The 71,536-nt window shown below is 39.0% G+C and overlaps 4 protein-coding genes across 11 annotated transcripts; 2 read left to right on the forward strand and 2 right to left on the reverse strand.

Annotated features, from left to right (window-relative positions):
* Positions 1–1,702: 1,702 nt before the first annotated feature.
* LOC110629568 (chromatin assembly factor 1 subunit FAS2) lies at positions 1,703–7,802 on the forward strand. 6 transcript variants are annotated; one of them, XM_021776592.2, is made up of 13 exons: positions 1,704–1,989; positions 2,344–2,455; positions 3,523–3,549; positions 3,665–3,737; positions 4,240–4,343; positions 4,460–4,674; positions 4,763–4,859; positions 5,600–5,672; positions 5,916–6,004; positions 6,091–6,229; positions 6,644–6,744; positions 6,828–7,099; positions 7,458–7,802. In XM_021776592.2, exons 1-12 carry the CDS (start codon positions 1,876–1,878, stop codon positions 7,064–7,066), a joined length of 1,383 nt encoding a protein of 460 aa, XP_021632284.1. In that variant the 5' UTR covers positions 1,704–1,875; the 3' UTR covers positions 7,067–7,099; positions 7,458–7,802. The 6 variants fall into 6 exon arrangements, with proteins under 6 accessions (XP_021632287.1, XP_021632284.1, XP_021632286.1 ...); XM_021776594.2 differs by having other exon boundaries at positions 7,482–7,802; XM_043949289.1 differs by lacking the exon at positions 7,458–7,802 and adding an exon at positions 7,213–7,370.
* A 12,209-nt stretch (positions 7,803–20,011) lies between these two features.
* LOC110629961 (protein trichome berefringence-like 7) lies at positions 20,012–54,602 on the reverse strand. Of its 3 annotated transcripts, none has more exons than XM_021777197.2 (4): positions 53,126–54,600; positions 51,684–51,842; positions 31,526–31,826; positions 20,012–20,769 (listed from the first exon to the last, which is right to left on the reverse strand). In XM_021777197.2, the coding sequence occupies exons 1-3, from the start codon at positions 53,932–53,934 to the stop codon at positions 31,544–31,546; spliced, it is 1,251 nt and encodes a 416-aa protein (XP_021632889.1). In that variant the 5' UTR covers positions 53,935–54,600; the 3' UTR covers positions 20,012–20,769; positions 31,526–31,543. The 3 variants fall into 3 exon arrangements, with proteins under 3 accessions (XP_021632889.1, XP_021632891.1, XP_021632888.1); XM_021777199.2 differs by lacking the exon at positions 20,012–20,769 and adding an exon at positions 22,445–22,891 and having other exon boundaries at positions 31,526–31,793; positions 53,126–54,602; XM_021777196.2 differs by lacking the exon at positions 20,012–20,769 and adding an exon at positions 22,445–22,891 and having other exon boundaries at positions 53,126–54,599.
* Positions 34,999–39,080, reverse strand: LOC110629960. Its single transcript, XM_043949181.1, has 5 exons — positions 38,645–39,080; positions 36,723–38,416; positions 36,513–36,646; positions 36,349–36,424; positions 34,999–36,271 (listed from the first exon to the last, which is right to left on the reverse strand). The coding sequence occupies exons 2-5, from the start codon at positions 38,392–38,394 to the stop codon at positions 35,229–35,231; spliced, it is 2,925 nt and encodes a 974-aa protein (XP_043805116.1). The 5' UTR covers positions 38,395–38,416; positions 38,645–39,080; the 3' UTR covers positions 34,999–35,228.
* Positions 54,603–69,067: 14,465 nt separating the features above from the next.
* LOC110629063 (probable pectinesterase/pectinesterase inhibitor 51) lies at positions 69,068–71,407 on the forward strand. Its single transcript, XM_021775912.2, has 2 exons — positions 69,068–70,211; positions 70,605–71,407. The coding sequence occupies exons 1-2, from the start codon at positions 69,200–69,202 to the stop codon at positions 71,285–71,287; spliced, it is 1,695 nt and encodes a 564-aa protein (XP_021631604.1). The 5' UTR covers positions 69,068–69,199; the 3' UTR covers positions 71,288–71,407.
* Positions 71,408–71,536: the final 129 nt, after the last annotated feature.

Raw genomic sequence — 71,536 nt, forward strand, 5'->3', positions numbered from 1 at the left:
TGTTAATAAATGAAAGAACTGCAAAATTAGTTTCACATTTTTTCAACGATGATTTTAGTAAAATTTAGAATTATAATAAAAAGTAATTATTTTTTAAATATAAAATAATGAGTCTTCTATAATAAAATTATATTACAACAATATTTTGTGATTATGAAAATTAATTGTACGTATTTTCTGAAAAATAATTGAATAATACAAAGTGAAAAATCCAAAATTAAAATAAATACATAAGTTATTATTATAAGCGAATACATTGTTTAAATGTTTTTCTTGGTTCTCTACTAAATGAAAATTAAATTAATTTCTATGTGCCAGCAAAGCAAAGGGTGTGTGTATGTTGGAAGTGTCCCTAATAACAAATGCTGCAATATAAGGCACATTGGAATCGTGTTTGAGATTAGTTTTTGACCTTTGGAAGTTTTTGCTTTGGAAGAAATTGGAAAGAGTGTTGGATGATGTCAACCACCCAATTAACTTACATCTTTTTTTAGAAAAAGTTGTTTATAAAATGCAGATCTAATCTGTGATTTTAGGCACTTAGTTTTTGCCTGTGAACATTGGCAAATATTCCCATCTTTTTTCTAGCACGTGGGTTAAAAACTAAAATCTATTGAATTTTTGGACTGGAATAAATTGGATCACGAATAAGGCGTGCATTAAATTTGCTGCCTTCCATTAACTAAAATCTAGTGGTATGGATAGCGTCTCCATTGACATATATGTTTTTAATTATTTTTTCTCGTTTACTTTCTCCCCGTGTATTTGGATAATTAAAAAAATAAAAACGTGAAGGAAAGAAATGTTAATAGATATAAAAGATAAAAATGTAATTTTATTAAAAAGTATATATTTTTTTATTTTCTCCTACTTTTTTTTATTTTTTCTCTAAAATGGAGATAAAATAATTATGAAAAACTAAAATTTATTTTTTTTTCTCCTATTTTACCCATATCTATTTAAATCCTTCAATTAACTTATTTTATTAGAAAAAGATATAAAAATTATTTGAAAGGCGACTTCACCTTTAGATATTAATAAAAAACATGTATTGATTTTTTTTTTCAAACAGTTTTTATAATCATCATGCTCATTTTTATTTAAAATAAAAAAATACTATAACTCTGTTGAATCTCGGATTAATTGTGAAAAGGGATAACGTGCTCTTTATATGAGTCATAGACACTCTTCATCCTTATTTTAATTTTTGAGATGAATTGGTCTATTTCAAATATGTCCGTTATAAAGTCATAGGCACTCCTCCCTTTTAAACCACTTTTTAGAGCAATTTAGATCTCATCTAAATTGAAAAGTGTGTTGAATGCCGCGTTAGTTATAAAAATGGATAATGTGCTACTTATATGGCTACAGACACTCCTCCATGTGTTGAATGCTATGTTGATTGTGAAAATCGATAACGTGCCTTTTGTATGGTTATAAACACTTTTATTTTTAAAATATTTTTTGGAGTGATTCAGATTTAATCTAAATTTAGCAGATTCCTTAGATTTTCTGCCTTGTTCTCCCTCCACACGAAGTGAAATCATGGCTAGCGCGCGATTATGCAGTGGCTTATCCTTCATCTTTGTTCTGTCTAGCTTTTATTGTTTTAGTCCTATTTATTTATTTTTTTAAAAAAAACTTGTGCTCAACTTTGTAATAAAACTGTGGGCCGAGTGGGCCCAACTTGCAATTCACTATCATCGGCTCCATTTGCTCGTTCTTTTCCCGCCAAACTAAAGCAAGAGCCCGCCAGTGCCGGATATTCATTTCTCTCTGTTGCTCCCGCCCCCTTCAAAGCAACTACAAAAGTTTTCCTCAACTTTCCTAGAGACCAAACAAGGAAGAAACGATCTGACAAGAAGGGAGGCGAAAATGAAGGGAGGAACTGTTCAGATCAATTGGCATGGCACAAAACCTGTCCTAACCCTAGACTTTCACCCCATTTCCGGTCTCCTCGCCACCGGCGGCGCCGACTTCGACATCAAGGTACTATAAAATCATAATTCCTAGCAGATTTCATGGTTTAATTTTGCATACTTGTGCCATTTTATTTTTCGTATGTGATTTTTTTTTCCTGCTGTTAGTAATCGATAAGCATTTGCCTTAATGGAATTAAAGTGCGGGTTTGGAATTTTTTTCTCCAAAATAAAAAATTATCCCGAATATATATATTTTTCGAAATTGGCCATATAAAGGTTCTTTTTTTTTTTCTTGAGTTTTCTGTTATGTTAAAATAATTCAATTTGGTGGAATGGAGTTCAAACTTCCAAAATTATTATAACCTTTGTAGCCATAGTAATTTTGCACTAACTGCTATTTTTGCTATGATGGAAATTTCAGCTTTGGTTAATAAATTCAGGTGAAGCGCAGAAAAAAATCCCAACATCTACTTATCAAAATAGCCTTTCCCACCATTGTTCTGCTGTGAATACTCTTCGTTTCTCCAAGTCCGGTATTAAAATTTCGATCCTTAATTTATTTCTTCTTTTCTTTTTTAGAACAAGTAATTACTACCAGATGAAAATTTGTGGGCTAATTAAATGTAGGTGGCATACTATAGTACCACTTACCACTTCTTTGGGTTTGTGTGTTTTCATTTAAATCATTATCCTTATTTAAATGACAATAACGCTTTTTTTATATAAATCAGATATCATAATCTCAAAGCTTTTAATATTATTGTTTAGTTAACTTTGATATGTATAGATTATGCTAAAATGGGAAACTGATATTTTTATCCTATCATGTTTTCTTGTTGTAGGACTGCCAAGTTCTTAACTTAGGTGTTATGTGATGTTTTCAAATGCACAAATAACCGCTCTCACAAAATGAACGAAATAAAAGAGTATCCTTGTGTTTGGTACTGATATCAACTTACTAGCTTTCTGGTGATACCTATTCAAACCTTTTCTGTAATCCTTCTCAATCCTCAGCTAGCATTTTATCTGCTAAAAATAGGATTTTTGGATAATATTTCTTCCCCTACTTTATTAATACTTTTGTGAGGGAACCATTAAGAAATTAATATTGGTTTATAAATTGCGCATTATGTGCACATTGCATCCAAAGTGGGTGATTGACCTGGTTGCATTAGGTAATGAGCTAGCAAGTCACCTGGTTGCATTAAGTATTGAGCTAACACGGGTTGTTCTTCATGAGTTCTAATAAAGTATGAGGAGATAAATCCTACCTTAATGATCCCATTTGATTGCAATTTGTTAGTGATTGAATTTTTTAGTGTGTGATAGGACAGCATGTTAGCCACTACTGTATGATAGAAAGCACATTTATCTTGTTCTGTGGGTTAAAGGCAATTTGGCACCATTCCAAATTTCCAATCCCTTGTCTTCTGAACTTAGTCTTCTATATGTACTATTTCTCTAGTATTAGTGTATCCACATAGAGGGACCGACTCACTGTATCTTCCATAAAATACTTCAGTAATCTTGCTTACTTCATCTTTATTATAACTCCTTTTCTTTCTTCATTTCAAATAATGCAACTCTTCATACAATGCAGGAGATCTACTTGCCTCCGGTGCCGATGGTATGTCTTAAGTTACAGCAGCTTTTTGTCGTTCCAGTTTAAAATATAGCCAGTCAATTTTCGGAGATAACTATCTAGGCAATTTGGACAATACATAAATATAATCTCTGTGCAGGTGGGGAGTTGATTGTATGGAAGTTACACTCTACAGAAACTGGTCAAACATGGAAAGTTCTCAAGAATTTATCGTAAGCTCTTTTCTTTAAATGTATTATTAGGCAGCTACCTGCAGCCTGGCCATATGCTAATCAAATATGAGCCTGTTAATTTGAGCGGTCAAATTTGGATCATGATGTGATTTACCTTTATGGTTTTGATATGATCCTAAAGTTGAATTCACATGTAATCTGTCATACTGATTGAATTTAGAGGAATAATGTAATATTTATTACACCAGTATTCAATACAAAGAACACTACTTTGTCTTTGTTGAGATCAAACCATAAGAAGTAAACATGAATAATAATAATAATAATAACAATAACAATTATTATTGTTATTTCTTTTTTTGTGTGTGTGTGGGGGGGGGGGGCATGGTGTTTTGGCCAACATTCACTTGTTATCAAGTCAAACCCAAGATTCTTGAACACATTTGTATCTATTGCGCACTACGAGCACTGGTAATTTATCTTCATCTTTGACTGTATGTATTTTGGTTTCAATATCTGTTTTTACCTTCTTTTGGGCCAGCTTTCATCGCAAAGACATTTTGGATCTGCAATGGTCTCCTGATGGTGCATTTTTGATCTCTGGATCAGTTGATAATTCTTGCATCATATGGGATGTTAACAAAGGCAAGAAAGACAATAAAGACCTTTGTGCAGATTAATTAGAGTGTTTTGGTTGTGGATTTTCTGATTCCTCTTTTTTCCTTTCCCTTGTATTGTCTTTTCTTCTTCTTCTTCTTCAGGTTCTGTGCATCAGTTATTGGATAGTCATTTCCATTATGTTCAAGGTGTGGCTTGGGATCCGTTGACCAAGTATGTTGCTTCTCTTAGTTCAGATAGAACTTGCCGAGTTTATATGAACAAGCCTCAGTTAAAAACAAAAGCTGTTGAGAAGATGAATTATGTTTGTCAACATGTCATTGCAAAGACAGAGCACCAGTCTGCAGATGATTCTAAGGTGGGAATTACATGATTATATTCATTTGCTGCAGATTATAGATGGTTTTGTTACCTGTTATAAACCTCATGCATGTTTTGAGATGCAGTCTTCAAAAAACCATCTCTTTCATGATGAAACGTTGCCATCTTTCTTCCGAAGATTAGCATGGTCACCTGACGGATCATTTTTACTTGTGCCCGCAGGTACTGACCCAAGAATAATGTCCGATCTATTAAGAAGTCATTAATGATACTTTTTCTATTGCTTTATTACACACCTACTTCTCCTATTTTCATGAGCAGTATTGTTATTCTTGCTTATATAACCTTAAGCTGTAACTTTATCTTTTCTGGGAAAATGATTTTGTTGTTTAACTTTACTTTTAACTTCACCAAAAAAAGGGATCCTATTCTGTTTCCTGCAATTGCAAACAATCTTATGGTGATGACTAGTCTCAGAATCGATATATATTTTGTTGAACCTTCATTTTTCTGATTATTTTCTTGCTTGTCTGGGTGGATTGCTAGGATTTGCAATATGATTCTGTGGGATTGCTTTAAACTTGAGCATATGATTTATGAAGCTGTTTGATGTGATTGTGGAGATGCTAATTTCCTCTTCCATTTTTTTTATTTATTTTCTAGTATTTGGAATGTGATTTTAAACGTTGAGCATATGGTATATGAACTTGGTTGATGTGGTAGGTCATAGCAGAGATGCCAATTTCCTCTTCTTGTTTTCTTCATTTTATTTTATTACTAGGATGGTTAGGTAAGAAGTTCTAAATTTGTTGATATGGATTCAGTATTAGTAATTATCTAATTGTCATAACCTAATCTGGAGTCTAAAACGTCTATAGCTTTTCTATTTATGGCTGTATATGCAATATGATTATATTTTCCTTTTGGTGTTATTTACTCTTGAAACAAATTTGGCATTGCAGGTTCTCACAAAATACCACCTGCATCAGATGCAGTAAATACTGCTTATGCATTTTCCAGGAAGGATTTCTCAAGGTAAGACGTGCAATTGAACTGAGTATTTATTTGTATTGGCATCCCACAGTCAAGTTTTGAAGTCTCATCTATCAGAATAAAATCCAATTTCTGTAAATGCAGAATGAGCTAATATAATTCCTTGTTATGGTTTTCTAACATTTAGCACTTGAAAATGTATTCAAAATTTCAAATAATGAACTAAATTAAGGAAACTTACTTTATCTCGGATTCATTTTCTTTTTCAATTTTTGTGATATGCAGGCCTGCTTTAATGCTCCCTGGTGCTAGTAAACCTGTCGTAGCTGTTCGATTTTGCCCCATGGCTTTTAGCCTGAGGGAATCGGACTCAGGTATCCATTCTGTTTGTTTTATGGAATGGATTATAGCTGATCAAAAGTGTGATGTTTAACCTATTTGCCTTTATGGACTTGTGCAGCTGGTTTCTTCAAGCTTCCGTATCGCCTAATTTTTGCAGTGGCTACTTTAAACTCCTTGTATATCTATGATACAGAAAGTGCTCCTCCAATAGCAATCTTGGCCGGTCTTCACTATGCAGCCATAACTGATATTGCCTGGTGAGTTTTATGATTTAGATAGGTACTCACCCTCCTAACTCCTAAGAATTAAAAATGAAGAAGAAAAAGAAGAATTATAAATTCGATAGAAACATACCTTTATACTCCTCCTCTCCCCCAGACCCAACACCCCCCACCCCCCAACAAAAAAAAAAAGAAAGTAATAATAAGACTGATATGAGTAGAAAAAATTTGCTTCTATATCTATTGTCTCCTGTTGTAATGTTAACAGAAGTTTCATAGTAGACAAGAAAATGCAACAGAATTGCAACAAGATTTTTGCCTGCATCTTTCTCTTCATAAAACTAATACATAAGACAAAAGGCTTTGGTTCTCATGAAATTTTTTCTACTTCAATGCCTATCCTTTGGATGATTAAAATATCAAAAATTCATTCCCATTTTTTTCTCTAAGGTCATTGAGTGCCCAGTATTTGGCTGTATCTTCTCAAGATGGTTATTGTACTTTGGTAGAATTTGAAACCAATGAACTGGGATTGCCCATCCCCTTAGCAGGTTTGCTGTTATTATTGATTTATATCTTTCTTGTTTGTACATCAGTTTTCTTCTGCACTTACGACCCTTAAATATTCTTTTAGTATCTGCTGCAGAGCACAAGAAAGACCTGGTTCATGAGAATAAAAGCCCTATTATTGACAAACGAGAGGAAATAGTGATCGAAACACCTGCAGATGCTGGTTCCATAGCAGAGAATAGCAAAAAGACAGATGTGGAGAAGAATGAAGGGAAACAGGCATCCCCTAGCTCAATTAGTATTCCTATCTCAAATAAACCTGCCAAGAGACGAATCACCCCTATGGCAATCGATCCAAAATAATTGTTCTGATAAAAATTTATTGTTAAATTTTTGGTAAGTCCATATTTTAATGTTAATATTTTACAGGATGGTCATCAATTGTTATCATTATTTTTTTTTTCAAATGTGAAATGTATGATTTGTGGACACCACTTTTCATTGCTAAGGTTAGAAATGCTGTCATTCACACTAGAGTTGGAGCATTCTTTTCCGTTCACTCCTTGGTATATGTACTTTTTGTTCCTTTTGTAATTGTTTTACTTGTGAGAATATATGTTAGAAAGTAACCCGCACATCCTAGTGTTAAACTAGGTTTTTTTTTTCACTCTTTAATTTTTATAATTGGTACACAAACACATCTCATTTATTTTTATATTGACTGAATTATGTATTCATATGTTGATTCTAACAGGACTGGTTCTTGTAAAATTTGTAGTGGAAGTCAGGTCAGGCCAAGATGCTGCTTTACTTGAGAATTTGAGTGGAAATGTGAATGTACAGCAGCCAAATTTTTGAAGTTGTAATTATTAGAGAATATGATCTTGTGTGTTCTCTTGCTCACTTGTTAAAACTTTGTATAACCAATAACCCATTCAATGAGATAGGCTTCTTTCACAAATACTAGCACCAGTCAGTTTTGTGGATGTTTAATTGATCGCCGAATGAGAGATAATAGAATGAATCAGGGAATCCTAGAGGTAGAAAAACTATGAGCCTGTTTTCATGTAGAAATTTTTTTTAAACAAATTGGAAAATAGAGTTTTATATTCACGTCAGTTTTTCAATTTTTTAATTGGAAAATTGGTTTTTTAATTTTCTAACATTTAACTATAATTTAAAAAATAACTTTAAAATGTTTTTCTACAGTTTTTATTAATAATAAAAATAATGTTTTCTTGCTGTTTTTCAATTAAAAAATAATAGGATAATTTATAGAAACATCTTTGAAATTTGCAAAATTCACAAACTCGTTTTTCATTAAATTTTGTGTAACAATTTAATTCTTGACTTTTATTTTCATCTAATAAAATGGTACCTCCCATGAAAAAAAATATTTTATTATGAGTCGACTATTATCAATGAACATGTAATTTTTATTGCCTAAAATACCTTTCAAAGTGATGGGAAGGTGCTGATGCTTCCCTCTAATACCCATTATGTGTATAAGGGTAATAAACACCAGAAATTTCATCTTTTTCTCTATTGAACGTTTGCTTTATTTGTCAGGTAAATGTTATTCCTTCTTTTTTTTTCTTGATTTTGGTTGATTTTCCATGTCTTTTCATCTTCTTTCATTTTCATCTTCTTTTAGCTGAAAATGTCGATAACATGCGGGTCTTCATCACTATTCGATTGGGAAGGTAGATACTTGAATATAAACTGCAAATATGAAAAAATGGCAACTGTCAAAATATCTGAAAGTGACAATAATAAGAATTGCTTATATTATGCTTGCCGAGATAACAAATGCGACATTTTTCTTTGATGGTGTGTTGCTGTTAGTAAGTTTTCAACAAGTAAAGAAACTGTGAAATATGGTGTTAGGCAAATGAATTATGGTAGAGAAATTATTGAATTGATGGATGAAGTTCTAAGTTTCAAGCAAGAAAACAAGATGATATTATTGCAGTTGAATGCTATTGAAGCATGTGTGGGTGACTTGAAGGTGCTGGTTGCATTAATTGTGGGTGTTGGGTTTTTTTTATCCTTCTTATGTTGTTGATTGTTGTAATGGGTTAATGATATTGTCAGTTAAGGACATTTTGAGGATCTTTTATTATAGATTACGTACCATCAGTAGTGCCTTTTGTCAGGAGTTGGTCATATGAAAAGTTCCCTGTATTTTAGTGTGAATAGGTTTTAAGTAATTAAATGAATAATTGGCTATATACTTATTCTATGATTGTTGATATGGATTTTTGCCTTTTGTACTGAAAGTAGCTTAACTAATCTTTTATGGTTATATTATTTTGAAAGAATAACATATTTAAAAGGAGGGGCTAAATTATTATACAATATATAAATTTAGGGGCATATTTAATATGAACATGAAAATCAACAGATCAATTTGTTTAATAAAATTAAAATGGAGGGACTACTATATTAATATCTTAATAATATAGGGACTGAATTGCTATGTATAAACAAGTATAATATAGATATATTTGAAAGTCAATGACACTTCTCCTTGCTTGAATCATACAAAATAGATAAGGAAGAGCATGCTCTATATAGTTAACAGAGGTTAATGTAATTTATTATAAAAAATATGTCTTAAATATACAAACCATGATATTTGCACATATACTAACTATACTCCTACAAAGGGAGTGTTTACATATAAAACTGTTCATATTGCACAAAATAATTTTAATAATATCCACCATATCCACATCACACAAAAAAGATCCAAAATGTATCAAAAAGTGAGCTGCACATATAGCTATTGCAAATTAGCTTCATATCAATTTCTTTGCCATGAAATCTACAAAAACCTTCAAATCTTCAAACGGTCCATATTTATGATTAATAAAAAGTTTCAAAAAGTTCAAAAAGTATATGCAAATCCACAATTTATGTAAGTTAGATATATATTCATTTATTTTCTACATAGAATTAACTTATATTCATTTATTTTCTACATAGAACCCTTCATAATAAATATAAAGATCATAAAGACATCATGCCAACTAACTATTGTCACTTTGTTTATCTAACGATTGCTTGTATCTGCATTAACTTATGTTCCCTGTTTAAATGGAACATATAAATGAGCGAATTTAATATAAATATGTTATTTGAATACAACAACTACATAAATATTGGAAAACATAGACCATTTCTTTCTTGACTATCCATATTTCGTTGTGTCGATTGCTGCAATTTTAACAAATAATATCAGTATGTATAATTACAAAAGATAATTTGTTTATAATTATAAAATAAATTAAGTTAAATTAATTTAACATACAATGGTATGAACAAGTACCCTTTGACGTGTGTTTATTATGCTCAAACTCTATGCAATTTGAACATATCGTTTTTGTAATACCCGGCTAGACTCCGGTATCGGAATTCCTACCGTCCGGTGGAATCTCGGATGTCGGAAGCCTCTAGAAGGGTAAAACCATGTTTTCATAAAATGTTTTAATGTGTTTTATGTTTTAAGCATGAAAGAAAATGAGTTTTTGCATGAAAATAGCATTGGAGGAAAACTCAGGTTCGGCCGCCGAACCTCAAGTTCGGCCGCCGAACATGCATGCGTTTCGGGTGTGCTTTAGGCCCCCGAAAGCATAAGTGAGGGAAGTCTAGGTTCAGCCGCCGAACCTCAAGTTCGCCCGCCGAACATGGCATGCATGCGGAGGCACATTCGGCCCCCGAACGTGGTCTGGCCAGCCACTATAAAAGGGTCCCTTAGCCGAAAACGGGCGAGCTTTCTTCCCCTTTTCGGCCAAGGTGAGTCTCCGCCGTCTCTCACCCATCCTTGACGTCTTTCCTCTAGATCTTTCGAGATTTTCATTTGTTTTAACTTTGTTTTGAAGATTTGAGCTTTTGAGCAAAGTTTTGGAGCTTGGAGGTTCAAGAACCCAATCTCTCCCAACTCCGAGTTTTTGGTCGTCTCTCTCGATCTTCAAGAGGTAAGAGCCGATCTTGAGCTCGTTTTATGTTTTAAATAAGTTTTATGCAAGATCTATGGGTTAGAATGCATGTTTAGGTTATGGTTATGTTTATGGGTATAAATGTGTGTTCTTTAGCAATGTGGATACTTAATGTGTTGTAGATGGGGTTTATGATAGTTTGAGGCCCCTAGGAACATGTATGCTTGTGTTTGTGTGTTGTAGAATAGGTTTGATGCATGTTTGGAAGGTTTGGAGGCGAAATGAGCAAAAGGGAGCCAAGTTTCTGCCCTTTGCCAGAAACCAGGTTCGGCAGCCGAAGGACTTTCGGCCGCCGAACATGGCTGGGGAGGCAGCCTTTCGGCTGCTGAAGCTTGCCCCCGAAAGGAGACTTTCGTCTCTGTCTGGCAGTTTCGGCCGCCGAAAGTGCCACCGAACATGCATGAGTTTCGTCTCTGTCTGGGAGTTTCGGCCGCCGAAGGTGCCGCCGAACCCGCCTGACTTTCGGCTCTGGAGGGACTTTCGGCCGCTGAACCTGCCGCCGAAAGTGCCCTGTCCAAACCTCTTTTGCATGTTTTTTTATGGTTGTTTCACGATGTTCTAGGGGGTTTTTGGGGAGTAGTTTATGGTTATGTTCAGGTGTGTTTGGTCCCTCATTTGAGTCCACCTGTGTAGGTTCGGACCCGAGGAACCGAGGACCCCAGCAGTGAGTTCAGCTGCTTCGGTGTTGTCAGAGTCAGCCAGAGGTGAGTGGAACTAAACTTAATCTTTTAAATTGAGAAATTGAATGTTTTATCATGTTTCATGCATCATGATTATGTAATAGGATGATTGCATTAGTTTTCACGAATATGCTGCATTGCATCGATTGTTGTTGATGTGGGTGAATATTGGATGACCCAATTAGTCCATGACAGGAAGACCAGGACCCCATTCTACGGCCTGGCACGGTTATGAGACTCGAAGACCAGGAGCCCAGAGGCGGCCTTGGGGCAATGGTAAGTAATGTATGTTATGACAGGAAGACCAGGACCCCATGCTACGGCCTGGCACAGAGTTAGCTTGGACTAATTGGTGACAAGTTCACCCAACCCTTATGTGAATTGTCTGTGTTATGATGCATTTCATAGAGCATAGTGTTAATATGTTTTACAGTTCTGCTCACTGGGCTTTTAGCTCACCCTTCTCCTTTTACCCCCAGGCTTGCAGGTACAGGATAGAGCAGGAGTCCGGATAGAATAATGAAGTTTTGTTTATGTAATAGCTAGCAATGGACATGATCAAATTGTAATGTAAAGTCTTAATTAGTATAGTTGTGTAATGAGATGATGTATATAGATGTTAGAGGTGTGCTTGACCATAGATGGTTGTTATCCCTTTTATTACATGATCTTAGAGATTTTTATGATGTTTATGTAAACCAACTCAGCATATGTTATGTCACCCATTGGGGGCACAGATGAGATCCCACAGAGGGATCAATGTTATGTTAATGCATATGTACAGGTTGAGTTTGGTTGATGTATATGGAAAGAAAAGTTTTAAATTTTTTTATGCATGTTGTTGATCATGTATGGGATTATATAGGTTTACAGGTTTCATGTCAGGCTTGCTACGGGTCCTGGCGGCCTTAAGCCGATCTGGATCCTAGCGCCGGTAGCGGTCCGATTTTCGGGTCGTTACAGAATGGTATCAGAGCCCTAGGTTCATATGGTCGGACCTAGAGTGTCGGGCTCATAGATGTCATAGAAGGTCAAGCACAATAGGAAAGATCATGTCCACTAGGATAGGATGTGGAGTCCTGTCTTGTATGATAATGTGAAATGCCATGATAACATGCATGTGCATTAATGATATGCTATGATATGTGATGTATGTGATGCGGGTTCATGTGTGCCCACATGAACCATATGATGCTAATGGTGTGTTGTGTGTACTGTTTTTCAGAAAACAGGATGAGGGGAACTCGTCGATCAGCAAGATTGACTGGAGTGCCACCTGAGGATGAGGGCACGAGCACCCGTCCTCCAGCATTGCCTAGGGCAATGTCTAGTAGGTCTAGCAGAGACAGAGCAGTTAGAGACCCTAGAAGGTCTTTGGATCTGGGTAGGAGCAGATCAGTTAGAGGAACAGTTCAGGGAGAAGCGTCAGAGGACATGGGGGATGATATGGATGTAGAGCAGAGGAGGGATGGCAGTCTGGGAGTTAGCATGTCAGAAGAAGGAATGGGAGAGTCCCAAGGAGGCACTCAGGCCTCGGGATTTGTTCAGCCACCCCACTACCCACACTTCTCACAACATCCCGGGTATTCGATGGGAGGTACATCGGATTACCCTAGCTTCACCCCTTATCCCACACAGATGCCATACCCACCATACTACCCACCATATTCACAATACCCAATGTATCCACCTCCACCCTATTATCCAAATCCAGCAAACCCTACCTCAGAAAATGTTGCACCACCTCCACCACCTACAGAACCAGCAGCCCCAGTTACTCAACCTTCTAGACCTAGCTCAGCCAGTGGGAGCAAGGTCAAGATGACCGATTACATGAAACTGGGTGCTCCTCAGTATGAAAAAGGGGATGACCCATTTGTGTATCTTGAAAGGGTTAAAGTGATCACAGAGGAGATTGGGGCTGATGACAGTAGAGCCATTCAGATGGCCGGGTTCACGCTTAAGTGCAAGAAGGCACGGGAGTGGTTCAAGAATTATGTGAACCCGAGAGTGGACAGCATGTCTTGGGAGGAGTTTGCAAACGAGTTTGCAGGATGGGCTTTTCCCGATAGTTCAAGGGAGCTGAAGATGATAGAGTTTGAATAGTTGAGGCAGACGGATGAAATGAGTGTAGAGGAGTACACCGACAGATTCTTGGAGCTGTTGCCTTTTGCTGGGCAGAGTCTGGATACAGATTCGAAGAGGTCAAGGAGGTATGTCATGAAACTTCATTCCAGGTATTCCTCCTTGATCCAGTCAGTGGACAGGGAGAGCTTTCATGCCATAGTAGATATGGCCAGGAAAATGGAGGCCAGTGCCATCGTTCAGGGGACAGTTAAGCAGTCAGTGGCACAGTCTTCCGGTTCTAAAACTCCGGGTGGGGGAAGATTAGATCCCTCTACCCTGAGTGCAGCAGCTTCAGGCAGTAAGAGATGGGGTAAGCCCAAGGGTAAGAAGAATAAGTTTTGGAATAAAGTCAAGTCCAGTCTGGGATTTGGGAGTGGCTCAAGCTCTGGTGCGGATAATGCAGTTTGTGCGAAGTGTGGTAGGCCACACAGGGGAGTATGTCGGTTTGGGACGAACGCCTGTTTCAGATGTGGTCAGGAGGGGCATATGGCTCGAGAATGTCCAAGAGCAGTCCCGATGGCTCAGTCCCAGCAGACAGCCTCAGGCAGTGTAGCGCAGCCAGCAGCTCCAGCCATGACTCAGGCCAGTGGCAGAGGCAGAGGGAGAGGGGCAGCCTCTTCTTCAGCGGGTTTCAGAGGTGAAGGTCCATCAGCTCCAGCACGGATCTTCACAATGACACAGCAGGAGGCTGACGCATCTAACACCGTAGTGGCAGGTAACTTAATCATTGGTGGTTCAGATGTGTATGCCTTGATGGACCCTGGTGCATCTCATTCTTTTATTGCTCCGAGAGCCGTGGGAAGGTTAGGTCTGATGACTTCTGGGTTAGAGTATCCTCTCTGGGTCAGTGGACCCAAGTGTGATCCATCAGTGGCAGAGTCAGTCTGCCAGTGTAGTCCTGTGTTTGTTGAGGGAAGATGCTTGTCCGCCGACCTAGTGGTTCTAGATTTGACAGATTTTGACGTCATTCTAGGGATGGACTGGTTATCTACCCATGGTGCTACCTTGGACTGCAGGGACAAGGTAGTCAGGTTCAGAGGTCAGGATGGGTCTGAGGTCTTCTTTAGAGGAGACAGGAGGGGTACACCTAGAGGTCTGATATCAGCTCTTCAGGCTCGTAGGTTGCTCAGGAGGGGATGTCAGGGGTATTTGGCTCATGTGAGAGAGCTTAGCAGTCAGGTCAGAGAGCCCGCCTCAGTGCCAGTGGTTAGAGAGTTCTTAGATGTGTTCCCAGACGAGCTGTCAGGTTTACCACCTGCTAGAGGGATAGAGTTCGAGATAGAGCTGATGCCTGGAACCCGACCGATCTCTATCCCTCCCTACAGGATGGCGCCAGCAGAATTGAAAGAGTTGAAGGAGCAGTTACAGGAGCTGGTAGATAAGGGCTTCATCCGACCGAGTACCTCACCCTGGGGTGCTCCAGTTTTGTTTGTGAGAAAGAATGATGGATCCCTTAGGCTTTGTATCGACTACAGGCAGTTGAACAAAGTCACTACCAAGAACAAGTACCCATTGCCAAGGATCGACGATCTATTCGACCAGCTAGCAGGAGCGGGTTGTTTCTCCAAAATAGATCTGAGGTCCGGGTATCATCAGTTGAGGATCAGGGAAGAGGACGTGCCAAAGACAGCTTTCAGGACCAGATATGGGCATTTTGAGTTCCTTGTGATGCCGTTTGGGTTAACCAACGCCCCTGCAGCATTCATGGATCTCATGAACAGAGTGTTTAGTCAGTACCTGGATCACTTCGTTATTGTCTTCATAGATGATATCCTAGTGTATTCCAGGAATGCAGAGGAGCATGCCCATCATCTGAGGATGGTTCTACAGACCTTGAGGGAGCATGGCTTGTATGCCAAGTTCTCCAAGTGTGAGTTCTGGCTGAGGAGCATTTCCTTCTTGGGGCATGCGGTGTCAGAAAATGGTATAGAGGTAGACCCCAAGAAGGTAGAAGCTGTGGCTAACTGGCCTAGACCCACTTCAGTGACAGAGATTAGAAGTTTCTTGGGTTTGGTAGGTTACTACAGGAGGTTCGTTCAGGACTTCTCGAAAATAGCAGCTCCCCTGACCAGACTGACCAGGAAGAATCAGAAGTTCATGTGGACTGACCAGTGCGAAGAGAGTTTCGAAGAGCTTAAGAAGAGGTTGACTTCAGCACCAGTGTTAGCTCTGCCAGCTAGTGATTCAGACTTTACAGTCTTTTGTGATGCGTCCCGTGTGGGACTGGGTTGTGTGCTTATGCAGAATGAAAGGGTGATTGCTTATGCTTCTAGGCAGCTAAAGAAGCATGAGTTGAATTACCCCACACATGACCTTGAGATGGCAGCAGTAATCTTTGCACTCAAGATGTGGAGGCACTACCTCTATGGGGTAAAATGTGAGATCTTCACAGATCATAAAAGCCTGCAGTACATCCTGAGTCAAAGAGATTTGAACTTGAGACAGAGGAGATGGGTAGAGCTGCTGAGTGACTATGATTGCAAGATTCAGTATCATCCGGGTAAGGCAAATGTCGTGGCAGACGCCCTAAACCGGAAGTCACTAGGCAGTCTATCCCACATCACGGCAGAGAGGAGACCAGTGGTGAAGGAGTTTTACAAGCTCATTGATGAAGGTCTACAGTTGGAGTTGTCTGGTACAGGTGCCTTGGTTGCTCAGATGAAAGTGACACCCGTGTTTCTGGAGCAGGTGGCTCAGAAACAGCATGAGGACCCAGAATTAGTGAAGATTGCCAGGACTGTTCAGTCAGGCAAGGACAGTGAGATCAGATTTGACAGTAAGGGGATCCTCCGCTATGGGAGTCGATTGTGTGTACCAGATGACATAGGGCTAAAAGGAGACATTATGAGAGAGGCTCATAATGCAAGATACAGCATTCACCCCGGAGCCACCAAGATGTATCAGGATCTGAAGAAAGTTTATTGGTGGCCAGCTATGAAGAGAGAAGTGGCACAGTTTGTGTCAGCCTGCGAAGTATGTCAGAGGGTGAAGCTGGAACATCAGAAGCCGGCTGGAATGCTTAACCCGCTACCTATTCCAGAGTGGAAATGAGAGAATATAGCTATGGACTTCGTAGTGGGGTTACCGGCAGCGTCCAATAGATTGGACTCCATATGGGTGATTGTGGACAGACTCACCAAATCTGCTCACTTCATCCCTGTCAGGAGTGGCTATTCTGTGGACAAGTTGGCGCAGGTGTACGTTGATGAGATAGTCAGACTGCATGGGGTTCCTGTTTCTATAGTGTCAGATAGAGGACCCCAGTTCACCTCCAGGTTTTGGCGGAGTCTGCAGGATGCCATGGGTACCAGGTTGGATTTCAGTACTGCCTTCCATCCACAGACTGATGGACAGTCAGAAAGGACCATCCAGACTATCGAGGATATGCTTAGAATGTGTGTGCTGGACTTTGGCGGTTCTTGGAGGCAGCATCTGCCTTTGGTGGAGTTTGCCTACAATAACAGCCATCATGCTAGCATCGGGATGGCTCCATATGAAGCTTTATATGGAAGGAAGTGCAGGTCACCTGTTTGCTGGGAGGAAGTTGGAGAAAAGGCCTTGGCAGGGCCTGAGCTAGTAGAGATCACCAGCAGGGTGGTACCCTTAATCAGAGAGAGAATCAAGACAGCTGCAAGCAGACAGAAGAGTTATGCAGACATCCACAGAAGACTAGTAGAGTTTCAGGAGGGGGATTTGGTATTGCTCAAGGTGTCTCCAATGAAAGGAGTGGTTCGGTTTGGGAGGAAAGGTAAGCTGGCTCCGCGGTACATCGGACCCTTTGAAGTCTTGCAAAAGATTGGGAATGTATCGTACAAGCTGGATTTACCTGCTTCAATGGAGAGAATCCATCCGGTTTTCCATGTTTCTATGTTGAGAAAGTTCGTGTCAGATCCGGGCAAGGTTCTTAGTGAGCCTGATGTGGAGATCCAAGAGGATCTCACCTATGTGGAACAGCCGATACGGATCCTAGACACCCAGATCAGAAAGCTAAGAAACAAGGAAATCCCGATGGTGAAAGTCCTTTGGAACCACCACAATATGGAAGAATGCACTTGGGAGACACGGGAGTCTATGCTCCGGCAATATCCTCATCTCTTTTAAGGTTAGTCTCTATGTGTTTTATGTGTATGATATGTTGTATGCCTTGCATGTGCTAGTTAAGGAACATTCGGGGACGAATGTTCTTAAGGGGGGAGAATGTAATACCCGGCTAGACTCCGGTATCGGAATTCCTACCGTCCGGTGGAATCTCGGATATCGGAAGCCTCTAGAAGGGTAAAACCATGTTTTCATAAAATGTTTTAATGTGTTTTATGTTTTAAGCATGAAAGAAAATGAGTTTTTGCATGAAAATAGCATTGGAGGAAAACTCAGGTTCGGCCGCCGAACCTCAAGTTCGGCCGCCGAACATGCATGCGTTTCGGGTGTGCTTTAGGCCCCCGAAAGCATAAGTAAGGGAAGTCCAGGTTCGGCCGCCGAACATGGCATGCATGCGGAGGCACATTCGGCCCCCGAACGTGGTCTGGCCAGCCACTATAAAAGGGTCCCTTAGCCGAAAACGGGCAAGCTTTCTTCCCCTTTTCGGCCAAGGTGAGTCTCCGCCGTCCCTCACCCATCCTTGATGTCTTTCCTCTAGATCTTTCGAGATTTTCATTTGTTTTAACTTTGTTTTGAAGATTTGAGCTTTTGAGCAAAGTTTTGGAGTTTGGAGGTTCAAGAACCCAATCTCTCCCAACTCCAAGTTTTTGGTCGTCTCTCTCGATCTTCAAGAGGTAAGAGCCGATCTTGAGCTCGTTTTATGTTTTAAATAAGTTTTATGCAAGATCTATGGGTTAGAATGCATGTTTAGGTTATGGTTATGTTTATGGGTATAAATGTGTGTTCTTGAGCAATGTGGATACTTAATGTGTTGTAGATGGGGTTTATGATGGTTTGAGGCCCCTAGGAACATGTATGCTTGTGTTTGTGTGTTGTAGAATAGGTTTGATGCATGTTTGGAAGGTTTGGAGGCGAAATGAGCAAAGGGAGCCAAGTTTCTGCCCTTTAGCAGAAACCAGGTTCGGCAGCCGAAGGACTTTCGACCGCCGAACATGGCTGGGGAGGCAGCCTTTCGGCTGCCGAAGCTTGCCCCCGAAAGGAGACTTTCGTCTCTGTCTGGCAGTTTCGGCCGCCGAAAGTGCCGCCGAACATGCATGAGTTTCGTCTCTGTCTGGGAGTTTCGGCCGCCGAAGGTGCCGCCGAACCCGCCTGACTTTCGGCTCTGGAGGGACTTTCGGCCGCCAAACCTGCCGCCGAAAGTGCCCTGTCCAGGCCTCTTTTGCATGTTTTTTTATGGTTGTTTCACGATGTTCTAGGGGGTTTTTGGGGAGTAGTTTATGGTTATGTTCAGGTGTGTTTGGTCCCTCATTTGAGTCCACCTGTGTAGGTTCGGACCCGAGGAACCGAGGACCCCAGCAGTGAGTTCAGCTGCTTCGGTGTTGTCAGAGTCAGCCAGAGGTGAGTGGAACTAAACTTAATCTTTTAAATTGAGAAATTGAATGTTTTATCATGTTTCATGCATCATGATTATGCAATAGGATGATTGCATTAGTTTTCACGAATATGCTGCATTACATCGATTGTTGTTGATGTGGGTGAATATTGGATGACCCAATTCGTCCATGACAGGAAGACCAGGACCTCATTCTACGGCCTGGCACAGAGTAAGGAAAGACCAGGATCCCATTCTACGGCCTGGCACGGTTATGGGACTCGAAGACCAGGAGCCCAGAGGAGGCCCTGGGGCAATGGTAAGTAATGTATGTTATGACAGGAAGACCAGGACCCCATGCTACGGCCTGGCACAGAGTTAGCTTGGACTAATTGGTGACAAGTTCACCCAACCCTTATGTGAATTGTCTGTGTTATGATGCATTTCATAGAGCATAGTGTTAATATGTTTTACAGTTCTGCTCACTGGGCTTTTAGCTCACCCTTCTCCCTTTACCCCCAGGCTTGCAGGTACAGGATAGAGCAGGAGTCCGGATAGAATAATGAAGTTTTGTTTATGTAATAGCTAGCAATGGACATGATCAAATTGTAATGTAAAGTCTTAATCAGTATAGTTGTGTAATGAGATGATGTATATGGATGTTAGAGGTGTACTTGACCATAGATGGTTGTTATCCCTTTTATTACATGATCTTAGAGATTTTTATGATGTTTATGTAAACCAACTCAGCATATGTTATGTCACCCATTGGGGGCACAGATGAGATCCCACAGAGGGATCAATGTTATGTTAATGCATATGTACAGGTTGAGTTTGGTTGATGTATATGGAAAGAAAAGTTTTAAATTTTTTTATGCATGTTGTTGATCATGTATGGGATTATACAGGTTTACAGGTTTCATGTCAGGCTTGCTACGGGTCCCGGCGGCCTTAAGCCGATCTGGATCCTAGCGCCGGTAGCGGTCCGATTTTCGGGTCGTTACAGTTTTTCGTTTAAAAGAAGGTCCACCTTCACCCTCTTCCCTTCTCCTGACTTTATGAGGTCTACCAGGTAACCTCTTCAATGGAGGAGAATTCATGCATTGCTCATCAGAAGGTAGTTCTAATTCTTTATCAGGCACCAGATGAATTACCCCCTCATACACTTGCATATAAGTTGAGAAAATATAATAAGAATTACAATAATCTTCAATGTTGCCTCTCTTTACCCCATGCACAAAGTAACATGTTTACAAGGGAGGCTACTATTGTCCACCAATTGCAAGAACAAGTCTTTTGTTGCAGTTTGACTGCAAATTTTAAAGGTCCATCATGAACCTTAAACTCGTCATTTCTCCCCGGCAACAAACGGCAATGTCGACTCTCCTATATAATTGTATTAAGGGAGTTCTTTACTTTTGGTGTAAGTGTCTCATCCCAATTACATGCATTTGCATACTTTTGTGCATTCTCACCATACTCTTTTGCCGAAAAGCTTCAAGTAGTGATACTATAGGCTATCCTCTTATTTTCATTATTCAACTATTTAATGGTTCAGTCATATTGTTTGTGAGGTGATCTATCTTTGCATCTTCCCAAAATGAATGGCGATACAACTGACTTAATAAAAACTGCATTAACCAGTTATAAGCTGCACCATCTTTCAATTTTCTTATTTCTCGCATAACTTTCCAGAAGTGATACCCATGTGTTGTTTTAGCCGCTGCCCAAAATTGTTTCTTCAATCCTAATCTTCAGAATTGCCATTTGAAGTTGTTAAACAAGTGTCTTGCACAGAAGCGATGACATACAGTGAGAAAGTGAATGTTAACGGATTCAACAATACGCTACAAAGAATAAAGAATAATGATTGAAGTAGTCAAATAATATTTTACTACATTAACAATGAATGAAAGTGAGTTTAACTTTTGGTGATCACTCATAAATTTGTACAGCTTATCGTTATTACCGCTACCAATACAATCTTGTAAATAGGACATAAAGAAATCCCAACTTAATCTACACTCCACTTTAACAATGCCTATTGCTAATGGGATAACCCCATTATTTCCATCAATAGCAATGGCAACTACTAATACTCCATCATAAGGTTCTTTTAAGTGGCATCCATCTACCATATATATAAAAGATATAAATGTTATTATAAAATACAGGCTCATTGGCTAAAAAAGACAACAACTTTGCTGATTTTCACATTTATAGCCTAAACTTTTAATTTTGAATATAAAGCCTCAACTTTTGAATTTATTGTAATTATAGCAACTTTTTAAATTAATTTTAACCAAATTTAAATTAACTTACACAATATGTCATATGTCATTATTTTCATCGCATAAGCAATTTGACTAACTAGAATTCAACCGTAATTAAGATTCTAAGCTATTAATTATATGAAATTCTTAGATTATATAATTAAAATACTTAATTCTCTTATACTTAAATAAAAATCTTTTTAGATAATTAGGGGTTTAAGGTCTTAATCAAAGTTTAATTCAAGATAATTAAACTATTTATATGGTAAAAATAATGATACATGGTGTGTTATATGAACTAATTTAAAAGTTGGAGTTTTTTGATTCAAAATTAAAAGTTTAGGCTATAAATATGAAAACTAGTAAAGTTTGAATTTTTTGGACCAATAGACCTAAAATATAAAAAGTATATTTAACTATTTATGTATATAGTACTGATTATTCAATATACAAAAACCCAACCCCAATCGAACATGGATATTATTTATGGGAAAATTCTTACACACAGCTAGATCTATATACCGATCCAATCTAAAATTGATACCTTATATAAAATTAGAGAAAATGTAATCCACATATTAATATGATATTCTAATTTTAAATTGGTTGGATATACAATATTTGTATACCTAGATGCATGCAATAATTTTTCTTATTTATGAAACTTAAACTCAATTATATGCTATCAAAATCTATCCAATTAATGTTGAATTGGGTCAGATACCTGTAAAAATTCAATCCCCAAAATCTATACTTTGACTAAAAGAGACATCTTGTTAAGATCAAAATAGTGAACTATATAGATTAATAATAAATATAATTAAATGTTATCCAAAATGTGCGTATGCTAAAATATTATAGCATTTAATTTGGGGCCATTCTTATCTGCATTAGGTCTACATAGATTTATAATGTAAATATATGGACTCCACTACATAGATTCATATAAAGCCGTTCTAGGTATGCACTTTCTTTTAATGTGCTAATGGCTTCACTACTTGACGATTTAATGACACCAATATCAAGCGATAACCTATCCATAGAGGACTTTCCCTAAGATCTGATACCTTTAGTCTAATCATACTTAGGTGGAATTGTTCTTATTAAAGACCTAAGCTGATCTAATTAGATGAGGTTGGTGCTGCTACTGATTTTTGTCTCTCATCCTATAGAATTGAAGGGTAGAAATGTTCATTGAACACAGTTCAATACATATTTATTCCCAAGCAACAGTATAAAAGTACACAAATACAAAGATGATACTGTTATTTCTTATTCATTTTTCCTTTTCCTTTTGTCAATATTTCATATTCACCAAAGTTTTTATCATAAGAATAAATGGACAAGATTTATACATATTGAAGACAAAGCCTTCACACGTAATGAACAATTGCATAAAGAATGAAAGAACGGATGCATCTCTTAAAAAAACTGTATGCTTCCTCAAAGCCATGCAAACTCAACTTTCGTGGGATACTTCCAGCAATTGCTTAAGATGCCAAGTGACAATGGAGAGAGAATCCAACCAGCTACTCCATTGTTCTGGTTTGGCAATTGAGACAACCATTGCTTGCAGATCAGAGGTTCACAGCTTCTTCTGCAGGTGTCAGCAATTAACTGGATTTGTGTTTTTGAATCTGCAACAATGAGAGAGAAGCAATTCAAAATGTTGTTCTAATTCCATCATCTTTCAATAAAATATAAATATTTATTGCAATGACAACTAAAAGGTTAACGATGGCAGTAAATTATTGCTTCTATATAGAGAAAGGTGTTAGGGTCCTTAGAAATGGATCGAGTTATGGGACGAGATTGAGGAATTAATGGATCAATGATTGAAGAAGAAAGTGTTTGTTTCTTTTTTGACCCATGATGAAGGTTGTACAAGCTCGTTAAGAGAAAACTTGAAAATCTATAGAGTTAAGTACTCGACAATTTTTGGCAAATCAATCATGTCTCCTTTATTATCTCAACTGAACTTAAATACAAAAGGAAGAGATAATCTCTTCCTATAAACAATGGAAGTTATTAGCATGATCAAAACATAGAGAATCACCCTCCTACAACCAAGAAAAGTGGAAGAAAATAAAGCATAACACTAACACCACTACTAATAGCACACCACTAACAGCACCATCAACCACTAGCAGCACCATTAATATATAGGAGGCAACACTACTAGCAAGTAGAATATCATAGGTAGTAACAACACATGAAGCTAGTTTTTCTCAACTGCATTAGTGACTTTGACTTGGTCTTGCATTCAATATTTTTCTTTCTCCATGTGTAAATATCTTGTATATTAGAAAGGGTATGCTAACTGTTGACTTATTTGCTGATCCTAACTAATTTTAGAGATATGATTTGATTTGATTTTATTAGGATCCTTAATTGTCTCTGTAATTATTATTTGATTATTTACTTTCTGTTTAGATATAATTCTTTGTATATAAATAGTCATATAAACCAATTGTAAAGAGAGTGAAATACAAGAATTCTCTAAATTTTCCCAAAATTCTTCACGGTATCAGAGCCTTTTCCTGATTTTAGGGTTCAAATTTAATTTTTTCCTCTTTAGGGTTTCAAAACCCTAGATCTACCTTTTTTGGTACTAACCCATCTAGGAGTCTTTCCTCCTCTCACTGCCGGCACCAGAACTGTCGCCGGCCGATCGCCCAGCTCCGACGTCCAAAAAGCCCGCACATGAGGCTCACGCGGCTCCCTTTCCCGACGCGTGACCAATCGCTTGACGCTGCTTCGCCGCTCCAATCACTTCGGCGACGATTTCGACCATCTTTCCAGCCTTCCTGTGCCGCTACCCGGTCTTTTAGTGAATTGGTTGGGCTCTCTTGTGTGTACAACCTTGGGTACCTCCTATTCTTTCACGGTTCACAAATCTTTACCATGGCAGAAGGTAAAAAGGTCTTGATTCCTAACTCTGATTCCTCGTCCTCCGGTGCCACATCTAACTTTGTAAAGTTAGGTAATGCTTCCTCTCTTAATAAAGGCTTTCTCAATTATTTTCCTTCTCTAACCAAAGATAGTGTCAGAATTGCTGATGGCTCTTTTACTCCCATATCCGGAACAGGTTCTGTTATTTGCACATCTAACATTAAATTATCATATGTCCTTCATGTTCCCCACTTTCCTGTCAACCTTTTATCTGTCAGTGCTATTACCAATGCCCTTAATTGTAAAATTGAATTCTTTCCTGATCATTGTGTTATTCAGGATCTTCGCACAGGAAAGAGGATTGGCAATGGTAGGCTGCATGATGGCTTATATATGTTGGAGGGTGATCCAAGTTCTTCGATATCTCAAGCCTGTTTTGGAGAAAATAAGGATGTCAATCAGGAAATAATACAGTGGCACAAACGGTTAAGGCATCCATTATTTTTTGTCTTAGAAAAACTTTATCCTAATTTGTTTGCTAGAACTCAGTTTGATTCCCTATTTTGTGATGCTTGTGAGTATGCTAAACACACTAGAACATCCTACCTTTGAGTCATAATAAAAGTCAAATTCCTTTTGCGACTATTCATTCTGATGCTTGGGGGCCTACTCAAACTGTCTCCTTGTCTGGTAATCGATGGTTTGTCACCTTTATTGATTGTTGCACTCGAATGACTTTGGTCTATTTGATTAAAGCTAAAAGTGATGTCTTTTCTTGTTTTCAATCATTTCATAAGATGGTTTGTACTCAATTTGATACTAAGGTGAAAATTTTGAGAATTGACAATGGAATAGAATATATGGATAGTAGCTTTTTTGCTTATTTGGAGAGTAATGGGATAGTACACCAGACTAGTTGTCCTTATACTAGTGCTCAAAATGGCGTTGCTGAGAGGAAAAATAGGCATCTATTGAAGGTAGCTTGATCTCTTATGTTCATCATGAATCTACCCAAAGCATATTGGGGAGATGCAATTCTTGCATCTGCTTATCTTATCAATATAATGCCTCTCAAGATCCTTGACTTTATGAGTTCTTTGGCGGTTCTACAAGGGAAGAATTCATACGTTGTTCCACCAAAAGTATTTGGGTGTGTTTGCTTTGTACATACTAGGACGGCAGGAAAATTAGATCCCAAGGCCCTTAAATGTGTGTTTGTTGGGTATTCTCCAACACAGAAGGAATACAAGTGTTATCATCCTCCCTCTAGGAAATACTTAGTTAGCAAGGATGTTACCTTCCGAGAAACTAAACCCTACTTCAGTACCACTCACTCACCTCTTGAGGGGGAGAATAATGAGCAAGAAAAGGTGATCCCGAATTCTGTGATTCTGAATGATATGGCTCAACTAGAAAGTTTGAGTTCTAGTAGACAGGGGGAGATGTCTAATCAGGGAGAGAGAACTGGTCGTTTGGACAAGCCAGATTTGAGAACGTATTCGAGGAGAGACAAGGCAGAAGAAGCCATTATGCAGTCTACTCAGAGTCAAGAATCTTCTCCTGGTGAGTTACCCAGTCATGAATCTTCTTCAAGTGAGTTACCCACAACTCTTTCTTCTGGTGAGTTCCCCACAACTCTTGAATGTTTCAATGACTTAGATAAACCTATTGCACAAAGAAAAGGGGTCAGATCTTGTACTAAACACCCTATTTCTAACTTTGTTTCTTATGAATCCTTATCTCCTTCCTATAGAGCCTTTGCCTTGTCTATTTCCTCTGTGTCGATTCCACAGGATTGGAAGAAAGCTCTTGCAGATCCTAAGTGGAAGAAAGCAATGATTGAAGAGATGAAAGCATTGGCTAAAAATGAGACTTAGGAGCTTGTCCCTCTCCCACCTGGGAAGAAACTCGTTGGCTGTAAATAGGTGTTCACAATGAAACACAAAGCTGATGGCACAATTGAACGGTTTAAGGCCAGATTGGTTGCTAAAGGATTCACCCAAACCTATGAAGTGGATTACCAAGAGACATTTGCCCCAATTGCAAAAATGAACTCAATCAGAGTTTTGTTATCCTATGCAGCCAACTTGGACTAGGACTTGCAACAGTTTGATGTGAAGAATGCTTTCCTCCATGGAGATTTAGAGGAAGAAGTGTTCATAGAAATTCCTCATGGATTCGCTGATGAGAAGATACAAGGAAAGGTGTGCAGGTTAAAAAAGGCTTTGTATGGGCTAAAACCATCTCCTAGAGCTTGGTTTGACAGGTTTAGCAGAGCCATGATGTCTTTTGGTTACCAACAAAGCAATGCTGATCACACTCTGTTTATCAAACATCACAAGGGTAAGATCACCCTTCTTATTGTTTATGTTGATGATATAGTGGTGACAGGCAATGACAAAGAGGAAATGACTCAACTAACAAGGTTGTTAGCTCAGAAATTTGAAATCAAAGATCTAGGAAAACTGCAATATTTCCTAGGTATCGAGGTGGCTAGATCAGAAAAAGGAATTTTCATCTCCCAAAAAAAGTACATTTTGGATCTGTTGGAAGAAACTGGTATGATGGGGTGTAAACCAGCAGAATCTCTCATTGAAAGTAATCACAAGTTGAAAGCAGGAACTGGTGAGTCCGTGGATATTGGAAGATACCAGAGATTGGTAGGAAGGTTCATTTATCTCTCACACACTTGACCGGATATAGCCTATGCTGTCTGTTAGCTTAGTCAGCCAATTCATGCATGACCCTCGCGAGACTCATATGCAAGCTGTACTTCGCATCTTAAGATACCTAAAGTCTGTGCCAAGGAAAGGGCTTCTTTACTCCAAACAGGGTCACCTCCAAGTTGAAGCTTTTACAGATGCAGATTGGGCAGAATCTCTCGATGACAGGAGATCCACCTCTGGCTACTGCACAGTTGTGGAAGGGAACCTTGTCACCTGGAGGAGCAAAAAACAAACTGTTGTTGCTCGGTCAAGCGCTGAAGCAGAATACAGAGCAATGGCCCAAGGTGTGTGAACTCTTATGGTTACAGAAGTTATTGAAGGAGTTGAGGTTGCTCGAGAGAGACAAGATAACTTTATATTGTGACAATAAAGCTGCTATAAGTATAGCACAAAATCCAGTCCAACATGACCGAACGAAACACATTGAAATTGATCGGCACTTCATTGAAGAAAAATTAATAGACGGTATCTTGAGCCTAGTTCATGACTTCTACTGGGCAACTTGCGGATGTGTTTACTAAAGGACTCAACAACAAGATCTACCATAATTTGATTTGCAAGTTGGGCATGTGCGACATCTTTGCACCAACTTGAGGGGGGGGAGTGTTGACTTATTTGCTGATCCTAACTGAATTCTAGGGATATGATTTGATTTGATTTGATTAGGATCCTTAATAATCTCTGTAATTATTATTTGATTATTTACTTCCTATTTAGATATAATTCTTTGTGTATAAATAGTCATATAAACCAATTGTAAAGAGAGAGAGAGTGAAATACAAGAATTCTCTAAATTTTCCCAAAATTCTTCACTAACAAAAGGTTTTATTTGTTCAAGAGTATTGATACGGATCCAATAAGGCAGACTTGCAACAATTGTGTGGAGCAACCTTATATCATCAAAATGAGTCTAAAAAGAGTTTAAAATCATATTTATATAAACCAAATCCACTTGGGGCGTGCTTCAATTCATATGGGGCAGATTTGGTGCAACATTTGCAATTATGGGCTTAAGATTATGGGCTTAAGCAGTATAATCAAACCTATGGGCTAAAACTACACAAATGGAAGCCTATAGTAAAGATGAAGGAAGGCTCTTGTGAAGATGTAAGTCCATTTAGCCTAATTAGAAGGTGTACAAGTCCATCAAACTAAATTGGTAGATTTGAACAAACACGTGTAATGTATGTGCCACTTAAGGAGCATGTGCAAGGCATGTGCACAACTCATGAGCAGTCTTGGAGGACGTGTTATATATGTTATTTGGACCTTAATGATGTATTTTGCAAGCCTATTTATTTAGGTTAAATTTATACTATCTTATTTGCTTTAGTATTACTAGTTTAGTTGTTTGGACCTAGTTTTAGGGCTTTAATATGTAGTCCCTTGCTATGAGTTTATAATTTTCGTCCAGCCTTGTTTGGCTCTTTAGGTTTTAGTTTATTCTTAGTCTTTTAGGGTTATGCTTAGTTTTTTCTATATAAATTCCAGCCACCTTTGTATAAGAGGACTTTTAATCAAAATTCAGAATTATTCATACTATTTGCGTGTTTTTATTATTGTGAGAGTCTAAGATTGCATTCTTCCAATTGCATCAAAAATCAAGATAAACTTATCAATTCAATTGTGACATTTGTTTTGTTCCTTTATTCCTCAATCATTGGTATTCTTGTTGTCCTTTGCATTGAATGCCATAGAGGAAAGTTTACTGTTGATCTTTAGAGCTTTTTCCATCTTGTCATAGAGTTCTTAGACTTGATCCATAGGGTTCCGCATCAATTAGTATCAGAGCTAAAGGTTAAGATAAATTTTGATTTATCTTAGTTTAGAGTTTTAAATTTGAATTTTCTTGCATTTTTTATTTCTGAATTTTTTGGTCTTGTATTAGTTTAATTTGTTTAGGGTTTAAACTTGTTTTAGTGTTTGTTGATTTAATTTTGGTTGTTAAATTAGTTAAGTTTCGTTCTTGATCAATTCGATAAAAAAAAAAAACACACAAAATTAAAAGAAGCAGAAGAAAGAGAATTAAAAAAAAGAAGAAAGAAAATTAGTAAGAGAAAGAAAGGAAGAAGGAAGAGAATTCTTGACGTATCTTTGAGGAATCCTTCTTCTTATTGGATTTGTTTTCTTGTCCTAGTTGAATTAGGACTTGAGGTTTTTTGTGTCTAAAGAATTGCTTCCTTAGCCCTAAATTTTCGGACTCTATTGTTTTAGGGGCTATTTGGATTGACTCTCTCTTGTTTAATTAATTTGATGCTATATTTGGTCACACATACACCTGTGCATGTTTAGAGCTTAAAACAATTTTTTTTTGGCATGAAATTATTAATTTGGCTCCAAAAATTAATTATACATGAGAATTCTGATTTAGTTTAAGCATTTTTTACTTTCTTACTTTGTTGAGTAGAAATATTTTAGATTTCATATTTAATTTGCTTTGTAGTAATTCAAATTCTTATATTTTGGCCTAAATTGTCTTTTCTCAATTCTTGTTTGTTGATTTTTTTTTTTTTTTGAGTTTTGCCATCTTTGTTTCTTTTACATTATTAGAGTGTTATTTGATTGTGATTACACCTTAAATTGATAAAATCAAGTAGTACATAATTTTGTCTTTGTGCTACCATCCATTTTTGTCTTGTGTATTCTTTCTAGTGTATTTGAGCTTACTTTTTATTGTTAGGGTTTTAATCTTTATTTTTAAGTTTTCTTTTGAGTTGCTAGATTGGCCTAAATTCTGAAGTTCAATTGGAGGAATTGCAAAGAGTAGTAAAAGAGTGCAAACACGTGAGAAAGTGCTTTATTACTAACTCTATTTTGACTTGTGATTTTTGTTGTTGTTCTTAACTATGAGTTTGGATAAGTAAGGAGACGATAAAGAGGAACTTGAGATGGAGATTAAGGAGAATGTTTCCTATTTTATGCTTGATTTTGCAATAAATAGCTTTAAAAATTGTATTCAACATTGCAGAAAACGGATGGATAAAGAAGTTACATATAGTTTTAGAGAAGCTATGTTGTTAATTAAGGAGCTTCAAAGTTATGAAGAGAATTTACGTGAAGCAAAGTTAGAGACGAAGAGGTTTGTTGCTAAGAAAAGAGAAGAGATAAGAAAGAAAAGAAGAAAGAAAAGGCTAAATTTTCAATTTCAACTTTCATAGAAATTGAAATTGAAGAGGAAATTGTAATGCATGAAGTTAGCAAAGTTCTTGCTTAAAGAAGAGGTTGTGATTGATGGTGGACATAGGGAGGACATGATTGATGAGGTAAAAGAGGCGAATCGAGCTGTTTTGGAAGTTGTAGAGGAGAATGGGTCACATCTACATGATCTTTCTATGATTAACATTGTTATGCCTAGTTGTCTTGTTCTTGATATGCAGGTTGTTGATGAGAACATCCATGATGAGACTTTCATGCTATTTGCACCTATTTAAGAGGAGATCTTTGAAGATGCATTGGTTCCTAAAATTTCCATTCCGGACATGAATATGAGCAAGCTTCGAGGACGAATCTTTTCTAAAGAAAGAGAGAATGATACGAATCCAATAAGGCAGACTTGCAATAATTGTGTGGAGTAACTTTATATCATTCAAATAGGTTTAAAAAGAGTTCAAAATCATATTTATATGAACCAAATCCACTTGGGGCGTGATTCAATTTATATGGGGTAGATTTAGTGCAACACTTACAATTATGGATTTAAGGAGTATAATCAAGCCTATGGATAAAAGTTATACAAAGAAAAGCCTAAAGTGAAGACGAAGGAAGACTTTTGTTAATATTTAAGTCCATTGGGCCTAATTAGAAGGTGTACAAGTCCATCAAACTAAATTGACAGATTTAAAGAAACATGTGTAATGCATGTGCCACTTAAGGAGCATGTGCAAAGCATGTATACAACTCATGAGCAGCCTCAGGGATGTGTTATATATGTCATTTGGGTCTTAATAATGTATTTTATAAACCCATTTGTTTGGGTTAAGCTTATGCTATCTTATTTGCTTTAGTATTGCTAATTTAGTTGTTTGGACCTAGTTTTTGAGTTTTAGTGTGCTGCCCTTGCTATGAGCTTATAATTTTCATCCAGCCTTGTTTGGCTTTAGTTTATCCTTAGTCTTTTAGGGTTATGCTTAGTTTTCTCTATATAAACTCCAGTCGTCCTCTGCATAAGGAGACTTTTAATTAAAATTTAGAATTATTCATACTATTTGCGTGTCTTTGTTATTATGAGAGTGTGAGATTGCATTCTTCCGATTATATCAAGAATCAAGTTAAACTTATCAATTTAATTTTAGCATTTGTCTTGTTTTTTTAATCCTCAATCATCGGTGTTTGTCTTGTTTCTTTAATCCTCAATCATTAGTGTTCTTGTTGTCCTTTACATTGGGTGTCATAGAGAAGAATTTATTATTGATATTTAGAGTTTTTTCCATCTTGTCATAGAGTTCTTGAACTTGATCCATAGGGTTCCACGTCAAGTTTCCGGTCTTCGCCATCAATCTACACCTCATGTATTAACCCAGGTTTAGATTTAACAGATAAATGGGGTTGAAGGACTAAAAACCAATCTTTGTCCAGTCAATACACGCACACAGAGCAAATGCATATTGCAAACCAAAACCAAGTCAAACTAAGAACAAAAGACGTAATACTCACATAATCATTGGAGAGAGTCTACAGTTGGTAAAGCAAGAAAGAGAGCAAAATTTCATTCCACATATCAGGTACTCCAGGTAGACACCAGTGGCTACAATCAGCTATAGGTGAGTTGTCATTCCACTTGCCAACATGTGCATCACTTCTGAAAGCTGACATGGAGGTAATATTTAGTATGGTTACAGGAACTGTCATATTTTTTACAATCTCCCAGGTGGCATCTAAAAATAGTCTTCTCTCCTTCCCTCTGGTTTCTGATAATGGTTGCCTGGACACATTGCAAAACCTATGGGATTGATCACTGATACACATATCAAAGACCATTATAAGTGTCATGTTGAAGTGAGCACATGTGCGACTTATAATCAAATTAAACCAACAGATTTTAGCATATGGATGAAAAATGCCTCGGAAAACAGCCAAACACCACATTTGAAAAACATAAAAGTCAATTTCAGAATACGCCTTTTGGGACGACAATGAACAGTTGAAGAGGAGAAGTAATGCTTGTGGATCTGTGGTTGAAGGTGGGCACAATTCAGATTAAACTGAAAAAATTGACAAACCAATTCAATTTAGAGATTCAGTTTGGTTTTCATTTTTTTATTTTTTTATTTTTTCACTTATCAGTTCAGTTCAGTTCCATAGAAATAGAAGATGGAAAACGGAAACAAACCAAACTATAAAACACAATGGTTTTTTAACGCTATCGCTATTTTGAGTGGTCTCTCATCTTTGCTCTTTCTGCAGTCAAACCACGTTTCTCTTCCCCCATTCCAGTCTTCCTTTTTTCATTCTCCACTCTCAACTCTCTCCAGTCTCCAACTCTCTGTTACTCCATCCATTGTTAGCCATGCAAACATAGTCCACCAGAAACTATAATTTTCAATAATCTTCCTTCCTGGCAGTCTCTCCCCTCGATTTGATAAGAATAATAAAGCATCTATGTAATTTTAAGTTGCTGGCAGGTAGCTCAATTTGTAGGTTTTAGATCCAATGGAACTGAAAGAGGATATGGGCAGGAGAGTTATGACTTGGGTAAGCATCGCAGTGGGTTCATGACCAGACTGAAAAAGGTAAAGACTGAAAAAGGTAAATGGATAGACTAGAGAAGAAAATTGAGGAAGGAGATTAGGAGGGACCCCATATTTTGGGAATAAGCAGAAGCGGACAGCAGACAAGAGTATTGAGGGTTGATTTTGATTATCAATTTTGCTGCTTAAGGGCTTGTTTGGTTTAACTCGTGGATATAACTATTAGCTGATTATAACTTGTAGATGATATCTGATTCTAACTATCTTAGGCGTTTGGTAAACTATGCCTAACATGTTAACATAACTAATAAGGATATATATCAATTCATTATATTAATAAAATAAATATTAATTTATTAATTTACTATACAACATATATAACAATTAATAAATTAAATATATTTTTTTCATACATATATATAATTTTTATAATATAATAAAGAATATTATAAATTTAAGAAATATTACAACTATTTTAATTATCATTTATAGTATTTTTAATTTATTTATTATCTCTTGTAATTTTAAAAAATTTATTGATAAAAATTTTAATTTATAAAATTATAATTAATAAAATTTTTAAGGTTAATATGGTCAAAATAAAAAATAAAGTCTAAACAGCTATCTACTAATAAGAAATAACTCTAATTGTTGAGCTTATTCCAAATGCAGCTAATTTGAAGCATATCAGCTGCCTAAAAAATTTATCAAATACTTTGATTTAGCTATTTGAATGCCTATTAGCTATCAGCATCTAACAATTAAACCAAACACCCCCCTAAATCTGATGGTGCTTTTTGGCATGAGAAATTGGCAAAAGAAAGAAAAGAGGAAGGAAGAAAGAAACAAAGAAAGAAAGAAGGCAGAGGTCTCGATCTTGCTGTTTAAAATTCTATTGCAACATATATATACATATATATTCTTTCCAAACTTTTTTTGAATCTGGAATTTTATTTTCATATAAACTTCTGATTTTGGTTTAAGAATCGAACTGATTAATGCCCTTATAGAGAATTGTAGAAAGGGATATGAAACTAAATTCAAACACTTCTCACTATCAGATTCTCCCTTCCTAAAACCAAACCGCCGAAACATTCCAATATGGTTTGTGTAATACCCGGCTAAGTTCTGGCGTCGGAATTTCAACCTTCCGATGAAATCCCCGTTGGAATCCGGAATTTCCGAAACTGGAATCCCCTTAGAAGGGTAAAATAAGTTTTTTTATAAAATGAATTTGAAAATTTTTAAGGTTTTAAGAAAGAAAGAAAAAAGTTTTGAAGAAAAATGCTTTGGAGGGGAAAATCCAGGTTCGGGCGCCAAACATGGTGCAGCCGCGGGAGCTCTCCTTTCGGCCCCCGAAGGTGGTCTGGCCAGCCATCTATAAGAGGCCTCCAGTCCGAAAATGGGACAGTTTCTCTCTCCATTTTCGGGCAAATGTGAGTTCTTGCCCTTCCATTGTTGATTTTTTGTTCTTTCTTCAAAATATTCATGATAGTTTTCTTTACCTTGTAATCCCTGTTAACATGATATTTATGTAAAAGTTTTAAATATGTTTTATGTTTGAACCAAGCTTGAGGCGTGTGATGTTAACCATACTAGAGCATTTGATGAGTGCTCTAGTATGAGTTTTATGTTTTCAGTATGATACATACACAGGTTGAGCTCGGTTTCATGGAAATGTTTAAGTTTTTGTTATAATGTATGATCATGTATGGGATTTTATCAGGTACACAAGATGTATAGTAGGCTTGCTACGGGTTCCAGCAACCTTAAGTCGATCTGAATCCTAGCGCCGGTAGCGGTCCGATTTCCGGGTCGTTACAGAGTGGTATCAGAGCCCTAGGTTCATATGGTCGGACCTAGAGTGTCGGACTCATAGATGATATAGAAGGGCAAACACAATAGGAAAAAATCATGTCCACTAGGATAGGATATAGAGTCCTGTCTTAATGAATGAATGATGATGTGTAATGCCATGATAGTATGCATGTGCATTAATGATGTGTATGTATATGATGTGGGTTCATGTGTATCCGCATGAACTATATGATGCTAACGTTTATGTGTTATATGTTGTTTTTCAGAAAACAGAATGCGAGGCTCACGTCGATCTGCACAATTGACAGGAGCTCCACCTGAGAATGAGGGTATAGACGCCCTTCCCCCTGCTCTGCCAAGAGCACGGTCAAGTAGAACTAGCAGAGGAGAAACATGAAGGAACCCTAGAAGGTCTTTTGATGTAAACAGGAGGAGAATAGATCCGGGTAGGATGTCTGCGGATGTGAGGGAAACAGTGGAAGATGATCAAAGAAGAGATGAAAGTTTGGGTGTGAGTATGTCAGAAGAGGGTATGGAAAATCCCAAGGAGGCGCTCAGGCCTCAGGTTTTGCTCACCCACCTCAGTACCAACCATGGTTTCAAATCGCGGTCGCGGCCCCGTTCGCGATTGCGGTCGCGGGTAACGGAAACAGGCCTGTAACGGTCATAACGTAACGGTAACGGCCTGTCGCGGCTCAAATTTTTTTAGAAAATTTGTAAAGTCCATGAAATTAAAATATATTGAAAGATATAACGAAAATTAAGTTATACAACTTATAAACAAGTACAAATATATTGAATAAACATAAAATACATAAATTTTAAACATTATATGTAGTAACTTACCTCAATTACCACCAGAATGAGCGTCTAGCAGGTTCTTGAGTAGATCCACTACCTTCATTTTGTGATTGAGAGCTTTGATCTTGATGATATTGATAGTATTGTGATGGATCAAAGCTGAAGAATGAACCCATACCAAATTGATCACTAGGATTGGATTGGGTTTGAGTGTGGGAGAATGATTGCTCTGACAAAGGTAAATCAGAATACGATGGAGGAGACTGATATGGATATGAATTTGAGTATTCCCATTGAAAATTTCCTCTATATCCATAATCACTAGTAGAGGTTGCTTCCATTGAAGATTCACTTGCACCATAAGTCCCATATCCATAATTATCTGCATCCATAGAATACTCTCCATGTGCAACACCTTTTCCCTTATCACTGCTACCACCAGAACCACGGGATCTGTGATATGTATGTTGCAAAGTTGGAGCTGGAGCTGGAGCTGGAGATGGAGATGGAGATGGACTATGCCTCTGATATGAAGAGGGATCATCATGTGATTGTAATGAACTAGTAGCTCCACGACCTTCACCTCTTCCACCCTGACCACTACCACCATCATCATCATCACTGGAACTAGATAGTTTAAAAGAATCTTCAGGTTCAACATCACCACTGCCTCCAATATTATGTCCATGAGTTGGAGCATTAACTTGTTGTGATTGTGATGGAGCGGGCTCATCCTCCTCTAGCCAAGGATTTTCTTCACCATCAAGTACAGGACTTTCCCTTTCCTCCAACCAAGGATTTAGTGGATCATCTTCCTCGAAAATGTAATCCAAATTAATTGGATTATAACTCTTTTCTAGCTCATGCTGACTCTTTCTGCTCAAATTCCTCAACTTCAGCCGCATATTGTAGTGAACAAAGACGAGTGCATGCAATTTTTGATACCGTAATCTGTTCCTCGTCTTTGTATGTATAAGTGAAAAAGTGCTCCAATTTCTTTCACAATTAGATGCAGAAGTAGTTTGACTCAACACTCTTACTGCAATTCTCTGTAGTTCAGGAGCACTTTCACCATAATGTATCCACCATTCAGCTGCATTAAAACATATAATAATTTTATATTTTAGAACACTAAAAATATAACATAATGTGTAAATCTTATATTTTTACCTGGATCAGTGAATTTAATGGCTTTTTGTGCCAAGGCGGACCCAAAACTCTCCATTTTATGCTTATAAAGTTGTGTCTACACCAATAAAAAAATTATTTGCTTTATTATACTGCTAAAAGTATTTACTAAAATTATTCAAGTTAGCTATATATTATATACTTACTTGGTTCAATGCATTGGCTTGATTTACCAAATCACTCTCTAGCCTTTGAATAACATTTTTAAGGCCTGCCATAATTTCACTATCATTTCCAATATCGTGTGGACCATACTGATATTGAGGATTCAAAAAATATCCTGCAAATCATAAAAAAATTATTAAAATTTATAAGATATAGAAATTATTAAAGTATTAAGTTTATGTGCTTCTTACCAGCTGCATGCAAATCATGATGTAATTGAAAATTCCAACGAGCATCAATAATTTTCCAGTAGTCTATGTAACTTCTGGAATTTTGCTTAATGGCCAATTTTGCTCGTTCCATTGCTTCATATATAAATCCCATTGTTGGTTTTTCGTCACCATCCACTAATCTCAACACTTTAAGCAATGGCTCTTGAATTTTCATAATTTGCTCGGCTTTCTCCCAAAAATTTCTTCCCTCTCTATCCAAGCTAAGAACAATTTTCTTAGCTTCATAAGCTGGTCCACTGGTAGCCTGGCCATATTTACTTCCTACCCATTGCTCGGATTCAAACATGTTTCTTAACCCCGTTCTACATCGAAGAAGACTTTCCAATGCAATAAAATTAGTTGCAAATCTAGTAATCCCGGGGCGAATTATATCTCGACCATCAGTAAATTTCTTCATGTAATTTACCACCCAATTATGATTGTAAATAAATTGGGTGATAACTTTTCCTTGCTCAATGACGGTCTTTATATTCTTCCTCTTTCCAAAATCTTCTAAAATTAAATCAATGCAATGTGCACTGCATGCTGTCCAATACAAATTTGGAAACTTCTCCATCAACTTTTTGCCACCAGATTTAATAGCAGCTTCATTATCAGTCACCACTTGGACAATTTTGCTTGGGCCAATTTCTTCAACCACCTCCTTCATGATCTTGAAGTAATATTCTCCATCTTTTCGTTCAACATTACTTGCATCTATGGATTTATGGAACACTGTTCCACGAGGAGAGTAGACTAGAAAATTAATTATACTCATTCTGGTTGGCCCGCTCCATCCATCACACATAATGGTAACTCCTCTTTCATTCCACATGCCCTCAAATGAAGCAATATATTTCTTCATTTCTTTGTATTCATTTTTCAAGTATACTTCAGAGATCTCATATGCTGAAGGTGGTGATACATTAGGTCCCACTTCAGCGGCCGTTCTGAGTAATGGCTTTGTCCATGGTGACTCAACCACACTAAAAGGTAATCTGTTGTGGATAACAAAATTACCAAAGGCTTTAAGCAACTTTTCTTTCTGCGACTTAAGCCATTTGGTTTTAATCTTTGTTTGTTTCTGACTTCTGTTCTTTTCTATTTCAATTTCAGCTGCTGCTAATCTAGAAGCAGGTGTTGATGTTTGCTCGACAAATCTTGATGCTTCTCTACCTCTTTCACGAACGGTCGCTGAACGACTAATTCCCGAGCGAGGAGGAGCTTGATGGCTACTCCCACCACTTTCATAATGAGAAGCTCTCCTTCTATAAGCATCTTCATCAAACTGCCGCATGCTTTCGCGTCTCGCAATTTCTAGTTCGATATCTTCTTCGTCTGAATCTGAACCCTTAACTTCTGTCATCTTCATGATTTCATCTTCCAACTCCCTTGCCCTCTTTGCTTTATCCCTTTTTGCAGCTTCAAAACCCCTCAACATATTTCCCATGTCTTTTTTTACTTGCGCAGAAACTTTTTGACAACCAGCAACTTGCCCCGGTATATTTGCCAAATGCTGCTTCAAGCGAGTTATCCCCCCAGTTATTTTTTTACCACAAAAATTACAGGTCATTTCTCCTTTTTTTCCCGTAGGAGTGGCAAAATTCCATCCAATATCTTGACTTGGTTTATCAGATCCCCCTCTCGGCATTTTCAAATTATCAAATAATATACTGTAAAATAAAAAATATATTATCAAATTAATGTGCAATTTAAATTAAATTCAAATTAACGTGTAAACAAAAAATATATTATAATAAAGTAAATTGTATGCTGTAAGCCTATAACTTGTAAAGTTCATGAAATTAAAAGGTATAATAAAAATTAAATTATATAACTTAATAATAAGTACAAATATATCAAATAAATATAAAATTCATAAATTTTAAACAGTAACTTACCTCAATGGAGGCTGGAAATAAGTATGGATTATGGAAGAAAAAAACTATGGAAGAAGAAGAATTGAAATGGAGGAGAAGTGCTGCTGCTGCTTGCTGGAGGCTGGAGGAAATGGAGGAGAAGAAGTGCTTGCTGGTTGCTGCCTGCTGGACTGGAGGCTGGAGGAAATGGAGAAGAAGTGCTGCCTGCTGGAGAGACTCAAGTGCAGAAGTGCTGGATGGAAGAGAATAAAAAGAAGTAGAAAAGGTAGAGATTTTTCACGTGAAGCACAGGCTGGAGCTGCTGGACAAACTCTGCAAGATTCCTGAAGCTGCTGGAGCTGCTGGTTGCTGGACAATAATGCAAGATTCTGATATAAAGTAAAGTAACGGCCGTTACGGCCGTTACATAACGGCTGGTAACGGCCGATAACGGCCGTTACCGTTGCGTAACGGCCGTAACGGCCATTACGGCAACAATTTTTTTTTGCCGTTAAATAACGGCCGTAACGGCCACGGTAGCCTCCTTTACCTGTAAATAACGGCCGTTACGTTACGTAACAGCCGTTATTTGAAACCATGGTACCAACCCTACCCACAGGGACCAGGGTATCCGATGGGAGGCACATTGGATTTCTCTAGCTACAACCCATATCCCTCATTCATGCCCTATCCTCCCTACTACCCTCTATATCCACCCTACCCGATGTTTTCACCCTCACCTTTTTATCACAATCCAGCAAACCCTAACCCAGGGAATGCTGCACCTCCTTCTCCCCCAGTAGAGCCAGTGGTTCCTGAAACCCAATCATCCAAACCTAACCCATCAGCTGGGAGCAAGGTGAAAATGACGGACTATCTGAAGTTGGATGCTCCCAAATATACAACATGTGATGATCCGTTTGAGTACCTCAAGACGGTGAAAATGATAATTGATGAGTTGGGGCTAGTGACAACAGAGCCATTCAGATGATGGGATTCACTCTTAAATGCAAGAAGGCAAAGGAGTGGTTCAAAAATTATGTGGACCCGAGACTGAACAGCCTATCTTGGGAACAGTTTGCTAATGAATTTGCAGGATGGGTTTTTCCAAATAGTTCGAGGGAGTTGAAGGTGATAGAATTTGAGCAGTTGAGACAAACTGAAGAGATGAGCGTGGATGAGTATACAGACAAGTTTCTGGAGTTGTTTCAGTTTACGGATCAGGCATATGACACTAACCAGAAGAAGGCCAGGAGGTATACCATGAGACTCTACTCTAGGTATTCCTCCCTAATCTTAGCAGCAGAGAGGGAGAGTTTCCACACTATTGTGGATGCAGCACGGAAGATGGAGGCTAGTGCCATCATATAGGGGACAGTTAAACAATAGGTGGCACAGTCCTCGGGTTCCAAAACCCCGGGAACAGGGAATATTGATCTCTCCTCTCTGAGTGCAGCCGCCACAGAAGGTAAAAAGTGGACCAGGTCCACTAAGAAGCCCAAGAAGAACAAGTTCTGGAACCGGTTGAAGTATGGTATGGGAATGGGTGGTGGTTCAAGCTCTGGTTCAGATAGCTCCGAATGTATGAGGTGCGGTAAGCCGCACAAAGGGGTTTGTCGGTTTGGGACTACAGCATGTTTCAGATGCGGACAGGAGGGGCACATGGCACGTGAGTGTCCCAGTGCAGCTAGGATAGCACAGTCCCAGCAGACAGCTTCTGGCAGGGTGGCGCAGCCAGCAGCTTTGACCACATCTCAGGGCAGAGGGCGAGGTAGAGGCAGAGGGAGAGGGACAGCATCTTCTTCAGCAGGTTCCCAAGGAGAAGGTCCTTCAGCTTCGGCGCGAATCTGCACCATGACACAGCAGGAGGCAAATACGTCAAACACGGTGGTGTCAGGTAAACTCACTATTGGGTGTTCTGATGTGTATGCTCTTATGGACCCTGGTGCCTCTCATTCTTTTGTTTCTCCGAGAGCCATAGAGAGTTTGGATTTGATAGCTTCTGGGCTAGAGTGTCCTCTTTGGGTCAGTAGGCCCAAGTGTGATCCATCTGTGATAGAGTCAGTCTGCCGGTTCAGTCCAGTTTTTGCTGAGGGTAGATGCCTTCCAGCTGACCTTGTGGTTCTAGATTTGACCGATTTTGATGTCATTCTAGGGATAGATTGGCTCTCTACTCATGGTGCTGCCTTGGACTGCAGAGACAAGGTAGATAGGTTCAGAGAACAAGATGGGTCAGAGATTGTCCTCAGAGGAGACAAGATAGGGATATCTAGAGGTTTGATATCGGCCCTACAGGCTCATAGGTTGCTTAGGAGGGGTTGTCAGGGGTTTCTTACTCATGTCAAAGAGCTTAACAGTCAGGTTAGGGAACCAGCTTCAGTGCCGGTAGGCAGAGAGTTTCTTGATGTTTTCCCGAACGAGCTACCAGGTTTACCACCTGCTTGGAAGATAGAGTTTGAAATTGAAGTAATGCCAGGAACCAAACCCATCTCTATTCCTCCCTATAGGATGGCACCTGCAGAGTTAAAAGAATTGAAAGAATAGTTGCAAGAGTTGGTAGATAAGGGTTTCATCCGACCTAGTACCTCACCATGGGGTGCCCCAGTTTTGTTTGTGAAAAAGAAGGATGGATCCCTAAGGTTTTGTATCGACTATAGACAGTTGAACAAAGTCACTACCAAGAATAAGTATCTGTTACCCAGGATCGATGATCTGTTTGACCAGCTAGCAGGAGCCGGTTGTTTTTCGAAGATAGATTTGAGATCCGGGTATCATCAGCTGAGGGTCAGAGAGGAAGACGTACCCAAGACAGCCTTCAGGACCAGATATGAGCATTATGAGTTCCTAGTGATGCCGTTCGGGTTAACCAATGCCCCTACAACATTCATGGATCTCATGAACAGAGTTTTTAGTCAGTTTCTGGATCACTTTGTTATTGTTTTTATTGACAATATCTTGGTGTATTCCAGAAACGCAGAGGAGCATGCCCATCATCTGAGGATTGTGTTGCAAACCTTGAGGGAACACGGCTTGTATGCCAAGTTCTCTAAATGTGAGTTCTGGTTGAGGAGTATCTCTTTCTTGGGGCATGTGGCGTCAGAAAAGGGAATTGAGGTGGACCCCAAGAAAGTAGAAGCTGTAGCTAACTGGTCCAGACCCACTACAGTGACAGAGATTAAAAGCTTTTTTGGTTTGGCAGGTTACTACAGGAGATTTGTCCAGGATTTCTCAAAAATTGCTACTCCTATGACCAGATTGACCAAAAAGAATCAGAGGTTCGTTTGGTCGGAACAGTGTGAAGAGAGTTTCAAAGAGCTGAAGAAAAGACTAACGTCAATACCGGTGTTAGCTCTGCCTACGAGTAATGAGAATTTCACAGTGTGTTGTGATGCATCCCGAGTGGGACTAGGTTGTGTGCTAATGCAAAATGAGAGGGTAATTGTTTATGCTTCTAGACAGCTAAAGAAGCACAAGTTGAATTATCCTACACACGATCTAAAGATGGCACCTGTGATCTTTACACTCAAGATGTGGAGGCATTACCTGTATGGGGTAAAATGTGAGATCTTTACAGATAATAAGAGTTTATAATACATCTTGAGTCAGAAAGAGTTGAACCTGAGGCAGAGAAGGTGGGTAGAACTGCTTAGTGATTATGATTGCAAGATCCAGTATCATCCGGGTAAGGCAAATGTAGTAGCAGATGCTCTCAGCCGGAAATCACTTGGCAGTCTATCCCATATCTCAGTAGAGAGAAGACCGGTGGTGAGAGAATTTTACAAGCTCATTAATGAGGGTTTACAGTTAGAGTTGTCTGGTACAGGTGCACTAGTGGCTCAGATGATAATGTCACCCGTGTTTCTGGAGCAGGTGGCACAGAAACAGCATGAAGACCCTGAGTTGGTAAAGATAGCGAGAACTGTTCAGGCAGGCAAGAATGATGAGTTTAGATTTAACAACAAAGGGATCCTCCGTTACGGAAATAGATTATGTGTACTAGATGACGTGAGTTTGAAGGGAGACATTATGAGAGAGGCTCATAATGCTAGGTATAGTGTTCACCCTGGGGCCACCAAAATATATCAAGATCTGAAGAGAGTTTACTGGTGGCCAACTATGAAGAGGGAAGTGGCGCAGTTTGTGTCTGCTTGTGAAATATGTCAGAGGGTGAAGCTGGAACATCAGAAGCCAGCTGGGATGCTCAACCCACTACGGATTCCAGAGTGGAAATGGGAAAATGTGGCGATGGATTTCGTGGTGGGGTTACCAGCAACGTCTAACAGATTAGACTCTATATGGATAATAGTGGACAGACTGACCAAATCTGCTCACTTCATTCCTGTCAGGCGTGGTTACTCTGTGGAAAAATTGGCACAGATATATGTAGAAGAGATCGTCAGGCTGCATAGGGCTCCAGTATTAATAGTGTCAGATAGAGGACCCCAGTTTACCTCCAGGTTTTGGCGGAGTCTGCAGAATGCTATGGGCACGAGGTTGGACTTTAGCACTGCCTTTCATCCATAGACTAACGGACAGTCAGAGAGGACCATCCAAACGATAGAAGATATGTTGAGAATGTGTGTGCTAGATTTTGGCGGTTCTTGGAAGCAACATCTACCGTTGGTAGAGTTTGCCTACAATAACAGTTACCATGCTAGCATTAGGATGGCTCCTTATAAAGCTCTATATGGGAGGAAGTGCAGGTCACCCGTCTGCTGGGAAGAAGTAGGAGAAAGGGCCTTGGCAGGGCCAGAATTAGTTGAGATCACCAGCAGGGTAGTGCCTATTATCAGAGAAAGAATCAAAACAGCTGTGAGTAGACAGAAGAGTTATGCAGACGTCCGCAGGAAGCATGTTGTGTTCCAGGAGGGAGATATGGTGTTGCTCAAGGTGTCTCCTAAGAAAAGGGTGTGAAGAATTTTGGAGAAAATTTTGAGTATTCTTGTATTTCACTCTTAATCTTTATAATTGGTCTACATGACTATTTATACACAAAGAATCATATCTAAACAGGAAGCAAATAATCAAATAATAATTACAGAGATAATTAAGGATCCTAATCAGATCAAATCAAATCCCTAGAATCAGCTAGGATTAGTAAATAAGTCAACACTCCCCCTCAAGTTGGTGCAAAGATGTCACACATACCCAACTGGCAAATCAGATTATGGTAGATCTTGTTGTTAAGCCCTTTAGTAAACACATCCGCAAATTGCCCCGTAGAAGTCACATGAACTAGGCTCAAGACACCGTCTGTTAATTTTTCTTTAATGAAGTGCCGATCAATTTCAATGTGCTTCGTTTGGTCATGTTAGACTGGATTTTGTGCTATACTTATAGCAACTTTATTGTCACAATACAAGGTTATCTTGTCTCTCTCGGACAATCTCAACTCTTCCAATAACTTCTACAACCATAAGAGTTCACACACTCCTTAGGCCATTGCTCTGTATTCTGCTTCCGCACTTGACCGAGCAACAACACTTTGTTTTTTGCTCCTCCAAGTGACAAGGTTCCCTCCACAACTGTGCAGTAGCCAGAGGTGGATCTCCTGTCATCGAGAGATCCTGCCCAATCTGCATCTGTAAAAGTTTCAATTCGGAGGTGACCATATTTGGAGTAAAGTAGCCCTTTCCCTGGAGCAGACTTTAGGTATCTCAAGATGCGAAGTACAGCTTGCATATGAGTCTCGCGAGGGTCATGCATGAATTGGCTGACTAAGCTAACAGCATAGGTGATACGGTCCCTAGCGTAGGATCTGGTTATGGGTCTTTGGAACAAAGGGTCAGGTTTAGAAGATGAACGAGAAGAAGGGGTGTTTTTTCTTCTGCCTATGTTTACAGACTTAAGGAGAATCTGAAATCCTTGAGTTTTAAGTACTCAAAACTTTTGATTAATTTCCTGATCTCCTTATTCAATATGAGCTGTTTGTTTAAATACAGCAAGTTTAACAATAATCTCCTAAAAATAATGAAAAATATACTCCCACTAACAAAATAAAAAAAAATCACAACTGAAATAAAAAGATTCCTAAAAATCCGAGAAAAAATAGCAGCAGCTTATTGACCAAGACTAAGTCAGTCTTGTAACTTCCTCAAGCCATGACTGTATCTCTTGTATACTTTTAATTGTTGTTGGTTGCTATCATTACTCCCCCCCATTTTTACGTGCTTGTCCTCAAGCACAGTGGCTGGAACTGAAGTAGCAAAGTTACCAGGAATACTGGTATGGAATGGTTTGAGCTTCGAAACATGAAAGACTGGATGCACTTGAGTATCGGAAGGAAGGTCTAATTTGTATGCCACCGGACCGATGCGCTGGAGAACAGTATACGGACCAGAATATTTGGGAAGAAGCTTCTGATGACGTCTAGCAGCAAGTGATTTTTGACGATAAGGCTGCAGTTTAAGCAAAACCTTGTCTCCTTCCTTGTACTGAACATCACGATGCCAGCGTCATAGAATAACTTCATTTTCTGCTGGGCACCTAACAAGTTAGTGCGCAAAGAAGAAAGCAGATCATCACGAGACTGTAGAGCAACGTCTAAGTCATCCAAACTGGAACTTCCAGGAGAATAAGAAAGCAAACGCGGGGGCGGCCTGCCATAAACAACTTCAAATGGGGTAGCCTTCAAAGAAGAATGGTAGCTGGTATTATAGCAGTATTCAGCCCAAGCTAACCAAGCTCTGATACCAAAATGATACGGTCCCTAGCGTAGGATCTGGTTATGGGTCTTTGGAACAAAGGGTCAGGTTTAGAAGATGAAGGAGAAGAAGGGGTGTTTTTTCTTCTGCCTATGTTTACAGACTTAAGGAGAATCTGAAATCCTTGAGTTTTAAGTACTCAAAACTTTTGATTAATTTCCTGATCTCCTTATTCAATATGAGCTGTTTGTTTAAATACAACAAGTTTAACAATAATCTCCTAAAAATAATGAAAAATATACTCCCACTAACAAAATAAAAAAAAAATCACAACTGAAATAAAAAGATTCCTAAAAATCCGAGAAAAAATAGCAGCAGCTTATTGACCAAGACTAAGTCAGTCTTGTAACTTCCTCAAGCCATGACTGTATCTCTTGTATACTTTTAATTGTTGTTGATTGCTATCATTAGGCTATATCCGGTCGAGTGTGTGAGAGATAAATTAACCTTCCTACCAATCTCTGATATCTTCCAATATCCACGGACTCACCAGTTCCTGCTTTCAGCTTGTGATTACTTTCAATGGGAGATTCTGCTGGTTTACACCCCATCATACCAGTTTCTTCTAAAAGATCTAGAATGTACTTTCTTTGGAAGATGAAAATTCCTTTTTCTGATCTAGCCACCTCGATACCTAGAAAATATTGCAGTTTTCCCAGATCTTTGATTTCAAATTTCTGGGCCAACAACCTCTTTAGTTGAGCCATTTCCTCTTTGTCATCACCTGTCACCACTATATCATCAACATACACAATAAGAAGGGTGATCTTACCCTTATGATGTTTGATAAACAGAGTGTGATCAACATTGCTTTGTTGGTAACCAAAGGACATCATGACTCTACTAAACCTGTCAAACCAAGCTCTGGGAGATTGTTTTAGCCCATACAAAGCCTTTTTTAACCTGTATACCTTTCCTTGTGTCTTCTCATCAGCGAACCCAGGAGGAATTTCCATGAACACTTCTTCCTCTAAATCTCCATGGAGGAAAGCATTCTTCACATCAAACTGTTGCAAGTCCCAGTCCAAGTTGGCTGCGCAAGATAACAAAACTCTGATTGAGTTCATTTTTGCAATTGGGGCAAATGTCTCTTGGTAATCCACTCCATAGGTTTAGGTGAATCCTTTAGCAACCAATCTAGCCTTAAACCGTTCAATTGTGCCATCAGCTTTGTATTTCGCTGTGAACACCAATTTACAGCCAACGAGTTTCTTCTCAGGTGGGAGAGTGACAAGCTCCCAAGTCTCATTTTTAGCCAATGCTTTCATCTCTTCAATCATTGCTTTCTTCCATTTAGGATCTGCAAGAGCTTTCTTCCAATCCTGTGGAATAGACACAGAGGAAATAGACAAGGCAAAGGCTCTATAGGAAGGAGATAAAGATTCATAAGAAACAAAGTTAGAAATAGGGTGTTTAGTGCAAGATCTGACCCCTTTTCTTTGTGCAATAGGTTTATCTAAGTCATTGAAACATTCAAGAGTTGTGGATAACTCACCGGAAAAAAGAGTTGTGGGTAACTCACCAGAAGAAAGAGTTGTGGGTAACTCACCAGAAGAAAATTCATGACTGGGTAACTCACCAGGAGAAGATTCTTGACTCTGAGTAGACTGCATAATGGCTTCTTCTGCCTTGTCTCTCCTCGAATACCTTCTCAAATCTGGCTTGTCCAAACGACCGGTTCTCTCTCCCTGATTGGACATCTCCCCCTGTCTACTAGAACTCGAACTTTCTAGTTGAACCATATCATTCAGAATCACAGAATTCGGGATCACCTCTTCTTGCTCATTATTCTCCCCCTAAAGAGATGAGTGGATGGTACTAAAGTAGGGTTCAGTTTCTCGAAAAGTAACATCCATACTAAGTATTTCCTAGAGGGAGGATGATAACACTTGTATCCCTTCTATGTTGGAGAATACCCAACAAACACACATTTAAGGGCCTTGGGATCCAGATTTCCTGCCGTCCTAGTATGGACAAAGCAAACACACCCAAACACTTTTAGTGGAATAACGTATAAATTCTTCCTTGTAGAACCGCCAAATGACTCATAAAGTCAAGGGTCTTGAGAGGCATTCTATTGATAAGATAAGCAGATGCAAGAATTGCATCTCCCCAATATGCTTTGGGTAGATTCATGGTGAACATAAGAGATCGAGTTACCTCCAATAAATGCCTATTTTGCCTCTCAGCAATGCCATTTTGAGCACTAGTATAAGGACAACTAGTCTGGTGTATTATCTCATTACTCTCCAAATAAACAGAAAAGCTACTATCTATGTATTCTCTTCCATTGTCAGTTCTCAAAATTTTCACCTTAGTATCAAATTGAGTACAAACCATCTTATGAAAGGATTGAAAACAAGAAAAGACATCACTTTTAGCTTTAATCAAATAGACCCAAGTCATTCGAGTGCAACAATCAATAAAGGTGACAAACCATCGATTACCAGACAAAGAGACAGTTTGAGTAGGCCCCCAAACATCAGAATGAATAGTCGCAAAAGGAATTTGACTTTTATTATGACTCAAAGGATAGGATGTTATAGTGTGTTTAGCATACTCACAAGCATCACAAAATAGAGAATCAAACAGAGTTCTAGCAAATAAATTAGGATAAAGTTTTTCTAAGGCAAAAAATGATGGATGCCCTAACCGTCTGTGCCACTGTATTATTTCCTGATTGACATCCTTATTTTCTCCAAAACAAGCTTGAGATATCGAAGAACCTGGATCACCCTCCAACATATATAAGCCATCATGCAGCCTACCATTGCCAATCCTCTTTCCTGTGTGAAGATCCTGAATAACACAATGATCAGGAAAGAATTCAATTTTACAATTAAGGACATTGGTGATAGCACTAACAGATAAAAGGTTGACAGGAAAGTGGGGAACATGGAGGACAGATGATAATTTAATATTGGATGTGCAAATAACAGAACCTGTTCCGGATATGGGAGTAAAAGAGCCATCAGCAATTTTGACACTATCTTTGGTTAGGGAAGGAAAATAATTGAGAAAGCCTTTAGAAGAACCTGTCATGTGTCTATTCGCACCAGAATCGATAATCCATGGAATATTATGAAGAGATGAAGCATTACCTGACTTTACAAAGTCAGATGTGGCACTGAAGAATGAGTAATCAGAGTTAGGAATCGAGACTCTTTTACCTTCTGCTATCGACACCCTTTTACTTTCTGTCATCGACACCCTTTTACCTTCTGCCATGGTAAAGGTTTATAAACTGTGCCATGAAGAATTTTGGAGAAAATTTTGAGTATTCTTGTATTTCACTCTTAATCTTTATAATTGGTCTACATGACTATTTATACACAAAGAATCATATCTAAACAGGAAGCAAATAATCAAATAATAATTCCAGAGATAATTAAGGATCCTAATCAGATCAAATCAAATCCCTAGAATCAGCTAGGATTAGTAAACAAGTCAACAGATTCGTTTTGGGAAAAAGGGTAAACTAGCTCCAAGATACATCGGACCCTTCGAAATCTTGCAAAAGATTGGAAATGTATCTTATAAGTTAGATGTACCTGCTTTTATGGAGAGAATCCATCCGGTTTACCATGTTTTCATGTTACGAAAGTTCGTGTCAGATCCGGGCAAGGTTCTTAATGAACCTGATGTAGAGATCCTAGGAGATCTCACCTACGTTGAGCAGCCAGTGCGAATCATAGACACGCAAATCAGAAAGTTGAGGAACAAGGAAATCGTGATGGTGAAAGTTCTTTGGAATCACCACAATATGGAAGAGTGCACCTGGGAGACCTGGGAGTCCATGCTCCAGCAATACCCCTATCTCTTTTAAGGTAAGTGTTTTAAGTTTTATGTGTTTTCTTGATGTTATGTTTGCTATGTTGGACATTCGGGGACGAATGTTCTTAAAGGGGGGAGAATTTAATACCCGGCTAAGCTCCGGCATCGGAATTCCAACCTTCCAATGGAATCCCCGTTGGAATCCAGAATTTCCAAAGCTGGAATCCCCTTAGAAGGGTAAAATAAGTTTTTTTATAAAATGAATTTGAAAATTTTTAAGGTTTTAAGAAAGAAAGAAAAGAGTTTTGAAGAAAAATGCTTTGGAGGGGAAAATCCAAGTTCGACCGCCGAACCTCAAGTTTGGCCGCCGAACAAGGTGCAGCTGCGGGAGCTCTCCTTTCGACCCCCGAAGGTGGTCTGGCCAGTCATCTATAAGAGGCCTCCAGTTCGAAAATGGGAGAGTTTCTCTCTCCATTTTCGGGCAAAGGTGAGTTCTTGCCCTTCCATTGTTGATTTGTTGTTCTTTCTTCAAAATATTCACGAGTTTTCTCTTGTTTTTGAAGATTTGAGCTTAAATATGAGTTTTGAAACCTTGGAGACCTTCGGAGGCCGTTTGGACTCATCTCCACGTTAGAGTTGCTGTCACTCCTAGATCTCCAAGAGGTAAGCCTAAATCCTTGCTTTCCTTATGTTTTAAATGAGTTTTAAGAAGGGGTAAAGGGCTATAAATGCATGTTATGTTTAAATCTAAAGTTTTAGGGTTTGAGTTGAGTTTTGATGAATGTTTGCTCTTATGAGTTTTTATTGTTGTTTCTTTGGGGTTTAGGCTAGTTTTATGCCTTTATGCTTGATAAGTGTGTATGCATGTTTTGAGGGGTTGGATGTGAGGTTTTGGAGAGTTTTGGTGGCTGAGCGCATAAGGCAGAATCGGGTTCTGCCATTTTGGAGAACCCAAGTTCGGCCGCCGAAGTAAGGTTCGGCCGCCGAACCTGCCTGTGGAGGCAGCCTTTGGCCGCCTAACCTGCCCCCGAAAGGATGGACTTTCAGATCTGTGAAGGGGTTAGGCCTTTGAACCTGCCCTCGAAGGTTAGTGACTTTCAGATTTGTGGAGACCTTCGGCCGCCGAACCTACCCCCGAAAGTGTCTAACTTTCGGATCTGTGGTGACCTTCGGCCGCCGAACCTGCCGCCGAAAGTCCCCTGCCCAGCCTTCCTTTGCTTGTTTCCTATGCATGTTTTGGTATGTTTTAGGGGGTTTTTTGGGAGTTGTTTAGAGTCATGTATTAGCTATGTTTGGTCCCTCATGGGAATCCATCTGTGTAGGATCGGACCTGGGAGACCGTAGAGGCCAGCAGTGAGTCAGCTGCTATAGTTTTAGTTAAGCGTCAGCCAGAGGTGAGTAGAACTGAACTAATCTCTTGTTTTAAAGTAATTAAACTTTTTGAGCACGTTCATGCATCACGAATGCCATGTTACGTAATAGGTTGTTGCATTAGAATTCACGAATATGATGCATTGCATAATTTACTGTTGTTGTGGATGGATATTGGATGACCCACTAGCCCTCGAGCAGATTATGTTATGACGGATACAGAAGACCAGGGCTGCCCATTCTACGCGCCCTGACACTATGTAAGAGAAATACAAGGGCTGCCCATTCTATGCCCCTGGCATTTATGGATATGTTATGTTATGTTTAAGAGGAAGTCCTGAGAAGCTCCGTCGAGGGCCGGGCACTGTTTGGAATATGTAGAGGGTTACTGGTGACAAGTCCATCTTGTTGTGATTTGTTTGTGCTATGATGCATTTCATATGAGCATATGTTTATTAAACTGTTTTTGTGATTCTGCTCACTAGGCTCTAGTAGCTTATTCCTTTCCCCTAACCCCAGGTTTGCAGGATCAGAGATAGCACGGGGAGTCAGCTTAGTGGCTGATGTAGCTGATGTAATAGAATAGTTGTGGACATGTAATGTTTAATGGATTAGTATTGTGCTTGGCCCTAGTTTTCTTTACCTTATAATCCCTGTTAACATGATATTTATGTAAAAGTTTTAAATATGTTTTATGTTTGAATCAAGCTTGAGGCATGTGATGTTAACCATACTAGAGCATTTGATGAGGGCTCTAGTATGGGTTTTATGTTTTCAGTATGATACATGCACAGGTTGAGCTCGGTTTCATGGAAATGTTTAAGTTTTTGTTATAATGTATGATCATGTATGGGATTTTATCAGGTACACAGGATATATAGTAGGCTTGCTACGGGTTCCGGCGACCTTAAATCGATCTGAATCCTAGCGCCGGTAGCGGTCCGATTTCCGGGTCGTTACAGCTTGGTTCAGTTGTCCAATGCAATCGGATTAGTTTAGATTTTAAGGGATTCAGTTCTATTTATCAAGACAATGTGGTTCAATCAATCATGCACCCTACCTGTGGTAGAAAGTAACGATTGTAGCTATTGGTAAAAGAACAAAACTATAGCTTTATAATAATACAATCTTCAATAAGAACAGGAGAATAGTCTTCAAGGGAAAAGCTTATACTCACACGTAGAGCAGTTCTATAGCAATTACTAAAGTGGGTGCCAATATTAGAAAAGTACCTCCAATGGGATGGCTCAAAAGTCCTGAAGAAGACACGTGTTCTATTTGTGTCAACAGTGTTTTGTACCCATAATGCCCAGGTGTTGAGTGCTATTTTGAAGGCTGCAGGAATCGACATTCCAAGCTTCAGTGCATTCCCAACCTGGAAATAGCAGCCCCTGTCCATAATATAATATAAACATATAAAAATAGAGCACAGATCATACCTGTGAGATGACAAAAAGATGAAGAAAACTGCAGATTGCCAATCTGTAACAGGACTTATTTTTTTTATATTATGTGTTTAACTACAAGGTGGGAAAGTATTCAGGCCAAGACAGGACCATGAAAATTGATTGAATATGCCTTACTATCATTGCAAGGATGATATAGTAATGCAGTCTGCTAATATGATTAAGACTGCAGCACTTGAGAACTTTATGGCATAGAATATTTAGCAATTTCACAAAGAAACAAAACAATGTGTAACTTAAGCTTTTTGTCACAATTACATCCCTGTCTAGTGTATCCCACCTTTCCTGGAAAAACAATAGTGCGTTTAATTTGCATGAAGCTATATCCAGGTTCAGATAGTCTCCTTTCAAAAATATGTATTTCCTTTTTTCATGAATCCTTTACAGGTCTATGATATAGGTTAGCATTAGCAGATAATTTCTTGACATGGTACAAGTGGCAAGACCTTTCCAACACGGATTCCATTTTAAACTTTCTGGGAAATATAGTTCCATGCTAATAAATTGAAAGATAACAGTTGCACAAGAGACCTTTTTCTTTAATTTCAAGCATTTTACCTCTAATCAAATCTAGCCTGAGGGAATATTACCAACATAACAACAATACTGCCATTACGACATGCATCACTTTTACGAGGCTTGTCCTTAAACAAAGAAACTGCTAATTGCTGCAATACCTATGGGCACATTTAAATGCAAGCAACTTTGCTCACTGAATAGTACTAGCGATAAAAGATATTGTCTTGACAAGATCAAAGATTCACGAAACAGTAGACAACAGCATCAGCAGTTGCTGCTACACTACACTATGTAGCATCAAGTAATGCCCTTGTTAGAATCAACATTGGAATGGTTGTTCGGTTTTACATAATAGTAATGGCCATTTAATGAATCAGCCCTTTTGTGATGGTAAAAAATTGCATTGAGTTAAAAAATGAGATTAGCAAAATTTTAACATGAAAGTTATTAGTTGAAGCATTTGTCCAAGTACAACATAATTTTACTTCAAATAAAGATCATTAAGGATATTGCATGCTCTACTTATTTATCATTTCAGTAATATTCTTGAAAATTTAGTGCATTAGATGGGAATTTCTACACCAAATGATAGAGAAAGAGAGAATAAAGGGAGGGGGAAAGGAAGATGAATGCAATGGCTGGGAACAGTATAGAAAAATGCACTTGGAAATTGAAATAGGAAAACTTACGTTTCAAAAAGCTTCCCTGGCACCCACCATTGTCCTGTGTTGAATATGAGAACATCTGAATTAACCCACTTGCTACTAATATCATCCATCTTGTCCAATCTAAGTGTTGACCTAACCCGCTTTGGTGCATGTATAGGCATCCAAACATGTTGCACCAAGAATACTGATCGAAAGAACTCAATTGTGAAATTAAAGGAGTGGAACCGAACACCTAAAAATCTAATCCGTTTTGTTATCTTATTGCTGTTGACCTCATAAACACTCTTCTTATCTTCTACACCTGTCATGAGCAAACATATTAATGATTCCCACTGTGACCTACTCATGGAATCACCAACAAACACAACCCTTTTATTTTGAAACATAATCAATATATCATATACATTGAACCTTGGAATATCACATTTCTTAGATTTCCACCTCCATTTAAGATAATCTTCATCCTTCCGCCCATTTCCCAAGCAATTGAAACCTTGTTCCACAAAAGGGCATTCAGAAGCATTATATAAAGGATAACTATCATCCACAACCCAATTTCCATCAAAAACATTGCAATCTCCTATTGAATCATTGGATTTAAATATCCCATAACCCTGAAAGGCTTGACTGAAACTTGGGAGCCCATAAATAAAACCACCTCCAATGGCTATGAAAAATGAAAGCAAGGATCCGATCACAACAAGCAACCTGAACCAGTGCGGTACTGTGCTTGGTCGATTTATTCTTGGGCTTCCAAAACTCAAAAATCTTGGACTTCCAACACCCAAAGCCTTCTGGTTGAATGATTTGCTCCTATTAAAAGTAGGCATTATCTCAATCAACCATCCTGCCAAGATTCAATATGCAACAAAAGCACTAGCCAACTAAAATGAGCACCAATGCAAACATCCGCAATGATACAACTTTACATTATGAAGAAACCCGAATCCAGCATAGATCAATCCAAGAACAACCCCAGCCATTATCATATCCAAATCAGTTCAAACTGAAACCAACATCAATCCCAAAGAATCACAACCGTTGCAAAGCACAAAAAAATCATCATTAATGCAACTCAAAAGCGCAAGGAGGCGGAAACACCAACTCAATCCGAGCACTCAAAAATTCAAAGCTGAAGACTACTTTTCGACAACATTGACAACCCATTGGAGAAATAAAGGAGACACCAAATGACTATCCTCAAAATCTCAAGAAAATAGACCCAGATACAAAATCTAATAATTCCCAAAAAAAACGGCTACAATTACTAGCTTACTGGTTGATGCAGAGTGAGAAGCCTCCCTTAGCTCATTAAGAGATAGATAGATGAAGAGAAAATGGAGGAAAAGACTAAATCTGCAGCGGACGAGATCGGAGGTGGTTGAGAAACAGAGAGAAGGATAAAGCATAACATATGTCATCAAAAGAAAACAGAGTGATACGACATGGGAATAGGCTAATTTTTGCAAAATCTCACTTATTTGCAGAGTTCCTGTTTTGCTTTCCATTTCTTTAAAATAATATTAAAAATTAAAATTAAAAAAGCCAATATATCTCTTAAAAAAGATTGAAAGAAAAACTAGCCGGTATATCTCTATTTCTTTATATTTATCAAATTTCAAATCAGTTCATTTTATTCTAACTGTTTTCCTCAGGCATGCAATGGCCCAATTATTGAAGGTGTATTCGGAAAAAATAATGCAAAAGTTAAATTTTCATTTTTATATATTAATTTTATAATATTCTACAATAAAATGCATTCTTTTACATTTCTTTCACTTTTAACCATTAAATTCAATTAATTTTGATAAAAAAATTCAATTCATTTATCATAACATGTGAATTATTATTTCTAAGACTTATTAAATACAAAAAAAAGCTAAATATTTACATTCAAATGTATATCCAAAACATTAAACTTTGAATAATAAAATTAAAAATTTTTAATTTATCATAATTATAATAAAAATTATTAAAATTAAATTTAAAAAATTTAATAATAAATTACAATATAATTCTTAAAATTTCGTTTGACTAATAAAATAGTTCTTAAAATACATATTTTTATTTCAATAATATTATGTTTTATTAGTCTCATTATTTACTTTTTATTTCATATGTACATATTAAAATTAATAAACACTTAAAATATATAAAATTGTTATAAATTAAAATATATAATATTTTATTTTATTTAGTTTTATCTATATGAATTACAACTTTTCATATATTAAGAATATGAAATAATTTATAATGTTAAATATAAATATTCAATGAACTTACTCTAATATAATATATATTATATGTGATATTTTATATAATAAGAATTTTTTATAATAAATATTTATTCAACCTAATATATTTAATATTATACATAATAAACATAAAATAAACTTATTTTTAATATAAAATTTAAATTAAAAGATTATGTGTTTTATTAGTCAAATGAAACTCTAAAAAATATATTTTAATTTACGGGTATTTGTATAAAAAATTTAAAATTTTTTACTATTTTATAATTTAATTCAAAACTATTAAAATTGATAAAATTATACAAAATTGTAAATTTTATTGCATAATTATATCAAGTTTAAAACTTGAATCGGAGAGAGTTTGTCTTACTGACGTGGCAAAATGATGTGTATTATTTTTTTTATTTATATGTCATGTAAATAAATACTAATGATAAAAAAATCTAAAACTTTTAGCTATTTTGTAATTTAATCCAAAACTTTAAAAATTAATATAATTCAACTCAAAATCTCTAAATTTATCATCTTTCACTCCTAAATCTCTAGAATCATATTATTACTTCATTTCTATATATTTGGTTTAAGAAATTATAATATAACTTCTTTCAACTTTTTCAGTTTTGATTCACTTAATCGTTTTAGATTTTAATTATGTGTACTCTTAATACAATATATTTACTTGTGCCTCAAAATGTTGACTTGTATTATTAAGCTGAAATAGAATATTAATTAGTAAGACTATAATTTCTAATTTTATTATATTGACATGGTTTTTTATAAAAAATATAGCGAAATTTATTATGATGGACACCTAACAAAATATTTAGAAAATAAAAAACTAATAAATATGAGACCTGTTGTAATTTTTGTTGCAACTAATATCAAATAGAAAGAAGTTAAAGTTATAATTTTGTATATCAGGCCAAACGGGATGAAGATAAATAAATTTAGAGATTTTAAATTGACTTACATTAATTTTAAAAGTTTTGAATTAAATTGCAAAATAGCTCAAAATTTTAAATTTTTTTATCAATAGCATTTATTTACGTGGCATATAAATATAATAAAATAATTCACATCATCTAGCCACGTCAGCAAGATACACTTTTCCCAATTAAAGTTCTATGCTTGGATATAATTACAACAAAATTTATAATTTTGGACAATTTTACCAACTTTTGAAATTTTAGATTAAATTACAAAATAGTGAAAAGTTTTGAATTTTTCATGCAAATAGGCTTTTAATTTACTATTAACTTTTTCATATTCAATTTAGTCCTAATGGTTTTAATTGTGATAAAATTGGAAAAAAAAATTATTATACGGTCCCTATAGTATAGAAAAACTCATTAATCAGTCTCTTAGTTATGAAAAATAGTAAAAGAATGAAGTTGTGCATTTTATATAAATTCTTCATAAAAATGAGCAAATATGATTTTAGAGTTCATTAAATCTCATACAGTGTCCAACGTTGTTCAGTATCATCCTTTACTACTTCTACTAGGGCAGGAGGTGGTGGTGTTATTGTACATCCCGAGTTAGTGTTTGTTGGATTTTAATAATATGGTGGAGGTGAGTACATAGGGTAAGGTGGATGATGACCGCATGGCTTCGCCACCAAGATAAGGCTAGGCCCAAGAAGACAGTGTCGGCCCTAAGCCCATGAAGTCTTCTTTGAACGACCAGTCTAGCATCTCCAGCCTTGACCCAGGCACATAAGGCAGGCAGGATCACCCGCGAGCCTAGGTCCAGCAAGGAAAAGTCCAGCCTGATAACGTGACATGAGGAAGGACAACAAGCTTAGTCACTTTGTAATCCTGCCCACTTGTGCGTCGGGAGGAATTAAATGGTCGCCTGGCATGGAGAGTGGCTCTGACATTTTCGTACGTACGGATCCGCGTGACACAGACAGGTGACACTGTAGCAGAGAGGCTGTTAAGCGTCACTAGCATATAAATGGAAAGGAATAAAAGGGGGAGGAATACCTTCCTCTCCAACTAAGCTTACACAACTACTTAAAACTCTATTCTCTGGATCTTAGAACATCAGTAGATATAGTGGATAATATGGAGGGTATGTCATATATAAGGGATAAAGATGATAGCTAGAGTAATATAATAAACCTCCTATCAGATACTCGAGTCCTTATGGGTAGAATTGGTACTAAGGTGGATAAGAAAATCCTAAGGCCTAAGCACCTCCTAATCCTCCTTCAGATTGTTCTACGCCTTCTCTTTCTGAACTCGCACCTAAACTTCTGTTCGTCCTTTCTTCATCTCCCACTAATTCCCTATCATCTGCGGACATCCTACTCGAATCTGTTTCCTATTACTTCAGCTTGCCCAAGCTTTTGAGGGAGCAATAGGGGGAAAGGAATCCATGCCTTCATTTTTAAGTGGAGTACCAGTCAATCGTGCAAATCGACGTGAGCCGTGCATCCTGCCTTCTGAAAAATAATATTGAACACTAAAATATTAGTATCATATAGTTCATGTGAATACACATGAACCCACAACAAAATATAACATATCATTAGTGCACATGTACATGTTCATGGCATTACACATAAGCATATATAAAAAGAGAAGACCTTACATCCTATCCCTAATGGACATGTAAATTTTTTCTAATTGTGTTTGCCCACTAACATCTATGAGTCCAACACTCTAAGTTCGACCATATAAACCTAAGGCTCTTATACTAATCTGTAGCGACTTAAAAACTGAACTATTACGGGTACTAAGGTTGAAATTGTTTAAGATTGCCAACACCCGTCGCAAGCTTACTAAATCCTGGTATACCTAATATAATCCCTACATGATCTTAAAACATATAAAACATTATCATGAATCAAACTCGACTTGTGCATAAAAGTATAATTGTAAAACATAAACCTATACTAGGTACCTTCATCAAATGCTCTAGTAATACCCGACTCGAGTCCGGCATCGGCATTCCTGTAGTCCGGTGGAATCTCGGGTGTCGGAACCCTCGAGAAGGGTAATACATATGTTTTCCAAGGTATTTTCACTTGTTTTCATGTTTTGAAGTGTGATAAGACTTGAGTTTTGAAAGAAAAGCAACAAGGGAGAAATGCAAAGGTTCGGCCGCCGAAGGTCACTTTCGGCCGCCGAACAGTGCATGGTTGCGGCTTCACGTTCGGCTGCCGAAGGTGGTCTGGCCAGCCACCTATAAAAGGGCCAAGGGTCGGTGGAAGGAGGTTATTTCTCCTCCACTTGCAGCCAGAGGTGAGTTTCAGCCTCTCCTACGTTGACTTTCATGTTTTCCATGATTTTCATCAAATCTTTCAAGAGTTTTAAGAGTTTTGGTGACTTATGAAGGTTTTGAGCAAAAGAACCAAGGTTTGAAGCTTGGAGCTTTGGAAGAGCTTTTCTTCATATCTCCACGTTAGGATCCTTCATCCTCAAGTTGTGTAAGAGGTAAGTGACGATCCTGAGCTTCTTTGATGATTTTGAAAGGTTTTATGCAGTTTGTATGGGTAGTATGCATGTTTAGGTTTAGGTGAGGTTTTTGGTGATTTGTGGTGGTCAAACATGTTTAAGTGTTATGTGCTCTGTTTGTTTGGGGTTTTAGGGTAGTTTTAGACCCCTTTGTGCATATATATGTGTATATGCTAGTTGGGCGTAGTTGATATGCATGTTGGTAGGTTTTTGGGCAAAGTTTGCATGAAACAGAGCAGGGTTCTGTCCTTCGGGCAAAACCAGGTTCGGCCGCCGAACCCCTTGTGGAGGCAGTTCGGCTGCCAAAGGTTGCCCCCGAAAGCTAGGCTTTCGGTTTAGAAAGAGACTTTCGGCCGCCGAAAGAGGGAGTTCGGCCGCCGAAAGTGTGTGAGTTTCGTCTCTGGACGAGACCTTCGGCCGCCGAAGGTGCCGCCGAACATGCATGAGTTTCGTCTCTGGAGTGGGGTTTCGGCCGCCGAACCTGCCGCTGAAAGTGCCCTGTCCAGCTTTCTTTTGCATGGTTTATGTGATGGTTTGAGGATTGTTTAGAGGGGTTTTGGGGAGTTTCGTAGAAATGTGCTTGAGTGAGTTTAGTCCCTCATTTGAGTCCACCTGTGTAGGAACGGACCAGAGGAATCAGGGAGGTCAGCAGTGAGTCCAGTGTCCGAACCTGCAGAGTCAGTGCAGAGATAACCAGGTGAGTGGAACTTAACTTAATGTTTTAAGCTGAGAACTGACTATTTTATCATGCTTCATGCATCATGACTATGCAATAGGGTGAGTGCATTAGAGTACACGAATATGACGTATTGCATGTATCCTTGTACTTGGCATGGCTCCTTGTACATTGCTTATGTGAGACGACACGGACTTCGTGAGGATTCAGTAGCCCTCAGAGGAAAGACCTGGAACAGCCTTACGAGGACCAGGCACAAAGACCTGGAACAGCCCTACGGGGACCAGGCACATGGTACTCCGGTACCCCAGATGAGATAGAGGGAGTTTTGATCCGTCCGGCCGAGGTGATGTGATTATGTGATGCATTCCATGAGAGCATGTTTTATCACCTGTTATTTTATTACTATTCTACTCACTGGGCTATCGTAGCTCATCCCTCTCCCCTAACTCCAGTTGTGCAGGTTCAGAGGTCAGAGAGAACTCAGCAGAGTACAGGAAGAGTACAGAGTATTGTAATAGCTAGTGTGGACATGAACATGTATAGAGATAATGTATATGTACAGTGTATAGAATAGTGCTTGACTTATAAGAATTGTCATCCCTTTGTGGAGTCACATGATCAGTTTATGTATGTTTCTTTTTTGTTGTATGTTTATGAGCAAAACCAGGCTTAACATGATAAGTTTGATCCGCCTAGAGCCATGAGGAGCTCTAGTAGGGATTAGTAGAGAACAGAGAGAGTGCATGCACAGGTTAAGCCTTGGAATGAAGAAAAGTGTTTTTACAGCAAATGTATGATCATGTATGGGATGTCACAGGTATACAGATAGGATAGCAGGCTTACTACGGGTCCCGGCAACCTTAAGTCGATCTGGATCCTAGTGCCGGTGGCAGTTCGGTTTTCGGGCTGTTACAGATTGGTATCAGAGCCCTAGGTTCATATGGTCGGACCTATAGAGAGAGTCGGGCTCATAGAGAGGTTTAGCAGGTCAAGCACCATAGGAAAAACATGTCCACTAGGATAGGATGTCAGTCCTGTCGCTATATGCCGATGTGCAATGCCATGAGTTATGCATGTGCATGTTTTTGATGTGTTGTTGATGTGTTATGTGATATGTTGTTTTCCAGAGAGTGAAGATGCGAGGAACTCGTCGATCCGCGAGATTGACTGGAGTCCCACCTGTAAGTGAGGGTACAGCTGCTCGTCCACCTGCCTTGCCAAGGGCAAGATCTCACAGGTCAAGCAGGGAAGGAACGTCACGAGATCCTAGAAGATCTTCTGACGAGAGCAGGAGAGGAGTAAGCAGAGGGGGAAGGTCAGTAGAAGAAAGAGGTGTGCTGGAAGAGGATCAGAGTAGAGATGTAAGCATGGGTGTAGGAAGGTCAGAAGAAGGTACGGGGGAGTCCCAGGGAGGCGTTCAGGCCTCGGGGTTTGGCTATCCACCCTTTCCACAGGGCCCAGAGTATCCGATGGGAGGCACGTCGGATTACTCCAGTTTTGCCCCATATCCACCCTACATGCCATATATGCCCTATCCTTCCTTTTATCCACCATATCACATGTATCCACCCCCACCTGTTTATCCAAGTCCCTTACAGCCGGAAGTGAGGGAACCAGTTCCTCCACCACCACCTCCTGAACCAGTAGCCCCTGTTGTGGAAGCACAGCAACCCAGTTCTTCAGGGGAAAGTAAGGTGAAGATGACCGAGTACTTAAAGTTGGATGCTCCGAAATTCAATACAGGAGATGATCCCTTTGAGTATCTCAGTGCAGTTAGAATGATAACAAGTGAGTTGGGAGCAGATGATGGTAGAGCTATTGAGATGGCAGGGTTCACGTTAAAGTGCAAGAAAGCTAGAGAATGGTTCAAGAACTATGTGGACCCGAGACTTGAGAGTATGACATGGGAAGAGTTCGCCAACGAATTTGCTGGATGGGCTTTTCCTGACAGTTCCAGGGAACTAAAGGTTGTGGAGTTTGAGCAGTTGCGACAGACGGAGGAGATGAGCGTTGATGAATATACAGATAAGTTCCTGGAATTGTTGCCATATGTCGGTCAGGCATATGATACAGATCAGAAGAAGGCAAAGAGATATGCCACAAGGCTTCATCCCAGGTATTTCTCTTTGATTCTTCATGCGGAGAAGGAAAGTTTCCACTCTATTGTGGATGCTGCTAGAAAGATGGAGGCCAGTGCTATAAGTCAAGGTGTAGTCAAGGCACAGTCTTCTGGTGCTAAACCAGGTTCCTCCTCACAGGGTACAGCAAGTGCAAGTAAGAAGAGATGGGAGAAATTCAGAGGAAAGAGAGGCAAGTTCTGGAACAGGCTTAAGTCGGGTCTGGGAATGAGTAGTGGCTCCAGTTCTGGCGCAGAGTTTCCAGTGTGCAAGAGGTGTGGCAAACAGCATAGAGGAGCTTGTCAGTTGGGATCCACAGCCTGCTATAGATGTGGGCAGGAGGGACATTATGCACGGGAATGTCCTCAGGCGACTTTGGTTGCACCATCCCAGCAGATGAGTATGGGCAGTGTAGTACAGCCAGTAGCTTCAGCCATTCCACCAAGCAGTGGCAGAGGAAGAGGAAGAGGGGCAGCCTCTTCATCAGGGATGGGTTCCCGAGGTGCAGGTCCGTCAGCCCCAGCACGGATTTTCACCCTGACTCAGCAGGAGGCAGATACGTCGAACACGGTGGTGTCATGTAATCTCATCATTGGGTGTTCAGAGGTGTATGCTTTAATGGACCCCGGTGCTTCTCACTCTTTCATTTCTTCTAGAGCTGCAGAGAGGTTGGGTCTGATAGTGTCTGAGTTAGAGTGTCCTCTATGGGTCAGTGGACCCAAATGTGATCCATCTTTGGCAGAGTCAGTCTGTCGGTTCAGTCCAGTGTGCATAGAGGATAGATACCTTCCAGCTGACCTGGTGGTTCTAGAGTTGACAGATTTTGATGTCATTCTAGGGATGGACTGGTTATCTACGTATGATGCTACCCTGAACTGTAGAGACAAGGTAGTCAGTGTCAGAGACCAGGATGGGTCAGAGTGTGTCTTCAGAGGAGACAGAAGAGGGACACCTAGGGGTTTGATATCAACCCTCCAGGCTCGTAGAATGTTAAGGAAGGGGTGTCAGGGGTTCCTAGCTTATGTGAGAGAGCTAGACAGTCAGGTTAGGGAACCATCCTCAGTACCAGTTGTTAGAGACTTCCCAGATTTGTTTCCTGAAGAGCTTCCAGGACTACCACCGGATAGGGAAATAGAGTTCGAGATTGAGTTGATGCCCAATGCCAGACCGATCTCTATTCCTCCCTACAGGATGGCACCAGCAGAGTTGCGAGAGTTGAAAGAGCAGTTACAGGATTTGGTAGCTAAGGGTTTCATCCGCCCGAGTACCTCACCCTGGGGTGCTCCAGTATTATTTGTCAGAAAGAAGGATGGACCTCTTAGACTTTGTGTCGACTACAGACAGTTGAACAAAGTCACTATCAAAAACAAGTATCCGTTACCCAGGATCGATGATCTCTTCGACCAGCTGGCAGGAGCAGGTTGTTTTTCTAAAATAGATCTGAGATCCGGATACCACCAGTTGAAAATCAGGGAAGGAGATGTATCCAAGACTGCTTTCAGAACCAGATACGGGCATTATGAGTTCCTTGTGATGCCGTTCGGGTTGACTAACGCCCCTGCAGCATTCATGGATCTCATGAACAGGGTTTTCAGGGAGTACTTGGATCGTTTTGTGATCGTCTTTATTGATGATATCTTGGTGTACTCCAGGAATGCAGAGGACCATGCCCAGCATCTGCGGATAGTGCTGCAAACCTTGAGAGAGCATGGCTTGTATGCCAAGTTCTCCAAGTGTGAGTTCTGGCTAAGGAGCATTTCCTTTTTGGGACATGTTGTCTCAGAGGACGGTATAGCAGTAGATCCCAAAAAGGTAGAGGCAGTAGCCAACTGGCCTACACCCACTACAGTGACCGAGATCAAGAGTTTTCTGGGTTTGGCAGGCTACTATCGGAGATTCGTGCAGGACTTCTCGAAGATAGCTGCTCCTATGACCAGACTGACCAGAAAGAATCAGAAGTTTGTGTGGTCAGAGGAATGTGAGGAGAGTTTTGCAGAGTTGAAGAGACGGTTAACTTCAGCACCGGTGTTAGCTCTGCCAATCAGTGATGAAGCTTTCACAGTGTTCTGTGATGCATCCCGAGTGGGATTAGGTTGTGTGTTGATGCAGAATGACCGAGTGATAGCTTATGCTTCTAGACAGCTGAAGAAGCACGAGCTGAATTACCCGACACACGATCTTGAGATGGCAGCTGTTATCTTTGCACTGAAGATGTGGAGGCATTACCTCTATGGGGTAAAATGTGAGATCTATACGGATCATAAGAGCCTGCAGCACATCTTAAGTCAGAGAGAGTTAAACTTGAGGCAGAGACGGTGGGTAGAATTGCTCAGTGATTATGATTGTAAGATCCAGTATCATCCGGGCAAGGCTAATGTTGTAGCTGATGCCTTAAGCCGAAAGTCACTTGGCAGTTTATCCCATATTGCAGTAGAGAGAAGACCGGTGGTGAAGGATTTCTACAAGCTCGTGGAAGAAGGGTTACAGTTGCAATTATCTGGTACAGGTGCTTTGCTCGCACAGATGAGAGTGACACCAGTGTTTCTAGAGCAAGTGGCTCTGAAACAGCACGAAGACCCCGAGTTAGTGAAGATTGCCAGGACTGTTCAGTCGGGCAACAGTGCAGAGTTCAGATTTGACGGTGAGGGGATTCTTCGGCACGGTACGAGGTTATGTGTACCAGATGATAGCAGTTTGAAGGCAGACATTATGAGGGAAGCTCATAATACGCGGTATAGCATTCACCCAGGAGCCACCAAGATGTATCAAGATCTGAGAAGGGTGTATTGGTGGCCAGCAATGAAGAGAGAAGTGGCACAGTTCGTGTCAGCCTGTGAGACATGTCAAAGGGTGAAGCTAGAGCACCAGAAGCCGGCTGGAATGCTGAACCCACTGCCGATTCCAGAATGGAAATGGGAGAACATAGCTATGGATTTTGTAGTGGGATTACCGGCGACGTCTAACAGACTAGACTCCATCTGGGTGATTGTGGATAGACTCACTAAATCTGCTCACTTCATTCCAGTCAGGAGTAACTACTCTGTGGACAAGTTGGCGCAGGTGTATGTAGACGAGATAGTAAGGTTGCATGGAGTTCCAGTGTCGATCGTATCAGATCGAGGACCTCAGTTCACCTCCAGGTTTTGGCGGAGTCTGCAAAATGAAATGGGCACAAGGTTGGATTTCAGCACTGCTTTCCATCCACAGATAGACGGTCAGTCAGAGAGAACCATCCAGACCATTGAAGATATGCTGAGAATGTGTGTGTTAGACTTTGGCGGTTCATGGAGGCAGCATCTACCTCTGGTGGAGTTTGCCTACAACAACAGCCATCATGCTAGCATAGGGATGGCTCCTTATGAAGCTCTGTATGGGAGGAAGTGCCGAACACCTGTTTGCTGGGAAGAGGTAGGAGAGAAAACGCTTGCAGGGCCAGAGTTAGTTGAGATAACCAGCAAGTTAGTGCCTATCATCAGAGAGAGGATCAGAACAGCTGTAAGCAGACAGAAAAGCTATGCAGACATCCGTAGGAAGCAAATAGAGTTCCAGGAGGGGGATATGGTATTGCTCAAGGTGTCTTCGATGAAGGGAGTGGTTCGGTTTGGAAAGAAGGGTAAACTGGCCCCACGGTACATTGGTCCCTTTGAGATCTTGCAGAAGATCGGGCCTGTATCGTATAAGCTAGATTTACCGGCTTCTATGGAAAGAATTCACCCGGTATTCCATGTTTCTATGTTGAGAAAGTTTGTGTCAGATCCAGAGAAGGTTCTTAGTGAACCTGAGGTGGAAATCTTAAGTGATCTCACCTATGTAGAACAGCCAGTGCGGATCCTTGACACCCAGATCAGAAAGCTGAGAAACAAGGAGATACCAATGGTGAAAGTTCTGTGGAACCACCACAACCTAGAAGAGTGCACGTGGGAGACTCGGGAGTCCATGCTCCAGCAATACCCATATCTGTTTTAAGGTTAGTTTTCCCCTTTTCTATGTGTTTTATGTTATGTTAGGGACATTCGGGGACGAATGTTCTTAAGGGGGGGAGAATGTAATACCCGACTCGAGTCCGGCATCGGCATTCCTGTAGTCCGGTGGAATCTCGGGTGTCGGAACCCTCGAGAAGGGTAATACATATGTTTTCCAAGGTATTTTCACTTGTTTTCATGTTTTGAAGTGTGATAAGACTTGAGTTTTGAAAGAAAAGCAACAAGGGAGAAATGCAAAGGTTCGGCCGCCGAAGGTCACTTTCGGCCGCCGAACAGTGCATGGTTGCGGCTTCACGTTCGGCTGCCGAAGGTGGTCTGGCCAGCCACCTATAAAAGGGCCAAGGGTCGGTGGAAGGAGGTTATTTCTCCTCCACTTGCAGCCAGAGGTGAGTTTCAGCCTCTCCTACGTTGACTTTCATGTTTTCCATGATTTTCATCAAATCTTTCAAGAGTTTTAAGAGTTTTGGTGACTTATGAAGGTTTTGAGCAAAAGAACCAAGGTTTGGAGCTTTGGAAGAGCTTTTCTTCATATCTCCACGTTAGGATCCTTCATCCTCAAGTTGTGTAAGAGGTAAGTGAAGATCCTGAGCTTCTTTGATGATTTTGAAAGGTTTTATGCAGTTTGTATGGGTAGTATGCATGTTTAGGTTTAGGTGAGGTTTTTGGTGATTTGTGGTGGTCAAACATGTTTAAGTGTTATGTGCTCTGTTTGTTTGGGGTTTTAGGGTAGTTTTAGACCCCTTTGTGCATATATATGTGTATATGCTAGTTGGGCGTAGTTGATATGCATGTTGGTAGGTTTTTGGGCAAAGTTTGCATGAAACAGAGCAGGGTTCTGTCCTTCGGGCAAAACCAGGTTCGGCCGCCGAAGGAAGGTTCGGCCGCCGAACCCCTTGTGGAGGCAGTTCGGCTGCCAAAGGTTGCCCCCGAAAGCTAGGCTTTCAGTTTAGAAAGAGACTTTCGGCCGCCGAAAGAGGGAGTTCGGCCGCCGAAAGTGTGTGAGTTTCGTCTCTGGACGAGACCTTCGGCCGCCGAAGGTGCCGCCGAACATGCATGAGTTTCGTCTCTGGAGTGGGGTTTCGGCCGCCGAACCTGCCGCCGAAAGTGCCCTGTCCAGCTTTCTTTTGCATGGTTTATGTGATGGTTTGAGGATTGTTTAGAGGGATTTTGGGGAGTTTCGTAGAAATGTGCTTGAGTGAGTTTAGTCCCTCATTTGAGTCCACCTGTGTAGGAACGGACCAGAGGAATCAGGGAGGTCAGCAGTGAGTCCAGTGTCCGAACCTGCAGAGTCAGTGCAGAGATAACCAGGTGAGTGGAACTTAACTTAATGTTTTAAGCTGAGAACTGACTATTTTATCATGCTTCATGCATCATGACTATGCAATAGGGTGAGTGCATTAGAGTACACGAATATGACGCATTGCATGTATCCTTGTACTTGGCATGGCTCCTTGTACATTGCTTATGTGAGACGGCACGGACTTCGTGAGGATTCATTAGCCCTCAGAGGAAAGACCTGGAACAGCCTTACGAGGACCAGGCACAAAGACCTGGAACAGCCCTACGGGGACCAGGCACATGGTACTCCGGTACCCCAGATGAGATAGAGGGAGTTTTGATCCGTCCGGCCGAGGTGATGTGATTATGTGATACATTCCATGAGAGCATGTTTTATCACCTGTTATTTTATTACTATTCTACTCACTGGGCTATCGTAGCTCATCCCTCTCCCCTAACTCCAGTTGTGCAGGTTCAGAGGTCAGAGAGAACTCAGCAGGGTACAGGAAGAGTACAGAGTATTGTAATAGCTAGTGTGGACATGAACATGTATAGAGATAATGTATATGTATAGTGTATAGAATAGTGCTTGACTTATAAGAATTGTCATCCCTTTGTGGAGTCACATGATCAGTTTATGTATGTTTCTTTTTTGTTGTATGTTTATGAGCAAAACCAGGCTTAACATGATAAGTTTGATCCGCCTAGAGCCATGAGGAGCTCTAGTAGGGATTAGTAGAGAACAGAGAGAGTGCATGCACAGGTTAAGCCTTGGAATGAAGAAAAGTGTTTTTACAGCAAATGTATGATCATGTATGGGATGTCACAGGTATACAGATAGGATAGCAGGCTTACTACGGGTCCCGGCGACCTTAAGTCGATCTGGATCCTAGTGCCGGTGGCAGTTCGGTTTCCGGGCTGTTACAAGTGTAGTCATCATTACACACCATAGAGTTCGATTTTAAATGCAACATAAGAATTTAAAAGTTTTATATAACTAAGAGATCATAGACATAAAATGGATTACACACTAAGAAGGTAGGCATAGCACAATTCTAATCTAATCATCAAGTTTACATGTCTATTAATCTAACATAAACTTAATTGTACTATAAAAGCTATGAAGCCTATAGCTAACTCCGATCCTGCAAACCTGAGGTTAGGGTAGAGGGATGAGCTACGATAGCCTATTGAGTAAAAATATAACATAAAATAGTTTAGTGTAATAAATGCTCTTATATTTACATCACAACACCAAGTATATCAAATAAGATGGACTTGTCACTAGTAAACCTCCATAATTTCAACAGTGTCTGACTTATAATGAGTGCTCTTCAGTACTTCCTCTTAAATATAAATATATACATAGTGTCAGGGGTATAGAATAGATATCATAGTCTTTCACTTACATAATGCTAAAGTAGGTCTCGATCTAGATTTTCATATTTTCATATTTTCATACATAATCATATCATATCATATCTCGAGAAATAGTGGGTCATCCAATATCTATTAGTATCAACGGTTAAAAGTGCATTGCAATATATTTATGAATTTAATGCAAAATAACCTATAATAATTCATGAACAACAACTTGATACAATATGATCATGTGGATTTCAGCTGACATGTGGAAGGACAAGAAATTACTTTTAATACTATGATTACAAGAGTCGTTTAATTTATCATATGGATATTTTTCTGTTTATGATTTTTTTGTATGGTTTGGAACAATTTTATTTTATTTATGTTTAAACTTTATTTTTTATTTGGGTTTTTAAGTTGGCATGATTAACATTAATATTATGCTTTAACGCTTTAATTATATCAATACGAAATTACATGCAATGAGGTTTATATTATAGAATTGATTAATTATCCTCTAATAATATTTTATTGACTAAATATTAAACTTAATGTTATGCTCTCAATGCCAATTATTTTAAAAAGTTAATATTTCAATTTCATCTATTGTATGAAATGACTGAATTAAAGTTAGTTTAATTTCACATTGTATAATATATAATCTCTATCATATTATTACAACTGTGTCCATTTGATATGGGCATACAACCCACGTGGGTCCTCCAAAAAAAAGGATCATCATAAGTGGCTCCCCTTGATCCAAGAACCACCCCTGTTTATGTTAATTTAAAGTCAAAGCAGACCTTCTGCCGTAATTGTATTAAGATTTTTTTTTTTTTTTAATTCCGGCGTCAAGCATTTATTGAGTTGAAAGTAGATCTATATATTCTGGTGGGTATTAAAGCAATGAGCGCCATTCCAACACCACTTATCTCTAGTTGTTGACTTCTCTGCGCCACCATGACAGCAGGTAGCAACACCACTACCAGACCGAAATCCAAGTGCCTGCTTTTCACCACCATTGCTTCTCTCCTGCTTTTGCCTCTCCTCGCAATCATCCCCTTCTTTGCCCTCCGTCATAAAATTTCGCATCCCTATTCTCCAAAATCATTTTCACGCCTACTAGTACAGGTTGCTGACATCCAGTTAGCCTGCCAAGCCACACGACACCCAGAAACCTGTCAAACTTCTCTTTCTCAGTCCAATCTTCTCCCTCCCAACCCAACCCCACTTCAAATTATCCAATCTGCATTATGGGTCTCCTCCCAAAACCTCACAATTGCACAATCAATGGTGAAATCCCTCCTAGGAGGCGCCACCGGTAACCAAGACCTCACTAGCGTCGCTAAATTTTGTTTGGATCTTCTGGGTTTTTCCCAGTACCGCATTTCAGCGACGAATGATACATTGCCACTTGGTAAGACCAAAACTCTTCGTGCTTGGATGAGTGCGGCCTTGGCTTACCAGTCCGATTGTTATGGAGGACTGAGTTTCCAAGGGGGGAACTCGCAGGAAGTCAATGAAACGAAAGCGTTTCTTGAAGATTTGATTGGACTCAGTAGCAACGCTTTAAGCATGATCGTCTCCTACGATTTGTATGGCAACGATACCCGGTTATGGCGACCGCCAAAAACTGAACGGGATGGGTTCTGGGAGGAGCCAAAGGTGGGCAGTGAAATGGGGTTGAGCGTTAAGTTTCCGCCAAATCTGAAATCAGACGTCACGGTGTGTAAGAACAGCAGCAGAGGATGTTACAAAACGGTACAGGAAGCCGTAAATGAAGCTCCCAGTAATGCGGTGGAGCGTAAATTTGTGATACATATAAAGAAGGGAGTTTACGAGGAGATCGTCAGGGTTCCGTCTGAGAAGAAAAACGTAGTGTTTATAGGGGATGGAATGGGGAAAACGATCATTACTGGATCACTGAGCGTTGGCCAGCCTGGTGTCACTACGTATGAGTCTGCTACTGTTGGTAAGCTTGAACCCTTTACATGGAAGTCCTGGCATTCTGCAAATTCTTTTTTTTGTTGGCCTTCCAGTAACTTGAATCTGCTTTTTGATTTCTCTGTTTTTCAAGCTTCCTCAGGACTGTAGTTAGGAACACAACTGGATTTTTTTTTTTTCAGCTTTTACAGCTTTCTCATAATCTGCTAAATTGTTGGAATATTTTATTATTAACGTTTTATTTCAGAACACGTTCAACTTAACCGATTTTAAATTTTTGTTTAAATTAATTCAAAATTTTTAATTAAATTCCATTCAGAATTTAAACTCGATCTCTACTTAAGAGAGAAGAATTTGTTTAGATAAAAAGTAAACAGATGATTTAAAAAAAATAAAATTAATTGGTGTAATTTTGCTACAGGTGTTATTGGTGATGGGTTCATGGCTAGTGGCATCACATTCCAAAACGCAGCAGGACCTCCCACTCGCCAAGCAGTAGCCTTTAGATCAGAAAGTGATCAATCATACATCGAGAACTGTGAATTCCTTGGCAATCAAGACACTTTATATGCTCATTCCCTTCGCCAATTCTATAAATCATGTCGCATTCAGGGAAACGTGGATTTCATTTTTGGAAACTCAGCTGCATTTTTCCAGGATTGCGAAATCTTAATCAGTCCCAGGCAAGAAAATCCAGAAAAAGGTGAAACAAATGTAGTCACAGCACAAGGCAGGACAGATCCTGCACAATCAACAGGTTTTGTGTTCCTAAATTGTTCGATCAATGGCACAGCAGAATACATGGCTTTATACGAAAAGAATCCTGAAGTTCACAGGAGTTACTTGGGAAGGCCATGGAAGGAATACTCAAGAGTTGTGTACATAGATAGTAAGTTTGAAGCTGTCATTACAGCAGATGGATGGTTGCCTTGGAGTGGTGATTTCGCACTTGATACACTGTACTATGGAGAATACAAGAATTCTGGACCAGGTTCAAATTTGTCTGAGAGAGTATCTTGGAGTAATCAGATTCCAGAAGAGCACATAAATACATATTCGATACAGAATTTCATTCAAGGAGAAGAGTGGTTGCCCAGTTTATGATAAGCTTTTATACTAAAATATATACTTTTATATTCCTCATTACATTGTCTACAGAATCAGTAAAGTCAGTGGGAATTAATTCCGTATTAATAATAAAATTATCTAATTTTATATTTAAAATATGCGTATTCAACTTTAAATTTTAGGTAATTCAATCATAATAACTTTTATATTGATCACTATTTTACCTATAAACTAAAATCAATATTGATCATAACTCAATTTGGCCACTTGTCATTTTATATAGTA

This window comes from Manihot esculenta, chromosome 13 (genome assembly GCF_001659605.2).
Source record: "Manihot esculenta cultivar AM560-2 chromosome 13, M.esculenta_v8, whole genome shotgun sequence".
Classification (NCBI taxonomy): domain Eukaryota; kingdom Viridiplantae; phylum Streptophyta; class Magnoliopsida; order Malpighiales; family Euphorbiaceae; genus Manihot; species Manihot esculenta.

Coding starts and splice junctions, on each gene's coding strand:
- LOC110629568 (XM_021776592.2), top strand. CDS start 1,876: ATGAAGGGAGGAACTGTTCAGATCAATTGGCATGGCACAAAACCTGTC. Junction 1,990..2,343: donor GCGCCGACTTCGACATCAAG/GTACTATAAAAT, acceptor TGGAAATTTCAG/CTTTGGTTAATAAATTCAGG. Junction 2,456..3,522: donor TCTTCGTTTCTCCAAGTCCG/GTATTAAAATTT, acceptor CATACAATGCAG/GAGATCTACTTGCCTCCGGT.
- LOC110629960 (XM_043949181.1), bottom strand. CDS start 38,394: ATGCCGAGAGGGGGATCTGATAAACCAAGTCAAGATATTGGATGGAAT. Junction 36,425..36,512: donor AAGCCAATGCATTGAACCAA/GTAAGTATATAA, acceptor TTATTGGTGTAG/ACACAACTTTATAAGCATAA. Junction 36,272..36,348: donor CATTAAATTCACTGATCCAG/GTAAAAATATAA, acceptor GTTTTAATGCAG/CTGAATGGTGGATACATTAT.
- LOC110629961 (XM_021777197.2), bottom strand. CDS start 53,934: ATGCCTACTTTTAATAGGAGCAAATCATTCAACCAGAAGGCTTTGGGT. Junction 51,843..53,125: donor CCAGGGAAGCTTTTTGAAAC/GTAAGTTTTCCT, acceptor TATTATGGACAG/GGGCTGCTATTTCCAGGTTG. Junction 31,827..51,683: donor TTTGAGCCATCCCATTGGAG/GTACTTTTCTAA, acceptor TATGTGTATCAG/TGATCAATCCCATAGGTTTT.
- LOC110629063 (XM_021775912.2), top strand. CDS start 69,200: ATGACAGCAGGTAGCAACACCACTACCAGACCGAAATCCAAGTGCCTG. Junction 70,212..70,604: donor GTATGAGTCTGCTACTGTTG/GTAAGCTTGAAC, acceptor ATTTTGCTACAG/GTGTTATTGGTGATGGGTTC.